This window comes from Aedes albopictus, chromosome 2 (genome assembly GCF_035046485.1).
Source record: "Aedes albopictus strain Foshan chromosome 2, AalbF5, whole genome shotgun sequence".
Classification (NCBI taxonomy): Eukaryota; Metazoa; Arthropoda; class Insecta; order Diptera; family Culicidae; genus Aedes; species Aedes albopictus.
Genome location: NC_085137.1, coordinates 245,212,214 through 245,284,302, shown reverse-complemented (window position 1 = coordinate 245,284,302; position 72,089 = coordinate 245,212,214). Strand labels below are relative to the sequence as shown.

General features: G+C 43.0%; 6 protein-coding genes across 6 annotated transcripts; all 6 read right to left on the bottom strand.

The window, feature by feature from the left end:
* Positions 1-33,593: 33,593 nt before the first annotated feature.
* On the bottom strand, positions 33,594-34,139 carry LOC134286434 (activating signal cointegrator 1 complex subunit 2 homolog). Its single transcript, XM_062848043.1, has one exon. The coding sequence runs from the start codon at positions 34,137-34,139 to the stop codon at positions 33,594-33,596; it is 546 nt and encodes a 181-aa protein (XP_062704027.1).
* Positions 34,140-41,056: 6,917 nt separating this feature from the next.
* Positions 41,057-41,461, bottom strand: LOC134286433 (ice-structuring glycoprotein-like). Its single transcript, XM_062848042.1, has one exon. It carries the CDS (start codon positions 41,459-41,461, stop codon positions 41,057-41,059), a length of 405 nt encoding a protein of 134 aa, XP_062704026.1.
* A 671-nt stretch (positions 41,462-42,132) lies between these two features.
* LOC134286432 (antifreeze protein Maxi-like) lies at positions 42,133-42,867 on the bottom strand. The gene has a single exon (XM_062848041.1). It carries the CDS (start codon positions 42,865-42,867, stop codon positions 42,133-42,135), a length of 735 nt encoding a protein of 244 aa, XP_062704025.1.
* Positions 42,868-43,324: 457 nt separating this feature from the next.
* LOC134286431 (uncharacterized) lies at positions 43,325-44,248 on the bottom strand. Its single transcript, XM_062848040.1, has 2 exons — positions 43,953-44,248; positions 43,325-43,868 (listed from the first exon to the last, which is right to left on the bottom strand). The coding sequence occupies exons 1-2, from the start codon at positions 44,246-44,248 to the stop codon at positions 43,325-43,327; spliced, it is 840 nt and encodes a 279-aa protein (XP_062704024.1).
* Positions 44,249-44,268: 20 nt separating this feature from the next.
* LOC134286430 (uncharacterized) lies at positions 44,269-44,943 on the bottom strand. The gene has a single exon (XM_062848039.1). It carries the CDS (start codon positions 44,941-44,943, stop codon positions 44,269-44,271), a length of 675 nt encoding a protein of 224 aa, XP_062704023.1.
* A 39-nt stretch (positions 44,944-44,982) lies between these two features.
* On the bottom strand, positions 44,983-45,393 carry LOC134286429 (antifreeze protein Maxi-like). The gene has a single exon (XM_062848038.1). The coding sequence runs from the start codon at positions 45,391-45,393 to the stop codon at positions 44,983-44,985; it is 411 nt and encodes a 136-aa protein (XP_062704022.1).
* Between the last annotated feature and the right edge of the window lie 26,696 nt (positions 45,394-72,089).

The window sequence follows — 72,089 nt, the reverse complement described above, 5'->3', positions numbered from 1 at the left end:
TGGGCCGGCGAAAAGCCGAAAAGGAAGAAGGGGACAGGCCAGAGCGAGTAACCAGGGTGCCAAGTCGGTTGCGAAAGGCGAAAGAGGCAGGGACACCAAGCCCCAAGGGGCCAACCCTAAGAAGAAGGGTGGCCGGACTGGAAAGGGAGAAAAGAACCCATGGATCACGGACATTACGATCGAAAAGAAGAAGGGTGTGAGAAAAGAGAAGTCAGCTCGAAAACGCGAATGGAGCGACGCGCTGGTCTTCAAAACCAAGGCAGACACGTACGCTGAGGTGCTGAGGGCCATGCTAGGCGAAAATCATCTCTCACCGCTGGGTGCGGATGTAAAAAGCATGCTAGTGCTGAAAAAGAAGGTGGCCAAGAAAGGCACCTCCTACAATTCACTAGCTAAAGAGGTACTGGGCGCAGGTAAGAGCTCTAACGGCGGAGTCAACTCACCAGTGTAAAAACCTGTACGAGATCACCGATGCAGAAGAGATCGCAGCCGCACTTAAACAGTGCGAGATAGATGCTGTTACCGTTCCTCGAGGACCCAGAGGGGGAATCGATCTAAACCTCAGGCTGCTGGGCCAGCCAACGGCAGCCAGCGAGGCGTGCACAAAAGGCCTCTTTTGTGTCCTCGAGTCCCAGGGTCGTTGAGGAGGTAGTGGGGAGGTCTTCGGATTTATTTAGCGAGCTAGAATATGGGGATTAGTTTTTGAACCGTATATTACTTACTCCGAGGCACGAAAAACGAATTCTGCGTCCAGCAGTAGCAGCGTGGGGTAGCCGGTAACCGGAGAGGGTATAGGTCCCAGTCTCGTAGCGGCGTGCACCGCCCCGGGATAGGGGCTAGCAGGCGATCGGCGAGGTTGAAGGTGGTGGTTCGGTACCGGCGTACCTCGCGCGGTGGCGGCGAGGGGCTAACAGACGACCGGCGAGGCCGAAAGTGTCGGATCCATAGAGACGTGCCCCGCAATGGCAGCGAGGGGCTGGTAGGCTACCGGCGGGGTCGATGGTGTCGGTTACGCAGCGGCGGCAAGGAGCTGGTGAAAGACCTCACGAGTGGCGAGTTTGGCGAGTGATGGCTGGAATGGGGACCCGTGCAGTGGTCTTTGGGGCCAGACGGCACTTATCCACGACGATTCCGGATTATGCAGGAATCAACGTTCCGTTCACAAGATGGTAAGAAGCGGTCCGCAGCTGGGCACACGTGTTTCCACGGTGGCCGTCTAGGAGCCGGGACAACTGTCCCTAGACAGGGCTGTCGTTGACGATCGGGACAAAAAATCTAATTGCACCGGACACCACTAGGCACTTTGCGATCTGTATCCACGGAATACTCTTTCTTTGGTCAATTGACTCAACAGGGCTCTCCGTTCTTCACGGTGTTTTCCCTTTGACGGTCGAAATACAAATCAACCCACCGTTCCATCGATCTCTCTCTTCACATCATTTACATCACACTCGCCCACGAATGCGTTTTCCCAGATCCGGCCTGTCGTCCACCCAACCAAAGCGTAAAGGCCAGTAGTACACAGGGTCAAATATTTGACTAGGAAAGAACTCAAGAAACAACATCAGTTTGACACTAATGAAAATTCGATCGAGTCAAAAAGGATTTTTGAGCATTGGTTTCTTTTTGGACAAATACATATATGAGGAATTCTAAACGCTTCCCCTCATTGGTAGCGCTGCCCAGAGCGATAGGGTTCTCAAACCACCCCCCAAACCATGCACGCTAACTAAACGATGAAATCGCAAACTCAACCAACTTTCTCTCATCAAATTGTAATTCATTTCCATGATTACAATGCAATCAAGTGCATCGATCTTCCTGCGAAAAGGCTAGGCAGGCACGCAGATCGCTGGTCAAGCTTCGAGTAAAGACACAAGTCGTGGGCGTGTAAAGGCCCCCACAGAAGCAAACTCTGCCGGAAGTGCGGAATGGAAGGCCACATCGCCAGGGAGTGCAACTCGGCACCAAAATGCCTGATTTGCACGGCGAAAAAGGGCCACACGACGGGCGGGCCTAAATGTTCAGGCCCGGTTAATCCTGGTTTCACAGCTAAACCTGAACTACTATGAAGCCGCTCAACAGTTGTTTAGCAGTCAGTCTCGAAGTCAAGTACAGCCATCATCCTACTATCGGATCCAATCAGCATCCCTCCCGATAGCGGGAACTATGTAGCGGATAAGGCCAAACTAGCGGCAATCTGTACAACCGGTCGTTTTCCGGTCCAGGAAATAATAGTAATAGCAAAGATCAACAAGGTGTACTACTGCAGTCGTTATGCCCCTCCCAGGTGGCCGATAAACCAATTCTCCTCTATGCTGAAATTTTATCAAGTGCTCTAGTGGGATTGAGTCCCGTGATCATTGGTGGAGACTTTAACGTCTGGGCGATTGGGTGGGGTAGCCACTTGATTAACGCGAGAAGCTGAGCTCTACTCGAAGCTATGGCAAGACTGAACGTAGATGTCACAAACGTAGGTGACAAAAAAAACTTAAAGTAGGAACAGTCCATACAGTCCATCATTGATGTGATGTTGATTCTGAAGCCGGGGTCTAAACCCTAGCTCGGACTGGAAGATCGACCGCCATCGGGGATGGCTGACCTCACGCTTCGATAAGCCAGAATTTGTGGAGCAATTGCTTATCGATCTATCCAGCGACGGTGACAGTGCATGTGACGTCGCAGGCAATCCCTACTTAGAAATGGACGCAATCCAGTATACTGGTGGTGTCCAGAAATCGAAGAACTTCACGCATCCTGCCTAAGAGCTAGAAGGAGGATGCAAATAGCTCGCACCGATGAGGTTATAATGGAGCGAAGTGAGACCTACAGGGTGGCTAAACTGGCACTGATCAAAGAGATTAAGCGGGCGTACTTCGAAAATCTCTGCCAGGCAGCCAGCACGACCCCTTGGGATAATACCTACAGAGTAATCATGCCCAACACGAAGTGCACGTCAGCACGTAGAAACGTAGTTCCTGCGCCACGATACAAGACCATTGACCCCGTCCCCTATGGCCAAACCGGCCAAAGCGAGGCCGACTCGGTAACGGACGATTATCTTTTCGCAATAGCGAAGTCGCTTAAGTTGGACAAGGCTCCGGGTCCGGACGTTATCCTGACAGTAGCCATCAAGACGGCCACCCAGGCTGGCCTTGGCATGTTCAGAATGGCTATGCCTTCTGTTGACCGCTAGGAAACTGTTGGAACGGATCATTCTGTCGAGGCTGATGGTCTATACCGAGAAACCAGATGACTCTGGCCTCTCAGATAACCAGTTCTGCTTCCGGAATGGTCGATCGACGACGGTGGACGCTATTGGGGCTGCAACCAAAACGGCCAAGATAGCGTTAAGGATTCGAATAGGATAGAATAGGAATTCGCTTTTGCGAGGTCGTCAGGCTGGACGTAAAGAATGCGTTTAACAGCGTCAGCTAGGCCGCCATCGAGTGCGCCATACACCATCTAGGATTCCCGGTTAGCTAATGCCGGATACTGGAGAGCTACTTCCAGAAAAGGGTGCTAGTCAATGAAACCGAGGAAGGTGAGAGGAGCTACAACATCACCGCAGGGTTATCTCAGGGCTCCATCCTGGGCCCGGTGCTATGGAACGCGGCGTTTCGATCGATAAAGGATCGGCAAGTTGATAAAGGAAGTGGAACTGACAGCAATTGGCATTGATGCTGCGATACCCACATACAGGCCTGTCTACTTTTTATGTCTGATTCTTAAGTCCATCAAGAATCAAGAAGAACCAATTTGGGGTCCAAATGGACCCCAGGTTTCGGAAATGGACCATTATTTAAGGTTTCCGTAGAGGGTTAAACTGGCCAGTTCCACCCGTGCTGTTCCATTTTCAACAGGATACAGTGGAACAATGTTACCTTTCGATTGATTCTTAGAGCGTTAAAATCGGTTGATATTTAAAGCCCAAATTTTATGCTTTTAATGCTACAAATTTTATGTATACACAAACATCAACTTGGAGGCAGCTTTCGACTGAGGTATCTGGACACCTGGGAGGATTTTCGGCGTGGCAGTCGCAATTGCAATCAAACGATCAGATATTCTCCTTCATCCGACGTTTCGATGTGTATTACATCTTCTTCAGGGAATTCTATGTTTGAGACAAGATAATTATACTATATATACTTAACATTAAACAATGGAAAAAGAGGCTTACAGGGGTGTTAATCGCTTTCGTTTTGAAAGGCTTTGTGGAAGCATAATCCGTCCGAAAAACTATTTAAAAAAAAACGTTGGAATCGACTCTGAAATACACATAGAATCAATAACATTCTCCAGCATATTTTTAAATTAATTAAGTACTCTTGAACACTAGTTATGTTTTTGCCGAATTCGGTTCGCACTTCTAACAACACTACTAACGGCCAATTTGTTTAAGCTAAGTGGTGAATATGTGTGGAACCTAAGTGGGGACAACATGGTTGGATTCGTTTTGGTAGCTATTGGGTATTTCTGTTATTGTTGCTGTGTTGGTTACTTTAGATCGCTTTGTGTGGAGTGTATGGAAATAGAACGGTTGAGGGAAAAAACGGCACTTCTGCAACATAGCATTGACGAACAACATCGGTTCAATTTAGAAAAAAAAAAAACACAGATCTTAGATCAACACAGAAGGCAAACAGCTCTTCCTATTCTCGAGGTTTGTCATATTCTAAACACTCCAAACACCATCAACAAGAGATCAGACATCGAATGTCTTAGTTCAATGTACGCAGGCATTTTTCATACACTCCACACAAAGCGATCTAAAGTAACCAACACAGCAACAATAACAGAAATACCCAATAGCTACCAAAACGAATCCAACCATGTTGTCCCCACTTAGGTTCCACACATATTCACCACTTAGCTTAAACAAATTGGCCGTTAGTAGTGTTGTTAGAAGTGCGAACCGAATTCGGCAAAAACATAACTAGTGTTCAAGAGTACTTAATTAATTTAAAAATATGCTGAAGAATGTTACTGATTCTATGTGTATTTCAGAGTCGATTCCAACGTTTTTTTTTTTTTTTTTTTTTTTTAATAGTTTTTCGGACGGATTATGCTTCCACAAAGCCTTTCAAAACGAAAGCGATTAACACCCCTGTAAGCCTCTTTTTCCATTGTTTAATGTTAAGTATATATAGTATAATTATCTTGTCTCAAACATAGAATTCCCTGAAGAAGATGTAATACACATCGAAACGTCGGATGAAGGAGAATATCTGATCGTTTGATTGCAATTGCGACTGCCACGCCGAAAATCCTCCCAGGTGTACAAACATCAACTCAACTCGTCGAAGTCAATCGATTGGAATATAAGGCTTGATACTCCGGAAGTTTTATAAATCATCGTTTATGAGTGATCATCTCGCTTGTTAGTGTACCTAGGTGTACAAGAATAGCAAAAGCAAGCCAGTTGAAATGTCAGCCATCTCATATTGGCTGATAAATGTGGCACATTGACGACATGGTTTTCTCATTTCGTAGACTGTCAATTATACTTCAATCTTGAAACCCATATGGTACATTACATTAGCAGATACATTTGCAACATCATTCCAAGTGATTCATCTCGTCTGTCTCTAATGGCAAACCCTGGTTGCACATTGATGAGAATTCAACTCTTGGACAACTGTACACTCATTTGCACTTTTCTGACTTTGAGGTCACACAGGCCAAGAATGACGAACATAAATGAAACAAGCTCTCCACCAGAGCCCGGCATGATGAGACCGAAGACAAATCGGTATGTTTTCGATTGGAATTGGTCTCGGTGGAAAAATGGACGAATGAGTAAATACATGATGTGAGTTGGTTTGGTTATGTGAACACATTAGCAAATACAGCAGGGATCAGGGCATACCTTATTTCTTCCAGAATTAGTAGAAACTTGTTCGAACAGCAGTCGCAAAAATTATGGTAGCTACATGGTTTTGCCATTCGGATAAAAGTAATTTCAAGACAAATAGATCTTAATTTCATCTTTTTCTTTTTGGCGAGACACATTACGCTTGGCGTTTTATGAGCACTTCCTCTGTTTGAATCTTCTTTGTCAACTGAACATCTATGCATAGTTATATCATATATAATAAACAGTGTAGTAAACTGCCTAACAAAATCATCGATCTTGTAAACAATTGCACAAAATATTCAACTGAGACGTCTGTTTGTCTTTGATAAAGCCAAACGAACAGTAAGCTGCGAGATGTATTTTCATCATACTAAAAACCCACGAAGTATCACATCATCGTCATTCCAAGGCGGTTACATGACAAAGTTCCATTTGCATATCTATTTTCCGATGTAAAAGCATTCATTGACTGCAAACATACTCCATAAAGCATGACTTGGTTTTCCAGTTAAAACCACGATGAAATCAAACAGTAGAAATTGTTGTCTACGCAGAAAAACCAAGCAAAGTGGAAGCATGCCTTCCGAGGCACAATGTCTAAACCTTCTGCATCCCCACACACACAATGCTCATCGCATCAGAGTACAAAAGTCACGAAACTCCCCAGCCAACCGAGCAAATCTTTCCGGAAAGCAGGTAAAAGGGAAAACTTTGCATTAATTTTTCAAAACGAACATTCACTTACGCCACACCGGGTGTGCTGCCTGCCTGCCGGGCTGTTTCACTTGGTTGGAACTTGGGTTATGCTCCATTGTTCTTTTCATGCCATCCGGCGGCCACCGCACCGCCACACAATCAGTGTGCAGTAGCTACAGAGACGCTGCTGGAAGCCACTTTTCACGCATCCAAAGCAGGGAAGTAATTTTCATAATTTGATTAATTCTGCTTTATTTCATTAGCTCCAGCTGAAACTGCTCAAGTTCATCACAAAGCAATTAGTTCGCTTGAAGGATGTTGCTGTAATTGCATGGAACTTGTGGTTTACTCTAAAGACACACTTTGGCGGAAATATGAACGTCGTTGGTTTGATTTGATTTTGAACCACTTAGGGATTTCTGTTCGCTATATTATTGAAAGCGAGAGGTAACTCGCCAATAGTTGAACAGCGAATACTGAAATCTTTGTTTTCATTATTTATTTTGTGCACGCATGCATAACAATGGTAGGAAAATATTCAGAACGTCTAGATCTATGTAGCTACATTTCCTATTAAATTTAATTTCGCTTCAATTCCATTTTGCAAGAGAAATGGGATTCCCCTGAAATTCCATACACTTACCCTGAAATCCCCGGAAACCTTTACACCCTGAAATTTCTTGAAACTCCCTGAAGCTCCCGTGAAACCCCCGGAACGCCCTTGAAACCCCCGACACATCTCTGGAACTCCACTGAAACCACATGAGATGCCCCTGCATCCAATTGAAGCTCTCCGGAACGCCCCTGAATCCTCTTGGAACGGCCTTTAAATCCCATAAAACCCTTGGAACACCACAAGAACTCCTTGAGACATTCAGGAACACCCTTGAAACCAGCTGGAACGCTCCTAAGACTCCTTGAAACTTTCTGGAACGCCTTCGAAACTCCATAGAACGGCCCTCAAATTCTCAGAAACCTGCGGAATATCCCTGGAACGCACTTGAAACTTCTTGATGCTCCCTGGCACGCCCGTGAAACCCTCTAGAACGCATTTGAAACCAACTGAATTGCTGAACGTCCCTGAAACCCTTTCAAATTCTGAAACTTCCCTGGTACTGCCTCATACGGCTTTGAAATCCCCTTAACCCTGAATATTCATGAAACGCCCCTGAAACTCCCAGGAAAGTCACTGGAACGCAATCGAAACTCTTTGAAATCCTCTTTAACACCCCATCTACGCCCTTGAAACTCCTTGAAGCTCCCTGGAACAGCCTTGAAATCTCCTGGAATGCCCCCTCAAACCACCTGAAGAACCCTTGGAACCCCCTGGAACGTACTTAATTACCTGAGACCCCATGGGGCAACTCTGAAATGACCCTGAAGCTCGCCTTGAAAACCCTTTGAACGCCTCTACAACCATGGAGCCCCGTAGAGCGCCCCAAAACTCCCCTAAACACCCCTGGTATGCCCTTGAATTATCCTGAAACCCCCATCATACCAATACCTGCTTTAATTAAAAAGATTAGATGAAAAGTGATCGACAAACCCCTCCCCCCGGATTTGCATGGACCGTAGACCTTGGCCAGGACCCCCTTTTCCCGTCCGCGAGTCTACGTGGTTTATGAATGGGTTTTTATGATTATGCGTCATGTAGGTGTGGAATGAGTGGCTCACCTTGCCTTAGCGTACAGTAGAGCACTATCTATGTCGGTTTTGGGTGATGTTCCTTCCGTTTCCCGAATATGCTGGGTTCCCAGGTCATCTTCATTCCTGCTAAATATTGTTTTTTCTATTCTTTCTTCCAACATTTACACTATGTGTCCAGCCCACTGCAGTCTTCCGTATTTTATTCATTTCACAATATTCGCTATTTTATGCACTTGGAACAACTCGCGATTAATGCTTCAGTGCCACACAGGATTTTCTTGTTTCCTTTGCTTAGCTTAGCTACTTACACTGAATGTACAGGGGGTGGCCAAAATCTTTGGGATAGGCAACTTTTTTTTCTCTCATAAAAACGTTCAACATGCTGTTACTTTTCATAGAGTGCATCAAAAATTCGCAAATTTTGACTGTTTGTCAATCTATTATATGTGCATCATTGGTACAAATTTGACCATGATTGGGTAATCTTTCGCGAAGCTAGAATCGTTCTCATAAAACACTATTTTTCAGACAACCAATTTTTTAACTGCCATATCTCGGAGACCAGTGAGTTTTTGGTGGCAAAGTGTACAGGCCGCGTTTTCATTCGGTCGTCGTCGTCGTCTATTTGACTGCTCATCTTAGTACGGGGTGATTTAGTGAGTTTTTGGAGGCAAAGTGTACAGGCCGCGTTTTCATTCGGTCGTCGTCGTCGTCTATTTGACTGCTCATCTTCGTACGGGGCGATTTATGATACGATAAATGCAACAAACAACATTTTTTGCGATTTTAGTCAACAGACATTGAAATGTTTGTCACGTCAAGTGTCGGCCCAAGTTCCAAAGCCACGTTGGTTCAAATCACTTTATTTTCTCTTTCGTTAATTTTCGCACTTCGAAAACTATCTGAATGGTTCGTCATCTTCGATGTCGGCATGTGTTTTGTTTTAGTCCAAATGAAAATAAGTGGTTTGATATTAATAGGGTTGCATGAATCACTCCACTTACCAAAGTGAACTCATATCATGCGCCCTTTCCCCTCCCCACTAACAAAAAGTCCTTCCCATGACAGACGTGGAGACGCAGAGGTGATCTCGGTCTTTAGTAAGCAACGCACGTCATAATAACATTCCTTTCCTTCCTCGATGACCGTAAGGACGTGGCCGGCGCCGTTATTGACCTTATAAAGTTTGGAATTCTCGAAGATGCACATTGAGGACGGTAAGCTACTCCCAAGCTCCGTCTGTTGGTTCCTTGTGCAACTTCGATTGTTCTGGGCAATCACGGAGTAGCAACTACGAATAGTACGGTCATCTATGCTCATGCTCATGCTCATGCTCATGTCATATCTCGGAGACCAGTGAACTGAATTGAATGAAATTTTGAGCGATTATCAGCAATATATTAGTGCTTGAAAATTCTTCAAAACGTAGGTACTTTTCAAACGTTTAAACACGAAGATAATCTATGCCAAGGAAATTTCCGTAACGAAAAGTACCTGAACCGAACAAGAATCGAACCCTTCACCCTCAGCTTGGTCATGTGAATACCCACGCTTTTACAGCTGTGGCTATACCTATGTATAACTAAGAGTTTTTGTTTGGTTTTGACAATAGTCATCCCTGGATTCAGGCTGATGGGGGCACAATCGTTTCCTTTGGTAGTTGAAGGTTTTCCTTGGCGCCTTGACAGTAGTTTCTCGGGATTTGCCAATTTAAACACTATTCACAATTTATTTACAAAAGTCCATCACTAAATCTTCTCATACAGAACATTTATTCTCAACTAACAATACTCATTCAACAAGCACCCTTATGACGAATTAATTCAGCATGATGCTGAATAACATTTGGATAATTTTCAAGTAAAACCTTTTGTTTTCACAAATTTTGAGAAATTATAAAGCATAGTGTTGTGTACCAACTGAACTGCTTGTTGTTAAAAGCGTTTTATTAATATTAATATATATATATATATATATATATATATATATATATATATATATATATATATATATATATATATATATATATATATATATATATATATATATATATATATATATATATATATATATATATATATATATATATATATATATATATATATATATATATATATATATATATATATATATATATATATATAGTAAAGTTGTTATTCAGCTTTAGCTAAATTGGTTACCGATAAATAAAATGCATTTTTTTCAATCTCCACGAGAGTACATGATTGGCATGAACAACTATTATGAAATGATATTTACACATAAGTTTACCTAAGCCAGGATTCGAAATCGAGACCCGTCAGTTGACAATCTCTGAGTCGAAGTATGATGATACGCAAGCGCTTATTCAACTTGTGAAAAACACATTATACAGACACATGTGCAAATTTGTACATAAACTTATCAAGTAGCAGAAAAAGGTCTTGTAAAACTGTTTTGTAAAGGAATCACTGCAAGTCGAATAGAAATCTTTTTAAACTCTAGGAAAATGTAGAGAATTCTGCCCAGAATCTCGTGAGAGATTCTTCAATAATTAATAATTCTAAAAAAAGTGTCCAAGAATCTTGAAATATATAGCCCTAGAATCTCAAGGATTTATCCAGAATCATGAGACAAATTCCCCAGAATCTTGAGAGAAATTTTCCCAGAATCCTAACGGGGTTTACCCCAGAAAGACGAATTTTGGGAAGAGTATCCGCAGAATACTAAGCGATATTCCCCAGAATCTTTAAAGGATCTAATGCAGAATCCTGAGAAAGATACCACTAGAATCCTGTGTGAAATTTCCCCAGAATCTTAAGAAATATTCCCCCAGAATTCTGAAAGGAATTTCGCCACAATTCTGAGAATGCTGAGAATGATTCTCCAAGAAGTCTGAGAGGAGTTCCTGAGAATTCTGAGTGGGATCTTAAGTGAGTCTTCTAGAATTCTTAGAGGAATCAACCCAGATCATCCAGAAATTTCATAGAATCCTGAAATGGATACCCTTGGTAGGGAACCCTGGTAGGAAATACCCCAAAATCCAGAAATGAATTCCTACAGAATCCAGGATTCCCTAGAATTCTGATTGGTATTCCTATATATTAACCCTCTAATACCCAAATTTTTGATTTTGATCTAAATATCATTTTTCGTCATCTAGAATCGATTTAAACATGTTTTGGAAGATAATTCTTTTTAATTCTCGATTTCGCGAATTTCAGTTTTTGTTTTTTCTAATTTTTATTTTTGAACATCCCCACACTTTTATATTTTTCCTGGAAGCCTATTTGGGGTACGGATTTTTTGAGATGAAAACATTTTGAGATTTTATGATTATTGTTGAAACATTTTTATTTCAAATATTTCTCATAGAAAATTTTATTTTTCGTGTAATTTTAAGGAAACTAATTTTAGAGTGTATTCGATTCAGTTAAACTATTAAACTAGGGTAGCATGATTTGGGAAAAATTTAAAATATGTTAATTGTAGCGATTCAACACAGAATAAACAATGACTCCCAAAAGGTGACTAAAACATAAATTTTTCAATGATTTAAAAAAAATGTAAATACGCTTTAAAATATTCCGAAAACCATTTTGAGATATACAAAACAATCCTAAATATCAGCCAAAAATATAAAAGTTTTGATTTTCCAAGAAACAAAAATTACAAAAATGCTCAAACTATACCCCGTCTAAAGGCGGGGTTGGGTATTAGAGGGTTAATGTTGAAAAAAAAAATCATCCAGAATGTTTAAAGGGACTCTTCCATAACTGTGAGGATTTCTCTAAAATTCTATTAGAGATTCCTTCAAAATACTGAATATTATCACACCAGCATCCTGTGAGACCTTATTCTAGAAAAGTGAGAAATACTTTTCCAATTGGAATTCTCCCTGAATTCTATTAAGGATTTCCCTAGAATCCTGGAAGAGATTACTCCAGTTGTCTGAGATGGATTCTCTCAGAATATTTTATAGGAATTCTTCCAGAATCCTGAGGGATTTCCTCAGATTCCCGAGATGGACTCTCCCTGAATCCTGTGACGGATTGCCTCAGAATCCTGAGACAAGTTTTTCCTCGGGATTCTCCCAGAGTTCTTAGACGGATATCCCAAAGCGCGGATTCTTCCAGAATCCTGAGAGGGATTCTCCTAGAATCCTGAGAGAAATTTTCCTGCAATATTGAGAGACATCCCATTAGAATTTTGAAAGAGATTGCCCCATAACCCTGAGAGAGATCCTCCATATTATTAAGAGAAATTCATCTAGAATCCTGCGAGGGATTCTCAAAAAAAATGTTCGGAATCCAGAGATGGATTGACCTAGATTCCAGAGAAAGATGCGCTAAAACCCTGAAAGGGTTTCTCTAGACCATAAAGAGGATTCCTCAAGAATCCTGAGAAAGATTCACTCCTTGGAGGGATTGCCCAAGAAACCTGAGACATACAGGTATATCTCGATTATATAGACCCTCGATTTTATGTACTTCGAGTTTATGTGCATTTTACCTCGATTTTATGTACATTTTTTATTGGTTCAATTCTACAGTTGATTCTAAAAAAAGTAATCTAATATCTTTGAATCGAATATAAAATATCGATTTGGTCGATTTCGTGTGGCTTTAACGTCGATTCAAAAAATCTATTAATCGGAACAAAAGCATCGATGTTGCGAAAACCGATTCAAAATTACCCATCGCTAGCTGACACTCAAAGTACATTTACTTTACTTAACAAGCTATTTACTCTGGTCTCTTTTCAAATGTCGAATAACAAGCTATACATATTTGGTTAGTTTCCATTGAAATACGCTCCATCTGAGCTGCTCGGTCTTGTTATAAATACTCAAGGAAATACAACATATCGAAATTAAAGTCAAGATTTACACATAATTGATTTTAGTTACGTCATCGATGCGGAATGTCTCGCTCTTCTTGGACATTAGTTTTGATAGGTTTCTAATTAGAATACCGTCTTTGGTAACGGGGTTCCTCAACAAAAGCCTACCTAGCACCCAAACACTGACAGATAAAACAGCGGTGGCTGCCAGGTGGAGAGAACACTTGAAGGTATTGTTGAACGGTAGGAATGGTGGGAAGGGGAGATTAAATTCGAATCAACGCCGATGGACAGACTGTAGAAACTCGAACGCTAGATGAGGTCAAGTCAGCCATTGTGGAGGGCTGAAGAACAACAAGATTGCTGGGAAGGACGACATCCCTGCCAAGCTGCTCAAGCACGGTTGTGAGAGGCTGTAGCAACTCGTTCACCGTATTATATTGGAGATAAGGGAAGAGAAAGAACTATCAACTAGTTGGTCGGAAGACCCATTTGCCCTCTATACAAGAAACGGCATCGACTATAGTGCACGAACTAAACTTGTCAATTCAGCTTACACGATTTTGTCCGGAATTCTGTTTCAAAGGCTGTGGCTGATTGAGGAGTCCTACATCGGCGAATATCAGGCGGGTTTTCCTGGGGGCCGATCAACGACAGATCATATGTTCACACTGCAGCAAATCCTCGGTAAAATTCGGGAGTACAACTTTCAGTTTGCCAAAAAAAAACTTTCGTTGTACAAGACTCTGATTCTTCCGGTCTGTTTGTACGGCCTTGAATCGTGCACGATTGATGGACTTTATTCCGTGAAATGCAGGAAGTGTAAATAGTTATGTTACGACGGTACTTAGTCCAAACATTTACATGGTGGCTCCGGAGAGGAGAGATTACGTGTGTAATTGAACAGTCAAGAGGTCTCAGACTGTTGAACAGAACACGTGAAAGTATTTTGCACACTGAATTCAAAAGGTAACCAATCCCGCAGTAATTGGCACACTCTTATCTCTGCTCTTTCTTGCAGATTAGGCATACAAAGCCCACGTCTTTACAAGAATCCAGCTTTCAAAAACCCCACCGTAATGAAAATAACAAAACTTCCGAAAATACACAATTTAATTTATATATTTAGTTTTTCAAGATAGAATCAGTTTCAGTATTTTCGAAAAATCTTGACACAGTACCTAATCTAAAAGCTCATTATGTGTGCGAATCAGATGGCTCATATAATTATTTGAGAGAAACTCTAAAGATATGCGCTTTACTGAAATATTGGGGTAATAAAAACTAGTTGACATTATTATGCTTCAATGATTTTCCCACACATCAAACTATCGGATCCAAAGCTGGTTGCTCAAAAAACAAATAAACTTCAATTCCACGATATCCAAAACTAACGAAAATAATCCGACAGTTCAACTTCCTTCGCAACAGCTGGCAGTGTCGAAATTAATTCTCTCGTTCTCCTTCGGGAGTGCCGTTTCTCCTCGGCAAAAACGGGAAAGCTCATCATCGCCACACCACCACTGGGAGGAATTTACGGGGCTGCTATTTAGGAAGACTGACAACCGAGTGCAAGCGGAATAAACTCAACACGATGGAGTGCTAATTAAAATTTAATGAAATGTATCTAGCAAAATGAAAATGTTCCGATGTACCTCTCTAGTGTCGTTGTTGTTGTTGTCGTTGGAGGAGCCCGAGGTTGCACTTCCGGGACAAAGGGAAAAAGTTTTTATTTTATCCGGATTGTGGAGAATGGCAAAAGTGTTAATTGAAAACAAAATCAGAGAACGACAGAATCGTGCGGAAGAAGGAAATGGGTTTAATCCGCAGGTGCATCAGTAATAACAACCAAAGCTCTATTTGCAAATATAAATGTCCCAGATCAGTTTGTTTTATACCCAGGTTCCAGGAAGGTATGGGGTTACATGATGAAATGTGGGTCTTTGAGAAAAAATCCTTTTCGGCGAAATGTGCTGTTACTGTCGTTCTAGAAGCATTGCTTTCCTGGAATAAACCTTAGAAAAATCAATCGCTATTACAGTGACTTACATATCACAAAGTGAATAGAAACAGAAACTGACTCCTTCGCTATACACCGTAGGTAATCGAAAACGTAGTCAGAAGTTTTACGCCATGTAGACGAAAGTAAACCAACCATCCATCATCTTCACTTCCTCATTCCCCCATATGTTCCTCCACAGAGTAAATGCTTGTCGAAAACTGAAAAACCGGCGAGACAAGCTGTTTTACTTTCATTTAAGTTTTAAATCACATGGTTGGGGGAAATTTGAAAAATATTGAAGATCCAAGTTTCATGCTTACTGGCAGTTTCGTGTTTATATATACGAGCTTACGTTTTCTGATAAACATTTTATGTGAAAACGGGTAGCAAGGGTAGAACATTCTTCACATTTATGTTTGCAAATAGAGCTTTGGGTGGCTATTAAAACAAAATTTGATTGGAACTTCATAGTTTTCGTAAACTCGCAAAAGCAGCCTTGTGACGCCCTGGTCGGCGCGTCTCGCTCAGACAATGCGATGCAAGTGGTAACCCATCGCTGTCATGTAGATCAAATGGATAAACGTTAGGATGACTAGACAAAATCGTATGTGAGAATATAATCTAAACGATGTTCTACGAGTTTCTCCAGATTTAATCAGATACCTATTTTGTTAATATCTAGCACGATCGAAACTAATTTGTTAATTTGTGATGTAACTGAATTCACACGAGATACAACTGAATTCGAATTGTAGGTATCACTGAATTATTGATATTATAAATAACGGACAATAAAACCCTATTAAAATTGGTTAGGTTCTATTCTCGAAGTGTGAACTGATATTACTAGGAGTTCCAAGTACATTGCCTACGGTTAACCTTACACAGGTAAGTGTACTAAAACTAGTATAAACGAAGTGCATAAAATAGAAACTTTAAATAGTTCTAGGAATAGGGCATACCATTTTCAGTAATCAAAGAGAAATTGTGGACTATTAAAAACGGCGAACGGCATTGAAGAAGATCTAAAAGGAATCAGAAAAGAACTAAATGTAAGACCTAAAAATGCATTGAAAAACGTAAATACTAAAACCTATTTATATTTTAGGAAGTTTTTATCGATACATTAAAACGATTAAAAACTTATAGCCAGCCGAACAACGATAGGGCACCAACTCAACCGCACCAGCGAAATCCCCCACCGCTCCGCCCCATATTGCGGCAAAATCTCCCGCCGCTACAACCGCCGATGCAGCTAAACCATCTACCTATCCAGCCAGTTCCTGAATTCAGGCAGTTAAGATGTGGTGATAGTATGCAGCTTCCGTCTAGGATCGAAAATACCGGAGCGATCACCGGTGGTTTCCATCCAGCTCAGCGTTCGACCCCTCAACAAATAGCCGCGGTGGAAGATGATGGTAACAACTTGTCCCGCAGTCAAGTAGCGACAAGCAGTATCACGTGAACTTCCGTTCTTCAGTGGTACCGTTATCTGGGGGGTTTCTAGTGGAGCGGACCTGGTGTGGTGGTTAGAACACTTGGCTATCACGCCGAGGACCTGGGATCGAATCCCACTCCCGACATACTCACAAAATGTGAGTTCTTCCTTCGGAAGGGAAGTAAAACGTGGGTCCCGAGATGAACTAGCCTAGGGTTAAAAATCTCGTTATTACAGACAAAAAAAAAGTTATCTGGGGGGAAGTTGATCACTTTTGCAGATGGCCGGCGCCAAAACACCCTTCAGAGAATTACATACATTTAGGCGTTTTCCGCATATGAGGCGAATTGAAGAAATCCGGTCGTTCTGGGATTTTTATATTTTCCAATAGAATCATAGCAATAATCCAGGATAGTTGCTGAGGATATTTTCTAGGAATCCAGCAGGATCATGCTGCCTAAGTCCTGATTTATACCTCGTCGAATTGTTCGACAAAATAGGCATGGAAAATGTCGAAATCGCTAATTGTTCCACAATATTCGACTTTTCAACCACTTAAACGCAATGGGTGATGGGGTGTGAGGATGTAATGTCCTGTCGATGTTCAAGGATCGTTTTTGAGGTCCTTTTGGATCAATCCTGGTGACCGGACTTCTTCTCATTTAATTTGATTACGATTTATTTGAGGTAAAAATCTAAATAATTTATGGATTTATAAATTACTAGCTGACCCGGCAAACTATGTATTGCCCCATTTCAATTGTGGATCTTTCAATACGACTCCTTAAATTGGATTAGTTTTGATGGTTTTTAATATCTTCTGTTCCGGAAGAATCTTTAGTGGAATCCCTGAAGGTGTTCCTGGTGAATTCCTCGAGGAATTGCTGGTAAATTACTGGTAAATCCTGGTGGAATTACTGGAGGAATCTCTTGAACCAATTTCTGGAGAAATCTCTGGAGGAATCCTTGGAGGAATCCCTGGGTTCTTGGAATAATTCGTGTATAAACTCCGGGAGGATGATTTTCTGGAGGAAATTCTCGAGGATTTTCTTGAAGAGGAACTTTCAGGTAGAATCCTGGGAGGAATCCTTTAAAGAATTTCGAGGAATCCCTTATGGAATTTCTGCAGGAATTTCATGAGGTATTTCTAGAAAATACCTGGAGGAATCACTGGAGGAGTCCTTGAGAAATCTCCAAAGGAATTCCTGGAAGAATCCCTGCAGAAATTCCATTAGGAATTTCCAGAGGAATTTCTGGAGGAATTCCTGGAAAATTCTTGGTGGAATATCTGGATGAATTATTGGAGGAATCATTCGAAGAATTCCTGGAAGAATCTTTAGAGGAATCCCAAAAGAAATTTCTGGTAAATACCTGCACCAATTCTTGAAGGAATTCCTGGAGGAAATTCTGGTGGGATTCCTGGAGGGATCCCTTGAAGCAATTTCTGGAGAAATCTCTAGAAGAATCCTTAGAGAAATACCTGAGGGAGAAATTTCTGTAAGAATCCCTCAAGGAAACCCTGAAAAAATTCCCGGAGGAATCCCTGGAAAAACTAACGGAGGAATGACTGAAGAAATTCTTGAAACAATTTAAAAAAGGAATCCCTGGAGGATTTTCTGGATCAATTGCTGGATTAATTCTTGAGGTAATTCCTGGAGGTATTCTTGTTTGGCAATCCTGGAGGAAATGCCTGGATGAAATCCTGAATTCCTGAGGTGAATTCTGCAGGAATTCCTGAGTTAAAATCTGCAGGAATTCCTGGGGTAATTCCTGGTGGCATTCTTAATGGTATTCCTGGAGGAGTCTCAGAATTGAATCCTGAAGGAATGCCCGGATGAATCCTTGGAGCATTCTCTATAGAAATCGCTGGGTGAATGCCTGGAGGTATTTCTAAAAGAATTTATGGAGGAATTCCTTAAAGAATTTGTGGAGGAACTCTTGAAGGAATGCCTGGAGGAGCTCCTGAAGGAATTCCAGTAGACATACCTGAGAGAATTTCTGGAGGATTCTCTAGAGAAATCCCTAGAGAAATTTCTGGTGGATTTTATTGAAGAATCACTGGAGCACTTCCAGGAAGAATCCCTGGCGGAATTCTTGTACAAATCCCTGAAAGAATTCCTGGAGGAGTTCCTGGATGAACCCCTGGTGGAATCTCTAGAGAAATTGCTCGAGGTATATCTAGAGGAATACCTGGAGGAATTTCTTGAGCAATCTCTAGCGAACTTTATAGAGGAATTCCTGGACGAATCCCTGAAGGAAACCAAAGAGGAATCCTGGAACATTTCCTGAAGAATTTCTGCTAGACTTTCCTGTAGAAATACTGTGAATTTCTGATAGAATAATTGGAGCAATCTCTAGTAAAATTCTGGAAGACATCTCTGAAGGAATACCTGCAGAAATACTTTAAAGGATCTATGGTAAAACTCTCGAAGGAAACCGCGAACACAGCACTGGAACAATCACTGAAGGAACATCAAAAGTTATCTCAATCCTCACTTGAGGACAAATTCCCAAAGACATGTCTTGTGGAATCCCTAGATGCATTCTTGAAGGAATCTCTGGGAGTATCCAGTCATTTTGTTCTTCAAAACTGCAATCCAGATTTGCATATTTAAATATCAGGCGACCATGTCATCTCAAGTTAGGCCCCCTGGCCCCCCTCCAGAAAAAAATCATCCGGTTTGTCCGGGTCGTAGTAATCCTCAGAAACCTGCCGGTTGGTGGCAGCCCTCTCAAGCCAGTTGAATTTCTCGTCCCGATATCGTTTTACTTGTCCTTGCTTGCTGATATATGGGTCTACACCATGGTAGTAATATTTTACAGGCTGAATTCTGAAGCGCCGAAATATGCAGACCACCATCAATACTGGCGTACTCCTATTTCGTGAAGATTTTCATTATTAAGGTACACCGGGGCAAGTTGAAACGGGTGGGGCAAGATGAAACAGCGGTTTAACATGATGTTTTCTAATGATGATAAACAGTTTGATCGCCATAACACATAGTTTTTGATTGAAACCATCGTTTAGCGAAGGATAAATTTCCAAATTTTATTGAAATCTATTTCAAAACTTCGTGTTTCATCTTGCCCCGGTGTACCTTATCAACGCTCTGTAACCTGAGCCGAAAAAAATATTGTCTAACCTGCTCTTACTGACGCCTCAGCTTGAACAATCATGTTGAATCTGTAGTTCTCCCCCAGAGGTAATCGGATTCCGATGCCAAAATAGCCTTGCATGATCACTTACAATGTTGACATATCTGTTTAGAAGCATTCACTTGTACTTCCCGGCAAACGTCGTGCTGCCTGCCTACTGTGTTTTTTGACATCCAGTTCCATACCGAAGTGCCCCGCAAGGTCATTTGTATGGGAGCCCCCCGTTCCAGAGACCGGAGAGGTCCCGCACCAAGCTAAGAACCTTCCCCGGTCCCAAAAATACCCACACACAAAATTTCACACTGGTCGGTTCAGTAGTTTCCGAATCCATAGCGATCAGACAGACAGACAGACAGACAGACAGACAGACAGACGGAAATTCATTTTTATATACATATATATATAGATATATAGACTAGCTGACCCGGCAAACTTTGTATTGCCCCATTTTAATTGTGGATCTTTCACTACGACACTTTAAATTGGTTTAGTTCTGATGGTTTTTAATATCTTCTGTTCCGGAAGAATCTCTAGTGGAATCCCTGAAGGTGTTCCTGGTAAATTCCTCGAGGAAATACTGGGAAATTATCGGTAAATCCTGGTGAAATTACTGGAGGAATCCCTTGAACCAATTTCTGGAGAAATCGCTGGAGGAATCCCTGAATTTTTAAAATAATAGGGGTACTCACTAAACAGATTAAATTGCTGCGTAAGCCATGATTTTCTGCTTATTTGAAATGTTTCATGATATTGCGAATAAAATAATCAAAGATTGCCTTGGCGATCGCGACGTTTAATCAGTTTAATCAGTTTACGCTGTTAAGTGAATCCCCCTAATGTGTGTATAAACTCCGGAAGGATGATTTCCTGGATAAATTGCGTTGTAATTTCTGAACGAATTATTGGATTAATTCCTGCAAGAATTCCTGAGATACTTTCCGCAGGAGTTCCTGGGGTAATTCTTGGTGGAATTTTTAAAGGTATTCCTGGAATAGTCCCAGAATCAAATCCTAAAGAAATGCCTGGAGGAATCCCTATGAAAATCCTTGGGGGAACTCCCGGAGAAATGCCTACAGGAATTCCAAGAGCGGTCCCTAGAGGATTCCCAAGAGTACTCTTGAAGGAATGCCTGGACACATGCCTGTGCGAATTCCTTGATGAATTTCTAGAGATATTCCTTGAGTAATCTTCAGATGAACTCTTGGAGGAACTTCTCGAGGATTTTCTTGAACAATCGCTGGAAAACTTTTAGATAGAACCCCTGAAGGAATCCTTTGAACAGTTTCTGGAGAAATTCCTCGAGGAATCCCTTATGGAATTTCTACAGGAACTTCATGAGGTATTTCTAGAAAATACCTGGAGGAATCACTGCAGAAATTCCATCAGGAATTTCCAGAGAAATTTCTGGAGGAATTCCTCTAAAAATTCTTGGAGGAATATCTGGATGATTAATTGGAGAAAATATCGAAGGAATTCCTGAAGGAATCTCTGAAAGAATCTATAGAGTAATCCCTAAAAGAATTTCTGGTAAATACCTGGACCAATTCCTGAACGATTTCCTGGAGGAAATTCTGGTGGTATTCCTGGAGAAATCCTTGGAGGAATGCCTGGAGGAGAAATTTCTGGAAAAATTCCTCAAGGAAACCCTGAAAGAATTCCCGGAGGAATCCCTGGAAGAACTTCTGGAGGAATTACTGAAGAAATTCTCGAAACAATTTCAAAAAGGAATTCCTGAAGGATTTTCTGGATCAATTCCTGGGGCAATTCTTGGGGTAATTCCTGGAGGTATTCTTAATGGCAATCCTTGAGGAAATGCCTGGATGAAATCCAGAATTTCTGAAGTAAATTTTGCAGGAACTCCTGAGTTCTTATCTGCATGAACTCCTGGGGTAATTCCTGGTGGAATTCTCGAAGGTATTCCTGGAGGAGTCCCAAAATTAAATCCTGGAGGAATGCCTGGATGAATCCCTGGAGGAATCCCTATAGAAATCCCAGGATGAATGCCTGGTGATATTTCTTAAAGAATTCGTGGCGGAATTCCAAGAGCAATCCCTAGAGTAACTCCTGAAGGAATGCCTGGAGGAGCTCCTGAAGGCATTCCAGTAGACATACCTAAGAGAATTTCTGGAGAAATTCCTTGAGATATCTTCAAAGGAACTCCTGGAGGAATCTCTAGAGAAATCCCTGGATAATTTTCTGGTGGATTTTATTCAAGAATCTCTGGAGAACTTCCAGGAAGAATCCCTGGAGGAATTCTTGAACAAATCCCTGAAAGAATTCCTGGAGAAGTTCCTGGATGAACCCCTGTTGGAATCTCTAGAGGAATTGGTCGAGGTATATCTAGAGGTATACCTGGAGGAATTTTTAGAGGAATCTCTGGCGGACTTTATAGAGGAATTCCTGGACGAACCCCTGTAGGATGTTTTAGACGAATCCTTGAAGGAATTCACATAGGAATTCTGAAACAACTCCTGAAGGAATTTCTGGAGGAATCCCAAGAAGAGTGCTTGGAGTTATTTTTAAAATAATCCCAAAAGCTGTTCCAGAGAAAATCACAGAAGTTATTCCCGGGTGAATTTCTGAAGAAACCCCATGAGGAATTCCTTAGGGAATCATAGGAGAGTTTTCTAAGCGAATTCCTTTAAGATTCTGTATGAATCACTGGATAAAAAATTCTGAAGAATTCCATGTCTGCAATGAAGGATTTTTTGAACTAAATGTTTAAGTAATTTTTAAATAATTTTTGAATAACTGCTACTAAAACGTTCTGAAAGAATTTCTGCTAGACATTCCTGTAGAAATACTGCGAATTCCAGATGGATTAATTTATGCAACGGGACCAACTATTTTATTTGGGACCTCTTCCCGTATTATAAAATACGGTCTCACCCGGGTCAACTCAGAAGTCAAAATGGCTTCCGAGTCTAAACGCAGGACTAAAAACCCAGGAGAGACCTCTCTCGACACCGTCACTCCGGTCTCGTCCTAGGCTGTGTCGATATTGCCAATGAGAGAAGACGCCTACATTCGCTATCGACCCCTAACAAAGCCGCTGGAACGATTCCGATGCCATTCCGGACCAACGCACATCCCCGAGCAGCCTTGCTGCTAGAATCCTGCCCCACGGTAGAGCCTGGTAGAGCTATCGCAACCGTGCGTAACCGTGTGGGCCAACGCCGAAGGAGTAGAGTAGTGAGTACCAAAATCGATCGATTTCTTGCTGCTGCTAGCTTGGTTAGTACTTGGCAGGCAGCTAGTTACAAACGTACAGTATGGTCCATTGGTCCTCCAACCGGACCTCCGGGCGAGTTCCGTAGTAAAAAAAATCTGCAGCGTGAACACTACAAATTTGACATTTGTTGAGCAATGGCATCTTAGCAACGCACTCTAGATTGCTGTCCCGATAAACGTCCTACTGCCTGACTACTGCGTTTTTTAGACATGTTGCTCCATAGGGACGTCCCCCGCAAAGTCACCTGTATGGGAGCCCCCCGTTCCAGAGACCGGAGAAGTCTCACACCAAGCTAAGAACCTTTCCCGGTCCTAACAGCACCCACAAACAAAATTTCACACCAATCGGTTCAGTAGTTTCCGAATGCATAGCGGTCAGACAGACAGACAGACGGAAATTCATTTTTATATATATAGATAGATTTCAACTTTTCACCTCAAACAAATCGCAATAAAATCAAATGAGAAGAAGTCCGGTCACCAGGATTGATCCAAAAGGACCTCAAAAACGATCCTTGAACATCGACAGGACATTACATCCTCACACCCCATCACCCTTTGCGTTTAAGTGGTTGAAAAGTCGAATATTGTGGAACAATTCCCAAGCAACCAAAAGTTCGGATTCCACTTGAAGAACGAACTCAGAAGTTCAAGTTCGGTTCAATTCCGGTTTCGTTGAACTTAATTCTCCAAAAAGTTACTCTTGTATTGTTTATAAACTTGGAAGTACATGTACAAGCTTTTGACTTCTTTTCAAAACGACATTGAAGTCGAAAAAAGGTTCAAAAAGAACTTATGTTGATCTTTAAAACAGAGTTCAATCAAATATTAACCGAACTCATGTTGAACTTTTGCGTGCCTTTAAAATTCAAATATAGTTCATTTGAACATATTCCAACAACTTGAAATCATCCGTTACGAACTTGTTTTGAACTTACTACTGAAAGTTCGGAAATATTAACCGTACCAAAAGTGAACTTCACTTGAACTTCGGCGACAGCGGGGCCGGGGAGAAGTTCTCATTCAATTAAATCACTCGGAAATCGAGCCCAGCAGCCACAGCTTGTGTTAATTTCACAAGTACACTTTGTTCCACTATAATATTTCAACGTACTTACTTGTAATCAACGCAAAGGATCCGTATTGTGTGGCTCAAAGGCTGCCCCCGCAGCGGAAAACTGTTCCCTCCAGGATGCCGCCGGGGGGTTTTCGGCTGCGCACAAAAATTTTCCAGCTTTGCTGGATGTTTTCACACCCGTCTCACTTGTCGTTGCAGCGCACCAGTAATCGACACAATCGAAGTCACTGGAAACCAAGCTAAAAACTTATTATCTTTTCTTAAAGTCGATACACTGGCCTTAATTTATTGCTTTGCACTGCGGACCACAACAAACTGAAAATGTCAAACTGTGTAAGTTCACAAGAAGTTCCACGTGAACTTCTTTCGAACTTTCGACTTCAGAAACTATTCCAAGTTCAAGGAAAGTTCACACGCGAACCTGATTGAGCTCTACTATATGATATCAGCACATTGAGTAAAATCCCACAGTGCATAACAACACATACATGGAGTAGTGGTTAGGCACCGACTTTCAACGAGGAGAACCCGAGTTCAAATCTCAGTAAGTAAAAAACATCATAAAATATTTCAAGGTATTAGTCAATTTGGATTCCACATGAACTAATGGTTCTTAATAATAAATTACTTTTGAGGACTAAACAATTTTTTTTTTCATTTTTTCGAAGTTTATTTTTAAGCTGAATAGCGTTCCTTTCAGCGACACAAGTGTGCTTTTTGTGAACTCAAGTTCGGTTAATTACTTAAAAAGTGAGCTGAATAGAATGCTATTCATCTTCCTTCGAATAGCTGATTAAGCCCAAACATGCTATTTTATCCGAACTTTTGGTTGCTTGGGTTAGCGATTTCGACATTTTCCATGCATATTTTGTCGAACAAAAATCAGGACTTAGGCAGCATGATCCTGCTGGATTCCTAGAAAATATCCTCATCAACTCGGCACCAACATTTCAAAAGGGCGTAACTGCTTTTGCAACCAATGCCTTCTCATAAAGCTGTGGATCTCATCCCTCCCGAGCAATCCACTAGCACAAATAGAAAGATAAAATCCTCCTCTTTCGTTTAATGGATGTGAATTGCGCAAGATGAATGATACACGATGCACAGCTCTGTGAGAAGTATTTGGTTGTGAAAGCAGTTACGCCCTTTTGAAATGTTGATGCCGAACTATCCTGGATTATTGCTATGATTCTATTGGAAAATATAAAAATCGCAGGACGACCGGATTCCTTCAATTCGCCTCATATGCGGAAAACGCCTAGATCATAGGTTACCAAACTTTCAGGGTTCGCGACCCCCTAATGCCAGCCAACGTACTTTGCGACTCACCATAGAAATTTCCTCATTTGCTGTCTGGTACAGTAAAAATTTCTACTGTCCCTCGCGACCCCCTGGTTGACGGCTGGCGACCCCCCTGGGGGGTCGCGACCCACAGTTTGAGAAACTATGGCCTAGATGTATGTAATTCCGTTAAGGGTGGTTTGGCGCCGGGTAACAAAACCCATCTCACTTTTGCTCTATTCTTTTGAACTAGTTTGTTTGCAGGCGCCACGGCGCCCGTCAGCAGTTTTTTTTTCTTTTCATCCATTTTTTTTGTTTCAAGAATATTACCTTGAATTCTGTTCATTCTTAACATACTGCTCCCTTTGGAATTGAGCCTGCTTTTCGAATTGGTGTTTTATATGCATTTTTGGATAAGACTATCTACGACTGATCCCATCCGTAGATGCGTGGTAAATTGTTGGATTTACGGAACGGATGATGGCAATATATGAAACAATATAGAGATCAATATACAAATTTTAAAAATAAATACATAAATCTCAATTAACACTGATTGCAAAACAATGAGAAAATTGTTATAAACATTTCTGCAATCATCCTAAAAAAACGATTATCTGTGATAAACAAAAGACTGAAGAGACGGTATAAACTATGTGTGCAATAGACCAAGAAATCGCTTGCTGTCCGGACTCGCTAACGCTCGTCGGACTAAAAATAAGGATAACATCTATGTTTGCATTATACCGAGCAAAATCTTTGATTTGTGGTTTGCCTAGAACCGAATCGACGCAAATACGGCGCGTCGGCTATCAGAAACTTCGGCGGCCTGCTGCCGCCTTGTTTCCTCAATCCTCTATATGCGGCTTCGCCGCATGTATCCCGCCAGCTATGAACAGCGAATAATTTTCATTCAGACAAAGTTTTTCCTGGCTAGAGCGAAATATAACTTCATATCATTCACAATACGTATGACTGAACGATTGTCATCGAAAATCAAACGGAAACAAAGCCCACCAGCAATCAAATATGCCGTTTCCTTGCAATTTAAACAAAGCTTTATAAGAACTTCTGAAAATTAGGTAACCCTTACCAAGGTTCTTACGATCATACATCTCAAAATTAAAGTATTGATAATCTTTTTATCCGAAAACCAAATGAATTTCTCGCAACAATGGATGTGAGTGAATATATAATTGAACATATTTTTGTACGGAATATTTCCTAAACCAGATCTTATCTCTGATCTCATCTCATCTCTCACTTCACCTTGCATCTCTCATCTCGCATCTCGTCTCCCGGCTCATCTCTTATGTCATCTGTCACCGCATCTTTCACCTCATCTCTCATATCACCTCTCATCTCATCTCTCATCTCATAACTCATCATATCTCGCATCTAATCTCTAATCTCATCTCTTGTCTCATCTCTCGTCTCATCTCTCATCTCATCTTTCATCTTATCTCTCATCTCATCTCTCATCTCATCTTGCATCTCTCGTCTTTCATCTCGTCTCTTGGCTCATCTCTCATGTCATCTCTCATCTCATCTCATTTCCCTCTCATCCCTTCTCTCTACCCTAATCCTCTAGCCTATCATCTACCCCATGCTCTACCCTACCTTCTGCCCTAACCCTCTATCCTACCCTCTACACAACCTACTACACTACCCTCTACCCTAACCGTCTATTACACCCTGTACCTAAACCCTCTACCTCAACTCTCTATCCCAACCCTCTACCCTAGCCTCTATTCTACTCTCCACTCCACCCTAATCCTCTATCCTACCCTCCAACCTACCCTCTACCCTAACCCTCTACTCTACCCTCCACCCAACACTCTACCACAATCCTTTACCCTAACCTCCTCCCTACCCTCCACCCTACCTTTTACCCTCACCTTCTACACTACCCTCTACTCCAACACTTTTGTCCATTCGACCTTTTGTCCATTCGACCTTTTGTCGCATTCGACCTTTTGTCCTATTCGACCTTTTGTCCATCCGACCTTTTGTCCATCCGACCTTTTTCCATTCGACCTTTCGTCCCATTCGACCTTTTGTCCCATTCGACCTTTTGTCCTATTTGACCTTTTGTCCCATTCGACCTTTTGTCCATTCGACCTTTTGTCCATTCGACCTTTTGTCGCATTCGACCTTTTGTCCCATTCGACCTTTTGTCCATCCGACCTTTTGTCCATCCGACCTTTTGTCCATCCGACCTTTTTCCATTCAACCTTTCGTCCCATTCGACCTTTCGTCCCATTCGACCTTTTGTCCCATTCGACCTTTTGTCCATTCGACCTTTTGTCCCATTCGACCTTTTGCCCTATTTGACCTTTTGCCCCATTCGACCTTATGTCCATTCGACCTTTTGTCCATTCGACCTTTTGTTCCATTCGACCTTTTGTCCCTTTCGACCTGTTGTCCCGTTCGACCGTTTGTCCCATTCGACCTTTTGTCCATTCGACCTTTTGTCCATTCGACCTTTTTTCCATTCGACCTTTTGTCCATTCGACCTTTTGTCCATTCGACCTTTTGTCCATTCGACCTTTTGTCCATTCGACCTTTTGTCCATTCGACCTTTTGTCCATTCGACCTTTTGTCCATTCGACCTTTTGTCCATTCGACCTTTTGTCCATTCGACCTTTTGTCCATTCGACCTTTTGTCCATTCGACCTTTTGTCCATTCGACCTTTTGTCCATTCGACCTTTTGTCCATTCGACCTTTTGTCCATTCGACCTTTTGTCCATTCGACCTTTTGTCCATTCGACCTTTTGTCCATTCGACCTTTTGTCCATTCGACCTTTTGTCCATTCGACCTTTTGTCCATTCGACCTTTTGTCCATTCGACCTTTTGTCCATTCGACCTTTTGTCCATTCGACCTTTTGTCCATTCGACCTTTTGTCCATTCGACCTTTTGTCCATTCGACCTTTTGTCCATTCGACCTTTTGTCCATTCGACCTTATGTCCATTCGACCTTTTGTCCATTCAACCTTTTGTCCATTCGACCTTTTGTCCATTCGACCTTTTGTCCATTCGACCTTTTGTCCATTCGACCTTTTGTCCATTCGACCTTTTGTCCATTCGACCTTTTGTCCATTCGACCTTTTGTCCATTCGACCTTTTGTCCATTCGACCTTTTGTCCATTCGACCTTTTGTCCATTCGACCTTTTGTCCATTCGACCTTTTGTCCATTCGACCTTTTGTCCATTCGACCTTTTGTCCATTGGACATTTTGTCCATTCGACCTTTCTCCTTCGACCTTCTGTTCCAAACACCCTGCACCCTACCCTAACCCCTTTCCTTACCCTCTACTATAACCCTTTACTCTACCCTCTACCGTAACCCTCTACCCTACCCTCTACCCAAACCCTCTACTCTACCCTCTACCCTAGCCCTCTACCCTATCCCACCCTTTACCTTTACCCTCTAACCTACCCTCTACCCTAACCCTCTACCCTACCCTCTTCCCTACGCTGTACCCTAACCCTCTACCCTACCCTCTACCATAGATAATTAATACATAGATTTCCCACTTGTCCATCAGTGCTTGTATTCAGTCGGAAACAACGATGACTGCGCCATCTATTAGTCAGCGGGTGAACTAAATGTCATGCAGTTTAATAAGGGGTGCATTTTTCATCTTAGTTACCCTGCGCATAACCATTTTTTGCGGGCACATTCACGATTGCCATGGGCTGCCATGGGTAACTAGGGCAATAATTGTTATGTACATTACGAATTGATTGTAGACGTTCTTCTGGACCTTTTCAAATTTCAAATTCGACGCGAGGATATTTTAGGAAAATCTAATCAAACTCGACCAAAGGATAATGATGAGTGACGGATTGCAACCTCAGATCAATGAGATTGATAATGGTGGTGAGAATCGGTTCAGCTCATTGGGCATTGAGCCCGTGACAGCGGCAAGGATCCAACCGAAGTGCTAAGGCTCTTGCTTTCGATTTTGTCACCCACAAGGACAAGATGGCACGAGGAGTCGCGGCCGCAAGATAGGTGCTCGATCGTTAGACAGGCATGACAATAGATGGGACAGTGTCATCGTTCGGTGTACCGCCGGGCCACGTGAGTTCCGGTGTTCGATTATTGAACCGACACTCCCACTGATGACATCAATGAAATAACTCCGGCAAGCTGTGCCCGGGTCTAGTAATGACGGAACAACAACCACCACCACCTCCTCCCCTCTCTCCCTTTAAGTACTGCAATGGACACATCCGAAACCTGGGACCTACCACAATAAATCAATCCGGCAAAGCACAGAACCCGCAACAATGTTCGGGCTTCACGACAGGCCGAAACTCACACCGGCGACCTTTCCTGGTATCCTAGGGTGAGCTTCACTCTTCTGAGCGAGGCTTCTCAGGTAGTTAAATCAGCTCTATAGTTTTCGGTATAGATGACCATTCACTTTTCGAGCCAGTAATCTACAAGCCCTCGTGTTCGGTTTCTCATCTCTAAGTCATCTACTTCAGGTGTGCGTTTGGCTCGGCGTTTGGTGTGGCCACCTATTGCAGCGTTAAAGAAAATTAGATCTCTTACTAATATAAATTTCATTCCCTAGCTTTCCAGTAATCTCTCCAGTTGCTCATAATTTACCTAGATGTGATCTTGGGTGTAATTCTGCTGCAACAACAAGAAAGAAAAATGCATATGCGATTGACAGGTGTTGGCCTGGCATGCTATGTCCTGTTAACGTGTTTACATTTTGCTTCAGTCGGGAAATGCGCAGGGATACTGAGTGACCAAGTAGTTCACCCACTTGCCGTTGCTACTAGTTAGGCGCTGCTGTTTTGTTGCCAGCTTCTTCCCAAAGTTGCATATCTATGTTTTAATTATCTAAGCCTCTACCCAAACCCTCTACCCTACCCTTTACCCTACGCTGTACTCTAACCCTCTACCCTAACCCCCTACCCTACCCTTTACCCTACCCTCTACCCTTGCCCTCTACCCTACGCTGTACCCTAACCCTTTACCCTAACCCTCTACCCTACTCTTCACCCTAGCCCTCTACCCTAACCCTCTACCCTACCCTCTACCCTTGCCCTCTTCAATACCCTAGCCCTCTACCCTACGCTGTACCCTAACCTTCTACCCTAACCCTCTACCCTACCCTTTACCCTAGCCCTCTACTCTATCTTCTACCCTTGCCCTCTACCCTACACTGTACCCTAACCCTCTACCCTACCCTTTACCCTAGCTCTCTACCCTACCCTCTACCCTTGCCCTCTACCCTACGCTGTACCCTAACCCTCTACCCTACCCTCTACCCTTGCCCTCTACCCTACGCTGTACCCTAATCCTCTACCCTACCCTTTACCCTAGCCCTCTACTCTACCCTCTACCCTTGCCCTCTACCCTACGCTGTACCCTAACCCTCTACCCTTGCCCTCTACCCTACGCTGTACCCTAACCCTCTATCCTACCCTCTACCCTAACCCTCTATCCTACCCTTTACCCTACCCTACTTCCCCTACCCTACTTGCCCTCTACCCTACCCTAGCCCTCTACCCTACCCTCTACCCTTGTCCTCTACCCTACGCTGTACCCTAACCCTCTACCCTACCCTCTACCCTTGCCCTCTACCCTACGCTGTACCCTAACCCTCTATCCTACCCTCTACCCTAACCCTCTATCCTACCCTTTACCCTACCCTACTTCCCCTACCCTACTTGCCCTCTACCCTACCCTAGCCCTCTACCCTACCCTCTACCCTTGCCCTCTACCCTACGCTATACCCTAATCCTCTACCCTACCCTCTACCCTAACCCTCTACTCTACCCTTTACCCTAGCCCTCTACTCTACCCTCTACCCTCTACCCTTGCCCTCTACCCTACGCTGTACCCTAATCCTCTACCCTACCCTTTACCCTAGCCCTCTACTCTACCCTCTACCCTTGCCCTCTACCCTACGCTGTACCCTAACCCTCTACCCTACCCTCTACCCTTGCCCTCTACCCTACGCTGTACCCTAACCCTCTACCCTACCCTCTACCCTAACCCTCTACCCTACCCTTTACCCTAGCCCTCTACTCTACCCTCTACCCTTGCCCTCTACCCTACGCTGTACCCTAACCCTCTACCCTTGGTCATCATCTCAATACCAAGTACTTGTTTGCAAATTTTACCAACTTGCATGCAAGCATTACAGACAGAAGGACAGATAGACAGATAGACAGATAGACAGACAGAAGGACAGATAGACAGATCAAGGCTATTCTATTAAGTAATAAAATCAAGTAGGTACAATGCACATGACTCCAAACAAATATTTTTAAATAAAACATGTACTGAGTGGACCTGTTTCAAGTTCCGTAAACAAAATTCTTACAAGAAATTGCTAAATTTTATAAACTTTTAATCCGCGGTGAAGTTGACCGACCAATGACATAACATTCTAAGAATAGAAAATCATTGAACAAACTTAATTTGATGATGCTGAGTCTGAATAAGTTTTTAAAATTCTTACAACTATTGTATTTTGTATGTTATAAGTAAAATAAAGTTCAGTTAGTTACAGAATGGCCCACATTAAACGCCTAAAGGTAGACAATTTCTTGTTAAATCGTTTTATTTTCTCAAAAATGTGATATTTTCTAAAAAAAAATAAATGTTAACATCAATTTTGACTAAAATCTATGTTCAATAAGCCTACCATGAATGAATAAAAGTATTTTGCGAGTCATTTGATATGCAAGGCGTTGCTGGGAGGCGTTTTCTTTACACCGTGTTCTAATACACATCCAAAAAAGTCGATATTTTCATGTAAAATCTGACACAATTGGCATAAAAACCTTCAAAAATCCATCCAATATATTCACCCAATTGATTTACGTCAAAAGTTCTTCCACTGAGACAGAATTTTAGCGTCCTCAGCCGTTGAAAGACGTGGATGCCATAGTGATCAACTTCACCCCGCTGACCTTCACCACCACCACCAACATGTGCGGTTACACACCAGAGGAAAACCTGGTACGGTTGCAAAAGTGCTTAAAAGGCAAGCCATACGAAGCAGTGAAATGCAGGCTAATGCATCCGTCAAACGTGCTGGCAGCCATACTCCGAACAAAAATCGGAGAGTATCTTGAGAAGGGCTACATCCGCAAATTGACACGGGAGGAACTGGTGGAAACGAAGCATCGCGTTTGGTATCTCCCCATCTTTCCTGTCTTTAACCCAAACAAGCCGGGTAAGGTGCGTATCGTATGGGACGCGGCAGCCAAAACCAACGGTGTGTCACTAAATTCAATGCTGTTGACTGGACCGGACCAACTGATGTCCCTGTTTTCCGTACTCATGCAATTTCGAGAAAATAAGGTGGCAATCTGCGGTGATCTCAGGGAAATGTTTCACCAGGTGTGGATTTCGAAAGAGGACCAAAACTGTCAACGAAACTTCGACGGATGCAGAACCAGGTACATACGTCATGCAGGTGATGACGTTTGGGCCATGCTGCTCACCAAGTGTTGCCCAATACGTTAAAAACGTAAATGCCGAGAAACATGCAGGGCAATACCTGGCTGCATAACCATAACCATAACCATAACCATAACGTGGACGACATGTTAACGAGCACGGAGACGGAGGACGAAGTGATCCAGCTAGCTCAAGAAGTTCAGTACGTTCATGCTCAAGCCGGATTCGAGATGCATAACTGGATCTCTAACCCTCCTGTAGTTCTCAATGCATTGAAGAAGGAACGGATCGACGAGAAGAGCCTCAACATCGGATCAGAGCTAGCCACGGAAAAAGTTCTGGGCATGTGGTGGTGCACAGCAACAGACACGCTCACCTTCAAGCTCTCACCAAAGCACGACGCAGATCTGTTGATCGGGAAACGACGACCAACCAAGAGGGAGGTATTACGAACACTGATGGCCGTCTTCGACCCTATGGGATTACTTTCGCACCTGTTATTTTTTCTCAAGATCCTACTCCAGGAGATTTGGCGCTCTGGGGTCAACTGGGATGACGAGATTCCGGGAAACCTTAACGAGAAATGGAAGAAATGGCTGAAGGTACTCCCATCAGTTCGAAACGTCCGGGTTCCGGGTCCGCGATGCTACAGGTTCTTAACGTCGATGGATCCAAAAATAAATGTGCAGCTACATACCTTCGTCGACGCCAGTGAGCACGGTTACGCCGCGGTAGTGTATCTACGATTCCAACAGGGCAGCTCCGTGGAGTGTGCAATTGTTGCGGCCAAATCACGGGTGGCCCCAATCAAGTTTATTTTTTTGGAATGTATGACAAGTTGTATTTTTCTATGCGGGTTGTAACCTATGATATGATAATAAAGTTTTAATGAAAAAAAGAAATTATTAATTTATTTGCCCGGGCTGCCGCGCAACCATTTGCTCAGCCGGGCTGCCATAGCCGCCTCTGCCGGCGGCTGCTGCGCCGGTGGCTGCTGCTGTGGCGGTGGCTGCTGCGCCGGTGGCTGCTGCGCCGGGGGGTCTGCTGCGCCGGTTGCTGCTGCGGCGGTGGCTGTTGCAGTGACCTCAGCGGTGGCCGCTGCGGCTGACATTGTGGCGGTTGATTCGGATATCGATACGAAATTCGTCCGTCCGTCCCCTGCTGCGCCGGTGACTGCTGCGCCGGTGGCTGCTGCGCCTGTGACTGCTGCGCCAGTGGCTGCTGCGGCGGTGGCTGCTGCGGCGGTGGCTGTTGCAGTGACCTCAGCGGTGGCCGCTGCGGCTGACATTGTGGCGGTTGATTCGGATATCGATACGAAATTCGTCCGTCCGTCCCTTGGTCCGTCCTTTTGCGCGCCCCGCGCTTCCGGCGGGTATTTGTACCTCCGCGGCCACCACCGCGTCCGTGACCGCTACCGCGCCCACGTCCGCTTCCGCCTCCGTTTCCACTGCCGCACATGTCTCCTGCAAAGTAGAAGTTCACGTTCATTTTCTTCGCTTAAAGTCCACGTCACGCACTGGCTGCTGCGCCGGTGGCTGCTGCGGCGCACTAAGGGGCGTTTGGCTAATCTAGCTGGCCATAAGTCATTTTTCAAAGTCGCTCGTATTGTGAAAATGTGTACTGAATATGACACATGGATAGTTGTGGAATAATGCCCTATACTCGAATATCCATCCAACAAACCTATACAAAGTCTGCTTTAGGCCGTTTAGGAATTTTACAATTTTTGAGTAAAATTTGTCTTTGGTTGTTTGAAAATGTTTTCAGTTTTTTAACCGCAAAGTCAGTTTCAATAGACAAAATATACCACAATTGTTGCAACGAGGTGATAAAACCATTCATGTTTTCAAAATTAGTATAGTTTCTTACTTTGGGGCTCCCTCATGTGAAAACAAGCAAAGAAACATCTGCAGTTTTTGATTGCTGGCGATTGCTGGATCGAGACTTCCTATAACACAAGCACTTACATCCTTTTTGAGCCTAATAGAAAATCCAGCTGCGTAAAAGTGCGTACTTTTGAGTAATCAACGTTTTTCTGAATGAAAGCTATTGAAAAAACCCAGATTAATCCACCTAGTGGTGATAGTGCCTTTCTCGTCGAATATGTACTCATGATCTATCAGTCGATGCAATCAATCTTGCCTTAGAGTCAGTGATCAGCCCCAAATCTCTGTGCTTTGGTAACGAACGAGAAGGAGGAAATACCACTTACGAGTTTCTGAATCATGAGAATACTGTATTTAGAAAATCCAGATTTTTATCAAAGCCATCATCGAATAAGGGCACCTTTTCCGACGTTATGTTCAACGTATGGGCAGAGCAGAAAGTATCAGTCCTTTTAGTTGACTGCTTGACCACCATCACTGGAGACTGTTTCATACCAAGATGACAATTACTAGCCAGGATTAAACTTTTTTCACAGAAATCACTTTGACAAAGTTTTATCTGCACACTTTATGCTATATTTTATTATCATTGGTTACAAGATTCATGTAAATTTTTTATGAAGTAATTAGTTTGAATTGCCAATGCTATATCACATTCAAATATCAACCACATTAAATATCTCGCCCTCCAGTCACATCAAAATTTTGTGCAGTAATTTTAGATGCAAATAAAGATTTAAAAGAATGTTCGGGGCTGATGCGCTTGATTTTCAATTTTTCCATACAACGTTGACCCATCCTACTGTAAATTTACGTCTCAGGAATCCAAAATGGTGTGATTTGATGAGATCACTTTTGTTTTTTTTTATAGGTTTTTGCATCTCTTACACATATCCATCGCTTGCATTGATTTAGTTCATTTTCGTAATTCCGCTGAAGAACCCAAACGCTGCCTGCTTCTGCAACACCACCGCCTCTTATGTAGTCTGAGTCTATTTTGTATTGCTTACGAGACCCCCGCAACTAAAAATTCTACCGGTACTAACTTCGGTGGACTGTGGCTATTTTCTTATTATCCATGCATCAGGTTACTGACAAAAAAGCGATTTGATGTATCGCAAGCATGGGTTTGATGCAATTTTATACATGTCCACTTCCAGTGGGACACCCTTAATCGGATCCGGAAAATTTACATGGTTCATTTTTACATTTGACCAATTCCGGCAGGACACCTGAACCGTGTGGTCTCTAACGTAATCTGAGCTGATTTTCTTGAAAACCGTTCATCAGCTTATCGAAAAAACCGCGATTTGATGAAGCGCATGCATGAAGTTAGGTTCCCTTCTACATTTGACCACATCCGGAGGGACACCGGGAACCGATTCCGGGACACTACTAGTTTTCCCAAGCATGAACTGAGATATTTTTTCTTGGTAACCGTTCATCAGGATACCTTAAAAGCCATTTGATGTGTCGCGAATATTTTTTGGCTCTCTTTTACATTCGGCCTCTTTCAGCGAGACACCTCGAACCGATTCCTATCAGTAGTTTCTATTGTGGGCTTAGCTTATTTTCTTGCTGATCGTACAAGTTATCGAAAAGGGCACGATTTGATGTGTCGCATGTATGAATTAGGTCACTTCCGGCGGGACACCAGGAACCGGTTTCGGGATGCTACTGGTTCAGATATGATCTGAGACTATTTTCCTGCTTACCGTTCCTCAGGGTATAGAAAAAGCTGCGATTTGATGTGTTGCATGCAAGGGTTTGGTTCACTTTTATATTTGGCCACTTCCGGCGGGTTACCCGGAACCAGTTCCGGAACACTACCGGATCAGATATGGTCTGAGACTATTTTCCTGTCTACCGTTAATCAGGTTATGGAGAAAGCTGCGATTTGATGTGTCGCATGCATGGGTTTGGTTCACTTTTATATTTGGCCACTTCCGGCGGGAAACCCGGAACCGGTTCCGGAACACTACCGGTTCAGGTATAGTCTGCGACTATTTTCCTGCTTACTATTCATCAGATAATCGAAAATGCCGTGGTTTGATGGGTCGCATGCATGGGTTTGTTGCAATTTCATATCTGGCCCTTTCCTGGGGTACCGGTCCGGAACACCTAAATGGCCATAATTCCGGAACGGCTGGACCGATTCAAACCATTTTCAATAGGAAACAATGGGACAATATTCCGCGTCGATTGAAACCAAAAGTGTTGAAATCGGATGATATTAACTATCCAAAAGTGAGGTGACATTTTTGTACACATACACACATACACACGCACACACACACACACACACACACACATACATACACACACACATACACACACACAGACATCATCTCAACTCGTCGAGCTGAGTCGAATAGTATATAAGACTTGGCCCTCCGGGGGTTCTATCAAGACTTCATTTTTGGAGTAAACATATAGCCTTTCGGTACACCTTGGTGTACGAGAAAGGCAAAAATATAATTTCAGGGTCATTGCATACTTTAAGGCGTATTACAGTCTTTGGGGATAGCCGTCTAATTTTTCAAATTTAGTTCTATTTCATCAGAACCCATTCAGTTAAGCGTTTGAAGGGCATATTTTGATTCTATTTTGCTTAATTTACCAAAAATAAATGTCAATTAATTGAAAAATTGTTTAAAATGTGATTGTAGAACTGGTTGAAACTGTTAACAAAGGAAAACACATCTACGAATTTAACTTTTGGCTTAAAAACTCTAAGTTAACTTCTTTTCCATCGAAATAATTTTGAGATGGAGTTCTTTACTTATAATTTTTTGATCCACGTATACATTTTGCTGAACTGATCGTTGAAATGATAGTTATTACAAGAGTTATTACGTAAAGTATACAATGCTTCACGAGTTATCAAAGTAATCGTAATATAAAGTGACATTGATCATATCTATCAACTTTTACCAACGACCATTGCATAAAAGTGAAAGTTACACGTTTCATATTATTAAAACAAGTATTGGTTTACTCAGTACATATTGAACTACCAATGCAATAATCTATCAATATTTTTTTTTGTTTTTAAATGAGAAATGTCTTCAATAAACAACGTTCGTTTATCCCTTTCGTGACGGAGCGCAAAAAAGTGAAATCTCCATACAAATGGCTCAACTTTGGCTCTCCAGAACTCTAAGATTTCTCCACAAAACAACAATTATTTTACCTCATTTGAAAGAACCTCTCTTTATCTTTTGATTTCCAGCTTTGACTACCTAGATAAATCGGAAATAAAAAATATGCGACAGATAAAACTTTTTCATGTTTTACGATTTTTGTCCACTTTTTGTTTAATCTCACAGGCAACGTAAACAAAAGTTTGTTTACACACAAACAAGTATAAGTAATGGCTAAATCATAGAAACAGTTTACATCAATGAAACAAAGTCTAAACAGATGAAAAAAATATGCAAAACTGTTACCGCTAAACAGCACAATTGTGCTGGTTCGTCACGAAAGGGTTATGTAAAAAATACCCTGACAAGTAAAATGCAGCTTCCCTAAATTCGAATTTGTTGTCAAAATTCTTACATGTGATGTACTTTTGGAGTTACCGTAATCCGGGGTGACATTGATCAGAATTTTCTATCTTTCTTGAATAATTCTCTTGTTAAAGCAAATGTTACATGTTTTATATTTTTGAAACAAGTACTGGCCCTCTGAGTATGTGTTAAGCTACTCGAAAAAGTATTGTAAAACTTTGAAACATGTTTAAATAGGTTTTTAAATCTAATTTTTGGTTGTGTTGATTTGGGGTAACATTGATCATGTCAGTGATCAATGTTCATTTGTGTTGAAAATACTCTTACTAACTAAATTCGGGGTGGCTGATTTCGAATATGTTGTCCAAATTCTTACAAATTATGTACTTTTTAAGTTATTTTAGGATTAAAATCCTCTAAACCACGAATAACGCCTAAAGGTAGGCAATGGCTTAAGGAATTGATAGCAGACTTTTAATAAATCGTATATTTTACTGGAAAATAGCATTTTCATGAAAGTTTCGTTTATTGAATCCAACTCTAGGATATCATATTGAAGTAATACAGTGATTTCGAACCTCATTTTGTATCTAGTATTCACGCCAAGCACGAATGTTTGACAATGTATCTCATTGGGTTACGAAACACAGTTATGGAAAAATCGGTTTAATTCAATGTTTATGAAATTCAATTTTCATAAATTGCATGTCATTCAATAGCTAAATGATAGCAGATTACGATATATCATTCCATAGCAGAAACTGATTCAATGTAAAATGTTTGTTTGAACATTTCATGAGGTGGGTCCAGCCGATCAATGTTACCCCGCTGATCAATGATACCCCGGATTACGGTATCATATATATAAAATCCAAGCGTTGTCTGTCTGTCTGTCCGTAACGCTTTGAAATGTTTCGTTGAAATGTTTCACCATAGTTGTATCAAATTTCTAAAAGGTACGAGAACATTCTGGATGTTTTTGACTTTCCAGGAATAATAAGAAGAACCTTCTGGAATGTTCTGGAATATCAATATTCTAGAAATTCTAAGAACTTTTTGGAAGTTCCAGAAAATATATAACGTTCTGGAATGCTCTAAAATATAGAACTTCTTAAATTTTCGAGAATCCTCTAAAAGTTTCTGGACGCTTCAGAAAGAAGAAGAAGAACCTTCTGCAGCATTATGGAACATCTTTTTTGGCTTAACGTCCCAACTGGGACAAACCCTGCTTCTCAGCTTATTGTCTATGAGCTCAGTTATTAACTGAGAACTTCGGCTTCTAATAACCACTTCTAGATTGTTAAACGTTTTAGAAAAGAACCTTCTAGAATGCTCTAGAGCATGAATCTTTATTATATTGGGAAAAGGTTATGGACGTTAGGGAACGAGCAAGGAACCAAAAAAGAACCTTCTAGAATGTTCTGTAACATAAAAATCCATAAAATTTCCAGAAACCTCCTGAAGGATACTGAACGTTACAAAAGTAAAACAATCATCTGAGATATTCTGGACATCACACTTGCTCAAATATCGAAAACTTTCTGTGCGTTACTGAACGTTTCAATCAGAGAAAGGAGATGAACCTTCTGGAATGTTCTGTACACTTTTCATTCTTAATTTCAAGAACTTTCTGGAAGTTGATGAAAGTCCAAGAAAGAAATAAAGGGCCTTCTAAAATGTTCTGGAACACCAAAATTCATTAAATTTCAAGACCTTTCTAGAGATTACCGAATGTTTCAGAAAGAAGAATATTAATCTACGAAAATGTTCTAGATAATCAAAATACTTAGAACTTTCTAGAAGTAACTGGACAAAAACAAGACAAAGACCTTCTGCAAACTTTTTTAAATTTACGAAAAGTGTTGTGAAAGTTTGTGAACGTTCCAGAAAGAATGAAAAATACCCTTTAAGAAGCTTCTGGAACAACCAAATTCATAAAATGTTTGAGAAATTTCTGGAAGCTACTGAGCATTCCAAATGAAAACAGAAAAAATCTCTAGAATATTCTGGAACATTAAACTCCCCAGGTACTTTCCAGAAGTTACTGAAGTCCAGAAAGAATAAGAAAACTAACCTTCTGGAATTTTCTGGAACAAATTTTTTAATGCCGATTATGTTCGGAGAATTTGTCAACGTTCAAGAAAAAAAATGTCAAATGGACCTTCTGAAAAGTTCTGGAAAATCAGAATTCATTAAATTTTGAGAACTTTCTGGAGAAGCATTCTGGAGAGAGATTCTGGAATGTTCTCGAAAACAGAAGTGTAACTGGAAGTTTAAAAACATTTTTTTCTAGCTAACGTGGCTAGCCACGTCAGGTCAGCTAGTTTGATAAATAAATTTCTCTAAACCGTGATTTACGCCTAAAGGTAGGCAATGTCATAAAAATTGATACTTCCTTCAATATATCAATTATTTAATTGAAAAGGGCATTTGTAACTGTGTCAATCATGCAAATTGCATTCAAATGCCGTTTACGGGTTCCCAACCGGTGGTCCGCGGCCCCCTGGGGGGCCGTGAAGCTAGTCCAGGGGGGCCGCGATGTTACCAAAAAATTGTTAAATTTTTATTCTATTTTATGCAAATTATACCAATTTTCAATTTTGTATACCGCCACCACCAAAAGCCGCAATTTGAGGAACAAATTGTCAGTATAAAACGCATTCAGAAGAAAAAATTTTCGGCTGCGCCGCTATTTTTCAGCTACGACTCAAATTAAATGTACATGACATCGTTGTTTACGAGATAAGAGTGCCGAATAAATTAAAAATGTATCATTGATCGTCGAAAACCCTTCCCACAATAAATTCTTGGCTTCATCACTGTACCCAAAAAACTCGGTTTCGTTCATTTAATTCATATTTGTTTTCTAAAAATTTTTATTGGGCCGCAGATGTTTTGAGAATGCTTAAAGGGGGTCGCCACCTCAAAAAGGTTGGGAACCCTGATGTAGTGTTTCAATGCTAATTGCGAATTAGATATGTGAAAATCCCCTGAAAATAATATTGGCCAGCTAGATTGGCCAAACGCCCCTTAGTGCGGCGGTGGCTGCTGCAGTGACCTCAGCGGTGGCCGCTGTGGCGGCAGCTGCGACCTCAGCGGTGGCCGCTGCGGCTGCCATTGTGGCGGTTGATTCGGATATCGATACGAAATTCGTCCGTCCGTCCCTTGGTCCGTCCTTTTGCGCGCCGCGCGCTTCCGGCGGGTATTTGTACCTCCCGTCCCCTGCTGCGGCGGGGGCTGCTGCGCCGGTGGCTGCTACGCCGGTGGCTGCTGCGCCTGTGACTGCTGCGGCGGTGGCTGCTGCGCCAGTGGCTGCTGCGGCGGTGGCTGCTGTGGCGGTGGCTGTTGCAGTGATCTCAGCGGTGGCCGCTGTGGCGGCATCTGTGACCTCAGCGGTGGCCGCTGCGGCTGACATTGTGGCGGTTGATTCGGATATCGATACGAAATTCGTCCGTCCGTCCCTTGGTCCGTCCTTTTGCGCGCCGCGCGCTTCCGGCGGGTATTTGTACCTCCCGTCCTCTGCTGCGGCGGGGGCTGCTGCGCCGGTGGCTGCTACGCCGGTGGCTGCTGCGCCTGTGACTGCTGCGGCGGTGGCTGCTGTGGCGGTGGCTGTTGCAGTGATCTCAGCGGTGGCCGCTGTGGCGGCATCTGTGACCTCAGCAGTGGCCGCTGCGGCTGACATTGTGGCGGTTGATTCGGATATCGATACGAAATTCGTCCGTCCGTCCCCTGCTGCGGCGGGGGCTGCTGCGCCGGTGGCTGCTGCGCCTGTGACTGCTGCGCCAGTGGCTGCTGCGGCGGTGGCTGTTGCAGTGATTTCAGCGGTGGCCGCTGTGGCGGCAGCTGTGACCTCAGCGGTGGCCGCTGCGGCTGCCATTGTGGCGGTTGATTCGGATATCGATACGAAATTCGTCCGTCCGTCCCTTGGTCCGTCCTTTTGCGCGCTCCGCGCTTCCGGCGGGTATTTGTACCTCCGCGGCCACCACCGCGTCCGTGACCGCTACCGCACCCACGTCTGCTTCCGCCTCCGTTTCCACTGCCGCACATGTCTCCTCCAAAGTAGAAGTTCACGTTAATTTTCTTCGCTTAAAGTCCACGCCACGCACTGGCTGCTGCGCCGGTAGCTGCTGCGCCGGTGGTTGCTGCGGCGGTGGCTGCTGCGCCGGTGGCTGCTGCGGCGGTGGCTGCTGCAGTGACCTCAGCGATGGCCGCTGTGGCGGCAGCTGCGACCTCAGCGGTGGCCGCTGCGGCTGCCATTGTGGCGGTTGATTCGGATATCGATACGAAATTCGTCCGTCCGTCCCTTGGTCCGTCCTTTTGCGCGCCGCGCGCTTCCGGCGGGTATTTGTACCTCCCGTCCCCTGCTGCGGCGAGGGCTGCTGCGCCGGTGGCTGCTACACCGGTGGCTGCTGCGCCTGTGACTGCTGCGGCGGTGGCTGCTGCGCCAGTGGCTGCTGCGGCGGTGGCTGTTGCAGTGATCTCAGCGGTGGCCGCTGTGGCGGCAGCTGTGACCTCAGCGGTGGCCGCTTCGGCTGCCATTGTGGCGGTTGATTCGGATATCGATACGAAATTCGTCCGTCCGTCCCTTGGTCCGTCCTTTTGCGCGCCCCGCGCTTCCGGCGGGTATTTGTACCTCCCGTCCCCTGCTGCGGCGGGGGCTGCTGCGCCGGTGGCTGCTGCGGCGGTGGCTGCTGCGCCGGTGGCTGCTGCGCCAGTGGCTGCTGCGGCGGTGGCTGCTGTGGCGGTGGCTGTTGCAGTGATCTCAGCGGTGGCCGCTGTGGCGGCAGCTGTGACCTCAGCGGTGGCCGCTTCGGCTGCCATTGTGGCGGTTGATTCGGATATCGATACGAAATTCGTCCGTCCGTCCCTTGGTCCGTCCTTTTGCGCGCCGCGCGCTTCCGGCGGGTATTTGTACCTCCCGTCCTCTGCTGCGGCGGGGGCTGCTGCGCCGGTGGCTGCTACGCCGGTGGCTGCTGCGCCTGTGACTGCTGCGGCGGTGGCTGCTGTGGCGGTGGCTGTTGCAGTGATCTCAGCGGTGGCCGCTGTGGCGGCATCTGTGACCTCAGCAGTGGCCGCTGCGGCTGACATTGTGGCGGTTGATTCGGATATCGATACGAAATTCGTCCGTCCGTCCCTTGGTCCGTCCTTTTGCGCGCCCCGCGCTTCCGGCGGGTATTTGTACCTCCGCGGCCACCACCGCGTCCGTGACCGCTACCGCACCCACGTCTGCTTCCGCCTCCGTTTCCACTGCCGCACATGTCTCCTCCAAAGTAGAAGTTCACGTTAATTTTCTTCGCTTAAAGTCCACGCCACGCACTGGCTGCTGCGCCGGTGGTTGCTGCGGCGGTGGCTGCTGCACCGGTGGCAGCTGCGCCGGTGGTTGCTGCGGCGGCGGCTGCTGCGCCGGTGGCTGTTGCAGTGATCTCAGCGGTGGCCGCTGTGGCGGCAGCTGTGACCTCAGCGGTGGCCGCTTCGGCTGCCATTGTGGCGGTTGATTCGGATATCGATACGAAATTCGTCCGTCCGTCCCTTGGTCCGTCCTTTTGCGCGCCCCGCGCTTCCGGCGGGTATTTGTACCTCCCGTCCCCTGCTGCGGCGGGGGCTGCTGCGCCGGTGGCTGCTGCGGCGGTGGCTGCTGCGCCGGTGGCTGCTGCGCCAGTGGCTGCTGCGGCGGTGGCTGCTGTGGCGGTGGCTGTTGCAGTGATCTCAGCGGTGGCCGCTGTGGCGGCAGCTGTGACCTCAGCGGTGGCCGCTTCGGCTGCCATTGTGGCGGTTGATTCGGATATCGATACGAAATTCGTCCGTCCGTCCCTTGGTCCGTCCTTTTGCGCGCCGCGCGCTTCCGGCGGGTATTTGTACCTCCCGTCCTCTGCTGCGGCGGGGGCTGCTGCGCCGGTGGCTGCTACGCCGGTGGCTGCTGCGCCTGTGACTGCTGCGGCGGTGGCTGCTGTGGCGGTGGCTGTTGCAGTGATCTCAGCGGTGGCCGCTGTGGCGGCATCTGTGACCTCAGCAGTGGCCGCTGCGGCTGACATTGTGGCGGTTGATTCGGATATCGATACGAAATTCGTCCGTCCGTCCCTTGGTCCGTCCTTTTGCGCGCCCCGCGCTTCCGGCGGGTATTTGTACCTCCGCGGCCACCACCGCGTCCGTGACCGCTACCGCACCCACGTCTGCTTCCGCCTCCGTTTCCACTGCCGCACATGTCTCCTCCAAAGTAGAAGTTCACGTTAATTTTCTTCGCTTAAAGTCCACGCCACGCACTGGCTGCTGCGCCGGTGGTTGCTGCGGCGGTGGCTGCTGCACCGGTGGCAGCTGCGCCGGTGGTTGCTGCGGCGGCGGCTGCTGCGCCGGTGGCTGCTGCGACGGTGGCTGCTGCAGTGACCTCAGCGGTGGCCGCTGTGGCGGCAGCTGTGACCTCAGCGGTGGCCGCTGCGGCTGACATTGTGGCGGTTGATTCGGATATCGATACGAAATTCGTCCGTCCGTCCCCTGCTGCGGCGGGGGCTGCTGCGCCGGTGGCTGCTGCGCTGGTGGCTGCTGCGCCGGTGGCTGCTGCGCCGGTGGCTGCTGCGCCGGTGGCTGCTGCGCCTGTGACTGCTGCGCCTGTGACTGCTGCGCCAGTGGCTGCTGCGGCGGTGGCTGCTGCGGCGGTGGCTGTTGCAGTGATCTCAGCGGTGGCCGCTGTGGCGGCAGCTGTGACCTCAGCGGTGGCCGCTGCGGCTGCCATTGTGGCGGTTGATTCGGATATCGATACGAAATTCGTCCGTCCGTCCCTTGGTCCGTCCTTTTGCGCGCTCCGCGCTTCCGGCGGGTATTTGTACCTCCGCGGCCACCACCGCGTCCGTGACCGCTACCGCACCCACGTCTGCTTCCGCCTCCGTTTCCACTGCCGCACATGTCTCCTCCAAAGTAGAAGTTCACGTTAATTTTCTTCGCTTAAAGTCCACGCCACGCACTGGCTGCTGCGCCGGTGGTTGCTGCGGCGGTGGCTGCTGCGCCGGTGGCTGCTGCGGCGGTGGCTGCTGCAGTGACCTCAGCGATGGCCGCTGTGGCGGCAGCTGCGACCTCAGCGGTGGCCGCTGCGGCTGCCATTGTGGCGGTTGATTCGGATATCGATACGAAATTCGTCCGTCCGTCCCTTGGTCCGTCCTTTTGCGCGCCGCGCGCTTCCAGCGGGTATTTGTACCTCCCGTCCCCTGCTGCGGCGGGGGCTGCTGCGCCGGTGGCTGCTACACCGGTGGCTGCTGCGCCAGTGGCTGCTGCGGCGGTGGCTGCTGTGGCGGTGGCTGTTGCAGTGATCTCAGCGGTGGCAGCTGTGACCTCAGCGGTGGCCGCTTCGGCTGCCATTGTGGCGGTTGATTCGGATATCGATACGAAATTCGTCCGTCCGTCCCTTGGTCCGTCCTTTTGCGCGCCCCGCGCTTCCGGCGGGTATTTGTACCTCCGCGGCCACCACCGCGTCCGTGACCGCTACCGCACCCACGTCTGCTTCCGCCTCCGTTTCCACTGCCGCACATGTCTCCTCCAAAGTAGAAGTTCACGTTAATTTTCTTCGCTTAAAGTCCACGCCACGCACTGGCTGCTGCGCCGGTAGCTGCTGCGCCGGTGGTTGCTGCGGCGGTGGCTGCTGCGACGGTGGCTGCTGCAGTGACCTCAGCGGTAGCCGCTGTGGCGGCAGCTGCGACCTCAGCGGTGGCCGCTGCGGCTGCCATTGTGGCGGTTGATTCGGATATCGATACGAAATTCGTCCGTCCGTCCCTTGGTCCGTCCTTTTGCGCGCCCCGCGCTTCCGGCGGGTATTTGTACCTTGATTTGTACCTCCGCGGCCACCACCGCGTCCGCGACCGCTACCGCGCCCGCGTTCGCTTCCGCCTCCGTTTCCACTGCCGCTCATGTCTCCTCCACAGTAGAAGTTCACGTTCATTTTCTTCGCTTAAAGTCCACGCCACGCACTTCGGTCGGAAATGAAACAGTTATTTTCTCTGGTCCAATTCTGTCAAAGCCACCTCGAGCTCCTTGCTAGCGGCCACGAAATTATGTGGTTGTCTAGTGTCGTGCTTCCTTCAGAGCAAATAGCTCACTGGAAGCATTAAACGTGTCTGTGTCTTTTTTTTTTATAAATTCGTGCCACGATCGCTGTATATATGATTCGGAACGCCTCGTCGCACCATAAAGTTTCGGATCATCATTATACATAAATCCGCGTTGAGCGTATGCGCGACTTTTATGTATACCGCCCGTGTCGTCAAACATGTCACTAGAACGCCCCACCGCTTTTCCGACCGCCGCCCTACCGCCACCGACATTGGCCCAAAGTAGTCCACTCCCACAAAGCTGAATGGTCTGCTGAATGCCGCTAGTCTGGCCATAGGGAGATCTCCCATCGGAGGGGGCTGGGGAACCGCTCTTTGATTCTTGCACCTCTGACAGTTCGCCCTAACGTTCCTGAACACAACTCGCAACCTCGCTTGCCGTAGCTCGTTGACCACGGTCTCATGGTTACGATGATGGTATCGCTCGTGATAATTCCGTACAATCAGCTTCGTGATATGGTGGTCTTTGGGAAGAATGATTGGGTTCTGCGCGTCCAGTGCAGAACGATTATGGAGAAGAACGCAGCTCGAGTGGTAAGGCTGCAGCAAGCTTCCCGACAGAACGTGGAACGTTACAAACATAAGCGGAAACAGCAGTCTGTCCTGTCTCTTTCGGGGGAAAAGCGCCGTGTGTAGGAAGCGGAGTGTGAAGAAATATATCTGATTTGCCGTTCCAATGAAACACGGAAGTTCTACCAGAAGCTCAATACATTTCTCTACGGCTTCGTGCCGCGATCTGAAATATGCTGGGGAGGCCTCTTGACGGACGAACGTAAAGTGATCGAAAGGTGGAAGCAGCACTTCAATAAGCACCTGAATAGCGTGAAGATCGTAGGCACGGTAGGAACGATTACGCCAACACAGCAGAGGCCGGAAATAAGCTCCCACGCTCACAGTAAAAAAAAAATCTTGTTTTATCACATCATTTTCATTGCACATCAGTCGCGTCGTAAAAGTGATGTACAGATTACATTACTTCCACGCAGCAAATTAGCCGCCGCAACTTATTTAGGTATTTATTTATTTATTCATTTTTAACTTTAAATTTTGTAAGAGGGAAAGGCCCCTTTGAGTAATTACCGCCGCAACTTGAAAGTGATTCTAGCAAGGTGGGTGATTAATATTACTGTATTTTTGGAAATAAAACGAAGTTTCCTCGGTTATCTATACAACATCAAGCTACTTTTGTCATCTAGCAGCATACCAGATTTCCCTTTCATATATCCGTTCAATCCTGCCGCTGATTAACCGAATGAAAAATTTGAGAATACCGTAAAACGGGGTATCTTTGATAATGCGGGTAACTTTGATAGTGCGGCAGGCATTGTGTAATTTATCTTATAACTATGATTCCTTCAACTAGTTAAGAAAAAGGTAAACGTTAATCAATTCTATACATATTAAAGTTCATCTTAGACGAATTTTCATTAAAATCTAGTTTATATACAACTTTTTGGACAAAAAATAAAAATTGTTGATATTTTTGTCATTTATCAACCCCTTCAAACAATCTGCTATACGACTTCGTTAAAACTATTTTTTCAATGAATGGACTTTTATTCTCGATAGATTCATCATAGTAGATTCCAAATCTGGCCTTGAATCTCTTAACGAAGTGTGTTTTTTACGAAATGGAAGCAATTTTGTAAATTGAGATACTAACCTCCATACATTGATAAACGCCTAAAAGTATGCAATGCCCTTGTAATTTCATGTAGATAAATATGTGTTGTTCAAAATTTGTTAATAAAATATTAAAAACTACTCAAAAAAAGAAAATTAACCATGAACAGCATGTAATCGTATGTGGATGTACCGTTAAGCATTTATCATTACAAAGATAATGATTTTTGATAGCTAAATTTATTGTGTTTTGCACTCAATACTCCACAAACTCATTTTTATATGTAGAATTTAGTAAAATTTCAATGTTTTGACATAAAAAATCTATCTAATATATCACACAAGCCTTCTCTTATCATGTTCATACTCCTAAGATTTCAATCTGTGATTATTTTGTGAGATTTGATGTGTTTCTAGGGCATTATCAAAGTTACCCCAAAATGAAAATCTGATTTCCGGTTATATGAAAAACTAAAAATTATCCAAAATATTTCAGATTATCAAATCCTTTTAATTGCAATTGATAACTGCTACCCCAGTACTTGTTTTAAAAATATAAAACTTGGGGAAATACTGTTACATGTAAAAATATTAAGAAAATTCGCTGAAAAGCTATCAAAGTTACCCCATTTTACGGTATGTGAATTGTATCGTAGGGGCCGTCCATATACCACGTGGACAATTTGGAGGGAGGAGGGGGTCCGATAAAAGTCCACGCTTATCCACGGAGAAGGGGGGTGGGGGTCTGTCAAATGTCCACATGGACAGCATTAATATGAGAATTAAGAAACAAAGATTCACTAACGACACAAATTATGTCGCATTATTGAAGAGATACACTCTTTGAAAATTTGTCGACTTTTTTAATAAGCTGAATTTTGATTATGAAAGATGCTTTCGGACGATGGTGGTCCTCGTTTAACTCATTTATCTATAACTCAGTTCAGAAGCTTGTTACTACAATGCGATATTTGGCAAACTTGTATGGTACTGTTTTCTTACAATTATCACCAAGGATGCCATACAGTGGTAGACATTCGTTTAGCCGAGGCATATTTTTTTTTTCGCAACAGTTGTCAACACTTCCACGCAGGGCGGTGATTTAGGTCAACTCCGTTCATAACATAACGGATTGGCGTCCCAGCTTACCACGGTTGGTAGAGTACTGGAGTGAGCGAATGAAACGAGTGCTGATCAAATAAACGGATTTGGTTAAGGTGTAACGACTTGTAGAAATCTGACAGGTGATTCCATAGGAATCCCATTAAAATTAAAACTGACAGCATGTTTTTAGTACTCGCTCTCAAGAAAAAGGGAGATTGCTACCTTCGCGTTTCGTAATTTAAGGCACCACTCAAAACTCTCAGATAACCCCAAATCCCAGGAGCGAAACGGATTGAGTAAGAGTGCCTGCTACGTGAGATGGCTCACACCCCAGCGGTACGGATCGCAATAGGGTTTGCGGCTTCGACTCTGAGCTAGAAAGAGAATGCTCGGATCACGCTTCACGTGGCTGTTGATGATTGGTAGATCAAAGATCATCCGATATATCGTACGATATGCAAATTAGCTCGCGGGCCTACATGAGGCAAAATTTGTGTGGAGGCAATCAATCAGTTTCTTGATGTAGAGCAAGCCAGACGTCCAGTCATACGCTATACCGTCTAGTTAACCGGTGAAAACGATCAAAGATCAGTTCTAAGTTGAGTTGAGTTGTGCTACTGAAAGTTAAATAGTGAGTTTCCAGATTTTAGAAATCCTATCCGAACAATTCGGAATTATTCGCCGTGCGTGATTAACAAACAAAAAAGCATAGCTTTCCCTTCAACGAAGGTTTTTTTTTCGATTCTACAAACCCGCAAAGTGAGCGAGACGCCCCGCACCGAGCACCGAGCACGCGCCTGGTCCAGAATCCAAATTCCTGCGACGGATTCGTGGAGTCGATCTGTGTGCCTCCACCCGTGCTCACGCCCCATCTGCCACGTGAACGGCAGTGATAAGAACGTGATACCAAGCGGCTCCATCAACCGACCGTCAGACGCGCAGAGCTTGTTCCAGGACGTGTCACGCGTGTAGTGTTCGATAGCCAAGCCGGCTCCGCTGCATCCTCTCTCGATCATCACCCGCTCGTCGCAGCGCAAGGTAGACGCTCACGGAGATACCCTGCGACATTCCGAGTGTTTCTTTCGCCGCCACGCGACACCCACGTTCCGAGATACCGTCACCTCGGGTGCATTGCGTCGCGTGCCCAAACTCTGTGCTACACGACCAGCATCTCCTCGGCACCCATCACCAGAACAAATCTTGTAAAACCGTAAGTCATAGTTAAGGTACTTTGAGCTCAAAGTTAGGGCCCTAAATTTGTAATTAAAACCCCTACGGCCAGGAATACAGTTGCTGTCGTCATTGAATTGATTGATCGTTTTAATAGTTTATATTTTCGTTAATTTTTATTCGGATATCCTTTTTCTTGGTCATAATTCGTTGGTGCTTCTGCTTGGGTTTGTCAGATAGTACTGAGTGTTTGAGCCACTTCTAAAACTCGCCCTTGGACAGAGTCTCCTAGCCGGACCTGTGAAAAGCGTCAGCAGTCTCTCTAACCCGAGAGTGGCGCTTAAACTGCTGTACGTTGTGTGCACTTCACAACCGTTACAAAGGCGCTGTCCATAAACTACATAGACTCAAATTTGGCAAACTCAGAGCCCCCCTCCCCCCTCGAAGACTTTTGTCCATACAAAATTTTCAGAATTTGTAAGGACCGTAGACTTTGCCCAGAACCCCTCCTCCCCCCATTAGAGTCTACGTAGTCTACGGAGTCTACGTAGGACAGGCCATAATAAATTCTATAACACGGATTACACTGCCAATAAGGCTGTCCGTATATTATTAGGAAAAATAAAGGGGTGGGAACTTACTGGCAGGTCGGGGAAGAAGGTGTGGATGTGTGTGGAGGAGCCAACAAGCTGCAAATTGAAACCAACGATTACATCTCGTTCTAATTTAAACTATTTACCCATTTCATCATCACATGTCACATTTCCTTGAACCCAAAGGGCTATTACAAAATGAAACTAATCGATTTCATCGCGTAATTCACATGATCCGGAACGCAGCACCACCATTCACAAACCTCTATCCAGTAAGATTCACATTCTTTTTTCTAAGTCCGAATCGTAAACAACATGGCCACGAAACATCAAAGATTTTGACAAATTTACCTTAGCAACCGGGCTGTGATGATTTTTAATGATGATGAACAATTTGATTGCCATAACACATATATTTTTATTCAAACAAGGATAAATTTCCAAATTTTATTGAAATCTATTTCAAAACTTCGCGTTTCAACTTGCACCGGGGACCTTATCTAGTAACATTTGCTTGTACAGCGAGCTATTTAAATTTGAAAGTGATGAACAAATTCGTTTATAGAAGTTATTTTATGGTCTTCAATATTAAAATAGAGCTTAAAAAATCGATATAATGGTATATTCAACCTCAAAATGTAAAATAATGGGACAATGTTAGGATCAAAAAAAAAAAAATACTCTCTCCTATACTATATATGTAAGCATAATCTCATTAGTAATTTGTTCCGTTAATCAATGTACACATGTGAACATTTCAAATATACAGTTTCCTAAACTAGCCAAAAGAGCACCAAAAGTCATTAGCTTGAAGGTTTTGTTTTTTTTTTTGAAATTCGCTCATACCTCTAGTCTTAACCGATTGAGTCCCTGCGTATTTCTTTGTTGCTCTACACACAGAGTCATTTCTCAGAATAAATGGCCCATCAAGGGCAGCGAATCAATTTACTGCCTTCCTGGCTCATTGCATTTAAACTCAATGTAATGCTTTGCGCTGACAGTCTCCGAAAGACAAGGGAAGACAAATCAAGAAGCGAAGACGGTTATTTTGAGAGATACCTACTTCTCGTTTAATAGTATCATTGATAAATTTGAAACTGTCGTATTTTACGATTTGAAAAAAATGTGGGTTTATTTATTGCAAATCTGTTCTGATGCTAAAATCGAAGCCCATTTCAGTTTTATGCTTGACTCGAACAGAAAACCAAGAGCCAAGAATGACTATTAGTTTCATTTGTTTCGGAACAATAACTGCGTTAGTAACATTCTCTTTCGTGGAGCTAGAAGGTAATTATTTTTCGCCCTCTCGCAGAAAGTCTAAAATGATTAACGATGCCGATGAGTCGCTTCAGGATGATTAAGTTTCCGCGTATCTGCGATCTATCTCAGAGGATATCCTGCCGTAGGATCCGTTTCATCCTACAAGTCCCACAACAAGTCGTCGCGAAATGGATATCAAATGAATGTAATTAAAACCCAATAGGCGTGATAATGCTGATGAGTTGCTAATTGGCATCGATCCAACTGCCTGCGCCTTGTTGGCTTCGCCGCCCATATCGCTGCGTTGTTGGCGCTCTTTAGATGGCAATCGCCGGAACAGGAAACAGCACTTAAATTAATGGCTTTTTGATAACGTATTATAAGCTGAAGTTGTTTGAAAGCGGCGCATAAATAACGATAGGAGTTTTCCAGGGAAAAAAGCTCTGAGATCAAAAGTGATTTATTTCAAAAGAGACACCTTCCATAGAACTAGGTATTCCCATCAACTCTTTATTTATTGTACGACTTGATGGCTCAGAATGTCCATCATCTGTTGTACGTCATTACAATTTGAAATGCAATCGAGTGATGCAAATATAGTGCTGTTACGATTGATGCAATCAATGAAGATTGCTATGAAGTATCAAGTTACATTCGGTGCCAACTCTGATCAAATCATGTTGAAGAATGCTATTGCGTTTGAAAATTAATTTAGTACCTGTCTTGGTATATATCGTCGGTTTCCTGCAATAGGGGCACAGGCACAACTCAAAAAATGTAAAATTTCAGAAAAAGCGTTTAAAATTGGCAATCTTGAACCTTCTGATAGGGTGCGTGAACCAATTATGGCACTACCTAAGGAAAGCTATTTATACAAAAATAACGAGAAGACCAACGAATGGCATCAATTAGTTAAAAGACAGCTGTTGCCGCAACCACTGTGTATCTTATGAATTGGGTAAGCAAAGTTTACTAATTATCAAATATATTTACAGCTTTGAAGCTGTCTAGTTCGACGACTGCAAAACTGTGTTTCGATGCCTCAAAGTTACCTCAACAACAGATAAGTTTCCATACTTTACAGGAAAAATATAGAAACGGAGCCAAAACTACTTTTAGTATTGATTACAGCGTGTGCCAATGATAGGAACCCTGTACCAGTTATGGTTACATTTTTTAACTTTGGTTCCTTTTCGCTATTTGCATGCATTGCTTATGGGGTTAGCCATAACTGGTACACTATGGCGAAAAAGGGTGCAAGGAAGCCGAAATTTCAAGGAAAATGATTTATTTCTACTATGATTTGAGGAAACTGTGGAGTCTTAATGAGTGCGACAATCTTTTGTGAACGTGATCTGTTGTTCACAATTTTTTTCTTGTTGATTTACATCGTTAAAGGGTGAAAATCAACTATGGCGAACAATTGGTACCGTAAACCGGGGTCAAATTGATCTCCGGGTCGAAATTGATCAGACGATTTTCCGTTAGAAATAACATTCTTCAAATAGTTTCCAAGCAAATATCGTTTAGTATCGGTTCCCAACTGCACGATAGTTGAAAGGAAATTACTTAAAATATGTTAAACCTAACCGAAAAACGTGTGATCAATACCCCGGTTTACGGTAGGTACTATAGCCATGATTGGTACACTTATCCTTATTCACTTATTTCTCTCATCATTTGACAAAAGTAAACGAATTTTGATATTTGTATCATGGAAAGGGACTGAAGGACTATCTGTTTCATGAATTTTCGAATACTATTTTGACGTAAACTACGTCTATGGGGAAGGTACGGTACTGTACCACGGCACCGGGTGTAAAATGAAAATCTAAATTTTGCGACCGTCACGAAATTATGAAAGATTTTGCACGCTAATAACTCAGCCATTTATTGACCGATTTTTAAAATTTTGCCATCAAACAATCGCAAAACTATGTCCCTTTCATATCAAATAGAGAAAACTATTGATTTACAACAGCAAACTATTGAAAATTGCGGAAAAGTGAACCTATGTTTTAATTTTATCCAGCCAATCACGAGCGAGCACATTTTTTGGGTTTTCTCGCTTGGTATATAAGTTATTGTCTTCTTCTCATCTTCCATCATTCTTCCGCGACACCTCGAGGGGAACGCATCGGAGGACTGCTAGCCAGTTTCTCCGCTTGCTTCTCCCTTCAGTATGCTTTGGCTAGCCGAGCACGGTGGTCGTCGGCTGTTGCCACTTGCTTTACCAGTCGTCGTCGCGTCGCCGTGCGCGGTACCAATGGGCTGGGGCCGCCAACCAGACCGGATCGGATCTGCGAAAATTTTCTTCATTCTGGCTTCATCGGGCGTCCGGGCAGCACAAGCCAACATCGGAATCAACAAAAGTATGGAACGCGCTTGCAGAAATACTGCAAGTAAATTAAAACAGCCCTTGAAAGGGCTACGAAAATGTCCCACGGGAGTGAACCGAATAATTTCAGTATGTTTTGTCTAGCCGTGCGCGGTGGTCGTCGGCTGGCTGATGCTAGTCGTCATGGCAACGCCGTGCGCGGTACCAGTGGGGCCGCCAGCCGGTTCATACCGGATCGGGTCTCTGCTAAAATTTTCTTCATCGGGTGCTCGGACGCCCGACACAAGCCAACATCGGAATTAACATAATCATGAAACGCGCTTGCAGTAATACTGAAAGTAAATTAAAACAGCCATTGTAAAATGTCCCACGGGAGTGAACCAAATAATTTTCTCATGAGGAAAGCCCGGGACACATAAGTGTCAATAACTTTGAGCGCTGTGTGGAAACAATGAGATATTCAATACAAAATTTAATGTGCGAAAACTGTGCTAGTTGTTTGGCAATTGCAAAAGATTTTCTTCAACTCAGATGATAAAGAAATTTTCATTTTGATGAAATGTATTACTCAGTGTTGCCATATTTCAATGTATGTAGGTCTTCGCAAAATTCTTAAATATTCTTTACAATTTTGCCAAAAAATTTGCAAGATTTATAGAAATTATTTGTTAAACATTATAATTGTGCTAATCGATTTGCAAAAGTTCAATGAGATAATTATAATTCGAAAGCAATTAGTAAGCATTGTGCAAAAATCTGTATGGCATCACTAATTTTCACCCCTCTTTCATCTAACCAATCACGTGCGAGAGGGGAATTTGAACCTCTTTGCCGTACAGCCGTCTAGTATATAAGTTATTGTCTTCTTCTCATCTTCCATCATTCTTTCGTGACACCTCGAGGGGAACGCATCGGAGGACTGCTAGCCAGTTTCTCCGTTTGCTTCTTCCTTCAGTATGCTTTGGCTAGCCGAGCGCGGTGGTCGTCGACTGTCGCATCGCTGTGCGCGGTACCAGTGGGGCGCCAGCCAGTTCACGCCGGATCGAATCTCTGCAAAACATTCTTCATCGGGCGTCCGGGCAGCACAAGCCAACATCGGAATTAACACAATTATGGAACGCGCTTGCAGTAATACTGCAAGTAAATTAAATTAAAACAGCCCTTGTAAGGGCTACGAAAATGTCCTACGGGAGTGAAGCGAATAATTTTACCTCATGTACGCAATAATTGAACAATTATTGTTCAGCATATATATTTAAACAGCCCTTCTAAGGGCTTCGAAAATGTTTTGACGTTGAATAACGTCCTTCGGCAACATATAGGGGTGTAACTTCAGAAAAACCAAAAATCGGCCGCGTCACGAAAAGTGGTCAGCTTTTGAGCGCTAATAACTCAGTCATTTATGAACGAATTTCAACATTTTTAGCACCGATCAGACGCAAATATTTCCAGCAATTATGTCAAATAATAACAACTATTGATTTTCAACAGCGAACTATTGAAAATTTAGGAAAAGTGAACCCATGTTTTATCCAGCCAATCACGTTCGAGCGCAGTTTTGGACTTTTCCGTCGAGCGCCTGGCAGTATAAAAGCTATTTCTTCTTCCCCTCTTCCTTCATTCTTCATCAACACCTCGAGGGGAACGCATCGGCAGAGAGCTGTGCAGTTTGCTCCGTTTGCGTTTTCATTTAGTGTTCTTTGGCAAGCCGAGCGCGGTGGTCGATGCGGTGCGTCTTCGCGCGCGGCAGCTCGAGCGGAGTCGTTGACCTGATCAGAGACGGTGGAGCACAGCTCGGCTTGCATTTTCGCTCAGCATTCTCACAGCACATTTTCACGCTGTCGACCGCGGTAGACGTACGGACGCACCGACGACAATCGAGCAGCAGCGGCGGTGGTGGAATAATTTATCATTTCCCCAGTTCGGAAGCGGATGGGCGCCGACGACACGGCAGCAACGCGGTTTGGTTTTGTGAAATCAAAATTAAACAGCCCTTATTAGGGCTACAATTTTAAATTCCACGTAAGAGTTGATTCGAATTCCACTAGAAATTGAAGAAACGCAAGTGCAAACATCTTGAAACCTACTTCGAGAGCACCGCCGAGCGCGGTACAAGCACCGCCAGCAACCTAGCAGCAGCGGCGGTGGCTTATTAGCATTTTCCCAGTGCGGTAGCGAATGGGCATGGCAACAACTGGGAATATTTTAACCGCTTGATGTCGAATCTATTCTAAATTCAAGATACGGTAACAAAAGCCTAAACTTATGCGCGCATCATAAATCTGTTTGAAATTTCTTCAACTTTGAAAAATGGCAGGTTTGCTGGAAAATGAAAATGTTAACCAGCGTTGCCAAATTTCAATAAGAATTTTAGAATTTCAAATATCTGTAATCTTTAGAAATTTTGGTCGAAAATACATGACTTTTGTACTATATACTGTCAATCTTTACTAAACATTATAATATTGGTTAATCCTAAGCCTAAATACTGATTTGGAAATGGCTAATAATAATCATTTTAGTATATTTTAATACTCCGCTATAATAAATTATTGCAGATAAATTTGTATGGCATCGTTGAATTTTACTCCCCTCACATTCGACCAATCACGTTCAAGAGGGGAAGCCAGGCCATTGTGCCGTATAAAAGCAAACTGCTTCTTCTCATCTTCCATCTGAGGAAATCTCGAATGCGCTAAAGAGTCTGAAGAACATGAAGGCCCCCGGTTTCGACGGAGTCTTCAATCTCGTCCTCAAAAACTTGTCGACCAAGGTTCAAGCCATCCTAGCCTCCATATTCAACCGATGTCTGGAACTAAGCTACTTTCCTAGCTGCTGGAAGATCGCAAAGGTCATTCCTATCCTCAAGCCAGGCAAGGACCCATCCTCCCCAAGCAGCTACCGCCCCATCAGTCTCCTCGCCTCGATTAGCAAGCTATTCGAGCGAATAATACTGGATAGGCTCCTCGAGAACATCAACTCGAACGACGTGCTGCCTCCTGAACAGTTCGGCTTCAGGCGGGGCCACTCTACAGTGCATCAGCTCAAGCGGATGGTGAACTGTATCAACAACAACAAGGCCGTCTCCAAGTCAACAACGATGGCCCTCCTCGACGTAGAGAAGGCCTTCGACAATGTTTGGCACGAAGGCCTTATCTATAAGCTAAATATTTTCAATGTTCCTCTGTATCTAACAAAGATAATCTGTAACTACCTTCAAAACAGGACGTTCAGGGTGTCGCTGGAAGGTTCAGTGTCTGATAGTTACGCCATCCCGGCGGGAGTCCCACAAGGCAGCTTGCTGGGACCAATCCTGTATAGCATCTTCACCTCGGACCTACCACAGCTACCGGATGGATGTGTACTTTCGCTGTTTGCGGATGACACATCCATTGCGGTAAAGGGTAGATCTCCTCGAGAATTAACAAATAAACTCCAGCGATGCCTTAACGTCCTGGTAGAGTACATGTCAAAATGGAAGATTAAGATCAACTCTACCAAAACTCAAGCGATAATGTTTCTTTATAAGCAATCAGAACGACTCAAACCTGCAAACAATTGCAAAATTATCATCGAAAATAATATGATCGATTGGTCTAAGGAAGTAATTTTACTCGGTGTAACTTTAGATGAAAAATTGTTATTCAGGTCTCACACAGAGAAAACCAAGAACAAATGCTTATTACTTCTAAAATGTTTATACCCCCTAATAAACCGAAAGTCAAAACTTTGTATTGAGAATAAACTGGCAGTATATAAGGCAGTATTGTAGCCCCAGTAATTGAATGACACACAAAAGAAAAATTCAAATAGTCCAAAATAAATTTTTAAGGTTAATTCTAAATGCATCTAGGTTTACCAGAATTGATGATCTTCATGAACAAGCAAAAATTGACAAAATTTGTGATCGTATTAACAAACACAGTGAAAAGTTTAGAGAAAAAACACAAATATCAAATTATGAGTTAATCAGGAACTTATATTTTTTGTAAATAGTAGTATAAGTGTGTATAAAGTGTATATAGTAGATTTAAGTTGTAAATTTTGTAAATAGTAGTATGTAAGTTTTTAAAACAACACTGGCTTTAGCCAACAAAACAATTAGTTAAGCACTTGTTTAACAAAACTACATAGCATCCAATCAAAATGACTCAAAGAAGAAAAACGTAAGTTGTATCTCTTAACCAAAACTGTAACACAGAATGTAAAAATTTGACAGAAATAAATGGTATCTATCTCTATCTCATCTTCCATCATTCTTTCTTGACCCGTCGAGGGGATCACATAGAAGGAGAGCTAGTCAGTTTCTCCGTTTGCGTTTTCCATCAGTATGCTTTGGCAAGCCGAGCGGTTGTCGGCTGTTACGCTCTCCTTCGTATCGTTGTACGTTGCGCCAGTGGAGCAATCAGCCAGTTCAAACTGGTGCGCGGCAACAACGAGGGCTTTCTTTTGCCCCGAGTTTGCGCAGCATCGCCATCGCAAAACCCCCATCGGAATCAACGCCACCGATGCCGTTCTGGATTTGGTTGGCATAGCTACCGATTTTCACCTCATGCAACAATTGAACGACTATTGTACAACAAATAAAATGAAACAGCCTTTCTAAGGGCTTCAAAAATGTTCCTCACAAGAGTGATTCGAATAATTTTCTTAGACGACGCGTCGGGCCACAAATATGTCAAAACCGACTAAGTCTTAAAACCGTAGCATAAACTTTGCAAGCGGAATAGTGGAAATATATTAGTTTGTTGTAGCATCCTTTATATTTCCCAGCCAAATTTTAATGTGTGTTGTGTCCGCAAAAATTAAATATTTCTATGCCCATTTTTGCCACACAATCTAGAAGAAAACTGTATGAAATCTAGAAATTCTTATTTATATAATTACATATTGGTAATTCCCAAGGTAATTCCAGTCCACCAATTAGCAAAAGCCTAATGATTTGCATTTTTGAAAGATCTGTTGGATTTGCATCTGTTTAAATTCTTATAAAATGAACGGTTACCAACACAGCTCGGCAAACGCCGGCACCGCCGTGGCTCAGCAAATATTTATACTGAATCTCGGTTAAAAATTAACAAACGTAAATTTCGGCAAAACATTTCCTGAGTCTCAGCAAACAAACAACACGATTGCTGAGATCCCGTTGAAAAACAAGTTTGCTGAGTGCTCGGCGGTGCCAATCTCGGTAAAAAGCAAGAAAAATTGCCGAGATTCAGCGAAATAAATTAAGTGTGAAGACAATTCGGTTATAGGTAAAGGTTTTGAAAAATTCGTTTATGGAAACATTTTAAAACCAACTACATACTACGCGGAACAAGTCTTGTCGCGTCCATTCTAAATTTCTATATATAAACCTGCAAAAGCAGAGAAATTGTGCGAGAGGATTTGAAATTTGCATCAATTTTCTTCGCAAAATAATTACCTGTTAGCAACCAAAGAAATTTCAACGTCTAGCAAACTACAGTTGGCCCGCTGAAATTATTCTGCAAATTGACTCACTGTATTTCGAGAGCAACAACATAGTTTAATGAAAGACAAACTAGTTACGACTACCAGTACCGGGGCTGCCCATAAATGGTGAACCAAGAAAGCCTAGTGCTGGGCTAGTACACAGGTTTAAATAGTTCTGACGTTCGATTTGAATAGGTCGTATCTGTATAGGAATCCCAACAAATTTACGACCTATTCAAATTGATCGGCAAAGTTCATAAGGAATGAATCAGATGGAAAATAATCATAAATAATAAACTCCACTATCAATTGCCGTCTACAATCAAACTAAACCAAACCAATATTTCACATCACAGTCTTTATCAATGTTAATACAGCATTCAATAATCGAAACTAATGCATAAACGGACGTTATTCAACGTCAGACTTGCGGTCGTGTCTAGTATACAACCCCTCCAACTTTTTCACAAGAGAGAACCGAATAATTTCCAAGAAAGACGCCGGGTCACACAAACTTCTTCTAATCTTTCATCATTCTTTCACACCTCGAGGGGAACGCATCGGAAGACTGCTAGCCTGTTTCGCCGTTTGCTTCTCCCTTCAGTAAGCTTTGGCTAACCGGGCGCGGTGGTCGTCGGCTGTTGCTAGTCGTCTTCGCATCGCTGTACGCTGTACCAGTGGGGCTGCTAACCAGTTCACACCGGATCAGATCTCTGGTGCAGCAAGAGCGGAAATTTTCTTCATTCTGGCTTCATCGGGCGTCCAGGCAGCTTCGCAGAAGCCAACAAAATTACACCGCTGAATCGCGCTTTTAGTAAAACAGCCCTTGTAAAGGCTACGAAAATGTCCTACAGGAGTGAAGAAATAATTTTCTTAGGACGAAATCCCGGGACACAAGTGTCAATCACTATGAGCGCTATGTGAAAATTGAATAGCGCTCCGTCGCAACCATGAGATAGGGTAACGGTCGAATTTTGGACCCCTAGAGGACATTAGTTTGAATTTAAGCCAAAATCAAACAGATTCAGAGGGTGTCACACATAATGATGATGCTAATATAACCGCCTCCATTGTTCGTTAAAAATACCCACAAGATCATTTCTGGCTGAAAATTTGATGAAAATAACTGAATTTTGAAGCATCAGTTTTCACTGTTTTGGACACCCCAATGTATTTTGGACCCTCTTTAGTATATATTTTGGACACCCGGTGTTTAAACCTGCTTGAAACTATTTTCAAAGAATCTGCCACTTGAATATGCCGGATCACATCCTAATTACTTGATTGACAAAGGCTGATTAGATGAACTTTGCGAATTTAATACGCTAGAATGATAAACGTTTTTGTTTACATCTGCAAGTTTCCCCAGCATCATATTCTCTCTTCGTAAACATGTCGCGACACTCGCACGGATGACGAGATTTACAAAATTTAAGGCAGATAATGATATTTCCAGTGAGGAAATTATTGCTGCTCGTGCAGAACAATCTAATTTAGCGAATGATTCTAAAAATTTTAGTCATCTGTGAAATTTATGAAAATACGACCCAGGGGGTCAAAAATATATGGGGGTCCAAATTATATTGGTTACCCTATTCAATACAAATTTGTTAAAACTGTGCTAGTTGATTGTCAGTTTCGAAAACATTGATGACACATGCAATATTTTTAACAAATTCTTGTTCAAACAGCCCTTTTGAGAGCAGTTTTAAGAAAGAGTAAACGGTAGATTTTCTGACAAAGTGACGCTGGTCACATAAGTGTCAAAACCGCCGAATTTCGAAAACTACTCCTAAACTAAATGCAACAGTTTGTCTGGTCGTGTCACCGAATTTGGCGAGTACGCATTCTTCTTGTGTGTACAGTGTATAGCTATAAAGGAATTTCTTCAACACAAATCCCCAGAATCCACCAAAATCTTGTAGAATTTACATTGTTAAAATTAACGATTTTCAAAACCATTAGCCACTACAAATTATATTATTGATCCAAAGAAATTGCATAGTAGTCCTTTGTCGTTCATAACAAACTGCTTTACGTAGTTTACGTCATGCGGTTGTGTCTTGTATACACCCCTCTGATTTTTTTTCAACGACTATTGAAAAAGATGACTGATTTTGAGTTGTGCCTTTATTGCAGAAAATTGGTGAAAATGCCAAAATCTCGCGTTTCTTAACGAATTTGCGGCTGTTTGGGCCCGTATGAAGTTGATCATCAATATTAACTTCTTTTTTCGATCAGCCTAGATAGCTGTGTACACGAAAAGAAAAATCCTTATTGATTGTATAAGAAAATGTTATACATTTTCGCCATTTCGTTTTCCTCATAAAGCTCATCTGAGAGTGTAATATGAGGCATAACACACAATTAATAAAATGTATAAGTTTAACTTATGAATTTCATTCGCTATTTCTAATAACTGGTATTAGGAATGTTATGTTATTTACGGGTCAAATCTAATGAATTTTATTACCGTATGTTTTGATAATATCCTTATTTTTTTTTCTTTTTTGAGCAAAAAATGGAAATTAAATAAACTTCGACGTTGATTCAGACATAGTTATTTTATTGTATAAATCATTTAATTAATAATTTGAAACACTGCAACGGACCTGTAACTTTCAAAGCAGCTCCTCATTGGCCAGCATGTCCGTTCACGTTCGCTGAACGGTTGATCGTTGGGTTGAACTCCTCCCAAGATTCCGCCCATGATCTTCCGAGCAACATCTCCAGAGCTGCTGCGTGTTTAGCTGTAGTTTGTCACTATGCACTCCCGGAACCGAGGATCTTGAATAAACGCTCCGGACAGAACTTTCCGATGGCATCCTGGAGACTTTGTTGGGACCTCGATTGTGCACGTTTTCCAGAGGGTGGTCATGGCTCCAGGAGTACTCTGTATGGAAGAGAAACTTTATGTAAGCTGTTGCATACATTTTAACTTATTTATGGTTGAATTGGGTTTAATACCTACCGTAATTCGCAAGCGCTTCAAATTGCACAGAAACGGAAAAAAACACTTCTTTGGTGCCGAAACCACACGAGGGCAACAATGGCTTCTTACGTTGAACACGACGGCGCCGTTTGTTTGTAGTGGAGTGAATATTCAAAGCAATACCTTAACAAATATATTTGTGAAAACTAATACTTTTTCGCCATAACACAAAACTTATACATGGTATAAGAAAATATTATAGCTTTCAATAGGTTGATGTTATAGAAGCAATTAGGACGCATCTAATAAAAAAGATAAATCAATCCTTATAAATAACATAATTAAATTTCTTTTCGTGTAGTGTCGGTAGCGATTGTCTCAATTGGCTAAGAATAACACTACGGACCGCCTGTTCCGGTGGTAAGAGTCCACCAACAGGTGACCCCTGAGTCATGGTGTGATGCGGCTTCATGCTTACCGTGCCTAGGAATTAATGGTTAGAGGGGTCTAATAAAAACCTAACCGCAAACGGAGCCTGTGGAGTACCAGGGCGCCCTCCACAGTATGTTGCCCTTACTGCGCTAATCGGAGTAATGGTGCAGTGGACCTTGTGTTTCTCCGAGACGATCAGCTGCCCTTCTCTTGAGGCTAAATAAGGGCGGGATAATGAAGATGTTGTTAATTAGTTTAAATTTTCACCTATATGGTTTCGCATTATGCGATTTACACAATGTATTCTGTGTATCCTCGCCTTTGGCGTTTTCCAATCGATACCGATCTGGTGTTGTTACTGCTGTTCTTTGTTGTGCTATTGTAGCGAAGAGTTTAATCTTACCTAGTTTGGGTAGTGGCTACGATTAGGATGGCACAGATCAATCTTCAGCATAAAAGAACAGCAACGATCAATCTTTGCAGACTTATGCAAAATGGTACAGCCCAAGTGGCCTTCGTCCAAGAACCTTACTTGAGTAAGAGGAATTCCTATCTAGGAAACCTTGTGAACCCGGTGTTTGCAACTTTCAGTAAACATGAAATGGAAAACTCGCGTGTCATGCCTCGAGCCTGTGTGCTTGTCAACAACGCAATAGTTGCTACACTCATCTCTGAACTAACCACTAGAGATGTATGTGAGCGCTATAACAATTGACCATCCCCTACGGATGCTTTCAAACACGTCATCGCATACTGTACTTCAAAAGGCCTTCCGCTAATTGTTGGCAGTGTTGCTAATGCTCACCATATCATCTGGGGCAGCTCAGACATTAGCTTGAGAGGCTCTAGTTTGATGGAGTACTTGAGTAACTTAAGTAGTACAGATCTTGCATTACTTAACATAGCCAACCGTCCAACCTTCATGGTATCTGCTAGAGAGGAAGTGTTAGATATAACGCTTTTCTCTAGCAAAATTAGTCACGAGCTGACCAATTGGCATGTGTCAGATGAAGAATCTTTATCTGACCATCGCTATATCTTTTTTGAACATTTAAATGTTACTTCGCAAACATTGCGTTTCAGGAATCCTCGGTCAACAAACTGGGATCATTTTACTGATTTAATTGCTACCATTGACACTCCGAGTGATTTAGATGATGCCGTTGATACTACAACGACCTTCATCATGGAAGTTTTTGAAGAAGCATGCCCTCTACCCGAGCAGGAGAAAATAGCTGAAGAATAACAAACTCAGGTATGGAAAACCGAATACCTACAACCTGAATGAGGTATTGAGAAGCCCTGCATAAGAGGTAAAATACCTAAAATAATAACTGATGTGTATTCTGTGCATAACACGCGAATAATGACATCAGGTATGGTAATACCTAAATAATAATCGGCGATTTTTCCATACAAATAGTGATTTTTCCATAATTGAATAATACCTCAAGCAGTCCTCGAAACCATACTAATAACTCGTTGAGGTATTTTATACTTACAAAATACCAAAATAAGTTATTTTCAATACCTGGACAACCGACCAATACCTTGTCTTGGTATGATACCCGACTTTGGTATGCTCCAGTTATGTGTCAGTTATTCATTCCTGCTCGGGTACGGTCTGTGAAGATCACAAGAGCAACCCCTTGGTGGAACTCTGATCTGGCGAAACTCAGGAAACAATGTAGAAAGAGTTGGAACAGACGACGTTCCGCTGGTTCGGAGGCTTTCAGGTCGGCTCGCAAGACCTCTGGTGCTGAACGATCCGGCTGGAAAAACCTTTGTACCCATGTTTCCAATTTGAGTGAAGTCAGTCGGTTAAATAAAATCCTTTCAAAATCTAAGGATTTCCGAATGAACGAACTTCGTTTGCCAAATGTCGATCTGAGGAAGTCAGATGATGAGGAAGTTTTGGAATGCTTATTCAGCACACACTTCCCTGGATGTGTGGATATTACATCTTCGGATGAACCTGATGTCTTTTCTTGTAGTTATGATTTTTTAGCTTCGGCTCGGAGTGTCATAACTTTAAACTCGATTGAATGGGCACTTAATAGCTTTGCTCCTTTCAAATCTCCTGGGGCAAATGGGATTTATCCTATTTTGCTTCAGAAGGGATTTGATTATTTCAAACATGTTTTGAAACAACTATTAGTTTGCAGTTTTGCTACAGGGTATATTCCCAAATCCTGGCGGGATATTACTGTAAAGTTTATTCCGAAAGTGGGTCGTGCGTCGTATGAAGAAACAAAGAGTTTCAGACCTATCAGTTTGACCTCTTTTCTTCTGAAATGCTTTGAACGCATTGTGGATCATCACATCCGTGATGTTCATCTGGCCAACGTGCCTCTTCATGTGAACCAACATGCCTACCAATCTGGTAAGTCCACTGTGACTTTTTTATACAAGGTTGTTTACGATATCGAGAAAGCATTCGCTCAAAAGCAATCTTGTTTGGGTGTTTTCTTAGATATCGAGGGTGCCTTTGACAACGTGCCATTCGATGCCATACTGGAAGCCGCAAGGAGCCATGGTGTATCTCCAATGATTTCCAAATGGATTCACCAAATGCTCAAAAACCGATATCTCTTTTCGACATTGCGTCTAGCAGGGATTAGGAAATTGAGTGTTTGTGGATGCCCCTAAGGGGGAGTCTTATCACCGCTTTTGTGGAATCTCGTAGCAGATACGCTATTGAGGCAACTCAATAATAGCGGTTTCCCTACTTATGGTTTTGCTGACGACTACCTAACTAACATTGTTAGTTGGTATGTGCATCAGCACCCTTTTCGACATGACGCAAAACGCCCTTCAGGTGGTTGAGGGTTGGTGTCGCCAATATGGCCTTTCGGTTAATCCGAGTTAAACATCTATTGTTCTTTTCACGGAAAGGTGAAACCGTAATGGCGTTCAATAGTTGCGTCTCTTTGATTCTGAAATCGATGTGACTGAACAGGTAAAGTACGTTGGAGTTATTCTTAATTCCAAGCTTTCCTGGACACCTCAAATTGAGTTCAGAATTAAGAAAGCTTGTATGGCCTTCGGGTAATGCCGGCGAACCTTTGGTACAACTTGGGGTCTAAAACCCAAGTATATCAAATGGATTTACACAACTGTGGTTCGGCCAATATTGGCTTATGGATGTCTTGTGTGGTGGCAAAAGGGTGGAGTGAGAACGGTTCAATCAAAATTAGGCCATCTCCAAAGGGTGTCTGGATGTCTGGAGCGTTCTCTTCAACTCCTACGGCAGCGCTAGAAGTTCGCTTTGACGTTGCCCCACTACACATTCATCTCAAACAAGAAGCACTTTCTTGCACTTACCGGTTACGGGTACTCGGTCTACTAGAGGAAACTCCTGTGAACCGCACATCAACACACACCTCGTTATTTCCACTTTTGGTGAATTGGGACAAAATTGTCCTTGCTCCAAGTGGTCTTACAATTGCTTGTAATTTTCCATATAGGACATTTTCCTCGTTATTGCTTTCCCGGGAAGAGTGGACATCTGGTTATCTGGAGAGAAGTATTTCAAACGGCATCGTATGTTACACTGATGGCTCCCTTCTCGAAGGTCGAGCAGGTGCTAATGTATATTCTCGTGATCTAAGGCTGTATCAGTCTTACTCACTTGGTAGACACTGCACCGTTTTTCAGGCCAAAATCTTTGCTCTTATGTGCGGAGTGCAATCAGCACTTCAGCAGCACGTAATGGGCAAAGTAATATACTTCTGTTCAGATAGCCAGGCTGCTATTAAAGCAATTGCTTCGGCCAACTCTAGGTCGAAGATAGTTATCGTTTGTCGAACTCAAATCGAGGAGCTGAATTCAGCAAACGCTGTTCACCTTGTATGGGTACCTGGCTATTCTTCCATCACTGGAAATGAATTAAGTGATGAGTTAACTCGCACTGCAGCATTCCATGACTTCATTGGCCCTGAGCCAGCTATTCCGATATCGAAGTGTTAGGTAAAGCTTCAGATTCACACCTGGGCTGCCACTCAACACAGACAATACTGGAATACACTGATATATGTTGCCCTTCACTGGCATTTACCAGATTAGCTGGTATGTCATAAACATACAGCAAAAATTGTAGATAGAAGACACAGAATGTTGCTAATTGACAAATTGAGGGATGAATTTTTGGAAAAAAAATCGCGTTCTGGTGGGATTCGAACCCACGACCCCGTATTCGCTAGACCGGTGCTTTAACCAACTAAGCCACATAACAGGTAATAATTCTGCGGAATAGAAAGCCAAACTGAACCCGAGCCCTCACCATGAACATTCACTTTTTCAAGAACCATCTCTCTTTCGACTTAGATGTCAATCCACAACACACCCTCGTTTGTGCCCAACAACTACAAGTGAGAGCGTATTATTTTTATTTGAAGCCGAGACTTACTCATATGCGGAGTGCACTGGATATCCGTATACATTCGGAACTGGTCATGCAACTTCACCAACCGGTGCATTCTATGAAATGGTAGTCATTTCTGGTTGTTCTGTCAAAATTTCATTAAAATCGGGTAAAAATTGAAGAACATAGAGCCAAATGAACATCAAATTTTGAGTGCGCAGTATACGTTGGTGACGCAAAGGTTAACATAAAAGTCAACGGTTTCGACAGAAATAGGGATGTCTGGGTGTTCTTTATGCCCCTAATCCCCCTAAAAGCAATGTGTATACGCACCGAGTCGCGGCACTGTTTTTGCCTTTCTCGTACAATAAGTGTACTGGAAAGGCTATATGTTCACTCCAAAAATGACTTTTTGATCGAAGGCCCGGAGAGTCGAGTCACATATACCAATCAACTCAGCTCGACGAATTGAGGTGATGTCTGTGTGTGTGTATGTATGTGTGTATATGTGTGTGTATGTGTGTATGTATGTGGACAAAAAAACTCACGTCACTTTTTTGAACTAAATCTCAACCGATTTTAATGACCGACGGTTCATTCGACGCGGAATCTGGTCCCATTGTTTCCTATTGAAAATGGTTCGAATCGGTTCAGCCGTTCCGGAGTTATGGCCATTTAGGTGTTCCAGATCGGTACCCCAGGAAGGGGCCAGATATGAAAATGCCACAAAAACATGCATGCGACACATCAGACCGCGGCTTTTTCGATAACCTGACGAATGGAAAGCAGGAAAATAGTCTCAGGCCATATCTGAACCGGTAGTGTTCGATAACCTGATGAACAGTGAGCAGCAAAATAGCCTTTGTTCCCGCAGATACTACCGGTAGTATTCCGGAACCGGTGCCGGGTGCCCCGCCGGAAGTGGCCAAATATAAAATTGAACCAAACCCATGCATGCGACACATCAATTCGCGGCTCTTCAGATAACCTGATTAACGGTTAGCAATAAAATGGAATCAGACTATATTTAGGAAAATCAGTAGTGTTCCGCAACCGGTTCCGTGTGTCCCGCCGGAGGTGGTCAAATGTAGATGGGAACCAAACCCATGCATGCGACACATTAAATAGCAGCTTTTTCGATAATCTGAAGAATGGTAAGCAGGAAAATAGCCTTAGATCACACCAGACTACCGTTAGTATTCCGGAAGCGGTTCCGGGTGCCCCGCCGGAAATGGTCAAATATAAAAGTGAACCAAACCCTAGACCAAACCCATGCATGCAACACATCAAATAGCGGCTTTTTCGATAGCCTGGCGAACGGTGAGCAGGAAAATAGCCTCAGATCACAACAGAGACTACCAGCCGTGCTCTGGAACCGGTTCCGGATGTCCCGCTGGAAGTGGTCAAATGCATATGGGAGCCAGACCCATGCATGCGACACATCAATCGCGGCTTTTCCGATTACCTGATGAACGGTTTGCAAGAACACAGCCTTTGATCACATCAGAGACTACCGGTAGTGTTCCAAAACCAGTTTACATCAAACCATGGCTTTTTCGATAACCTGATGAACGGTTGACAAGAAAATAGTCGCTGATCACATTACAGACTATTGGTAGTGTTCCAGAACCCGTTTTGTATGTTCCGCCAGAATGACCAAAATGCAAAATGAATCAAATTCATGCATGCACATCAATTTTCAGCTTTACAGAAAATCTGTTGAACAGTTAGCAAGAAACTAGTCTCAGACCATATTTGAGACAATAGGTACAATCTTGGAACCGGTTCCAGGTATCTCATATGAAATGGTGAAAACAGTGAAAATAATCAATGCAAGCGATAAATATGTGTAAGAGAACAAAATCTTGACAAAACTGAAGCAGGCTCATCAAATCACACCTTTTCAAATTCCTGAGGTGTAAATATACAGTAGAATGGGGGTTGCATGGGAAAATTGAAATTAATTTGCATGAATCGCAAACAAAATATTGCAATCCCCTTTTGCGTCTAAAATTACTGCGCAAAATTTTGATCCGACTGGTTGCTCCTCGCGCTCTGTGATATGGTTCAAATTTGAATTGGATTCAGTATGAAAAATTTCACTTGCTTCCATTTTTCTGTCAAATTTCTTGAATCTAGTAACCAGTAAAGTGTGCAGGAAAAAGTTTATCGAAGACTGTAAAGTGATTTTTGATTGTGAAATAAATTATATTTTAGCTTGTTATTATCGTCTAGATATTGATCGGCCTCCAGCAATAGTAAAGGTGATCACGCAGTCAACTAAGAGGTCTGATATTTTTCATTTCTGCCTATACATTGAACATAACGTTGAGAATATATGCCATCAAAAAGTTTCCCAACTCGATGATGGCTTGGATGAAGTTCTTGCTTTTATAGGGTATGTGTGCCATCAGTAATCTCATGCTCCCATTGTCATCCTATTCGAAAACAAGCGATTACGGCACCGATTGACTCCGTTCTTTTTGTTTTCATGGGTGCTCACTTCTAACAAAAAATACAAAAATAATAAACAAAACAAACAGCGCTTCAATCCTTTGTTTTTCGTGGGATGAAAATGGGAGCCACATGCTTAATAAAGGAACCAATACCCTAAATAAAGTATTCATAGGATTCAGGATGCTTACGTCAACGGAAAGATCATGAGTACATATTCGACGAGAAAGGCACTATCACCACTAGGTGGATTAATCCGGGTTTTTTTTTTCTTTTTTGTCCAATTAGTTAGTTGCCTACAAGTAATATGTACTTTTACTTCACTTTATTCACTAATAAAACTAACTTATTTCTTGACTAAACACTTAACTAAAATCGCACCCGCAACAACGACGCCCGAACACTAGAACCAACCGCGTACAGGGGATGGCCAAAATGTTTGGGATACGCAACTTTTTTTCTCCCACAAAAAAATTCAACATGCTGTAACTTTTCATAGAGTGCATCAAAAAAATTCAAATTTTGACTGTTTGTCAACCTGTTATATGTGCATCTTTGGTACAAATTTGGGCTCAATTGATTAATACTTCGCAAAGTTAGAACTGTTCGCGTAAAACACTATTTTTTAGACAACTAATTTTTGAACTGTCATATCTTGGAAACCAGTGAACCGAATTGAATGAATTTTTTAACGTTTATCAACAATATACTGATACTTAATACGACGTTCTAAAATGTAATATTTTCTCACGACGAATTAAGTTATACCGGGTTGAAATTTTTACCCTTATAGAGGAAAATTAGACAAATTTACAATACCACATAAAAAATACTAAATGTGTTCTTCCTTTAAGCTAAATTGGCTCTAATATATCTGATTAGAGATAATTTGAGAACAGAAGTGGAAAATCTTTGGATATCAACACGAAAATTCAATGACATTGATGTAAAAAAAATACATTTTTTCGAGAAAAATCCAAAAAGTGTCAATCTATGATAACTTTTTTCGATGTTTAAAAAGTACCTATGTTTTAATAGTTTGTGAAGCACTTACATATTGTTAGTGTACGTTCAAAATTTCATTCAATTCGGTTCACAGGTTTCCGAGATATGACAGCTCAAAAATGAGTTGTCAAAAAAATAGTGTTTTACGCGAACAGTTCTAACTTTGCGAAATATTAATCAATCGAGCCCAAATTTGTACCAATGATGCACATATAACAGGTTGACAAACAGTCAAAATTTGAGATTTTTTTATGCACTATGAAAAGTTATAGCATGTTGAACTTTTTTGTGAGAGAAAAAAAAGTTGCCTATCCCAAACATTTTTGCCATCCCCTGTATGTCTTGTCACACAAGACCCTTTTACGCCCTTTGCAAAACAGAAATGCAAGTGAGCATGAATGTTAAGGTTAAGCAAGGTAACGTCGGTTGTTGAGAAACATCGAGCGACCTTGCTGAGACAGACGGATGGGCTGAGCTACAGTGACGGCCGCAATAAGCGGGTCGTTACAAATGAAATCAGTACGAGAAGCCTACAAATGTGAATAAAAATAACTGAAAGTATTCACATTATTTTATGCAATACACGGTGTAATATTTTAGAAGTATATGTTAATTCGTTCAAAATTAAAATGCACGCATATCAGTTTCTAGATTGATGATTAAGAAATATTACTTTCGTTTCATATGGTGGATTACTTATAATTTCGAAGGAGCAGCAAATAAGGTATTACGAGTGCTTGAGTGTGTCCACCATAAGAACAAGTGAATTGTTAGCTTATCTACATGTACTTGCAGATTAAGCAATGGATGAAGTATTATATTTTTGACCAGAGTTTACTCAAAATAGCCATTTTAAGTCGATTCGGGGCGAAATGAACACTGGCAATTATGAATGGATGTACGCGCGTTGCATACTGTTAGGCGTTTTAGAGAGTTTGGAAAAAATCAATTCGATTATTTTAGCCTAAAGTTTATTTAATTGACTTTGATGTTATGTAAACTCGTCTAAGATGAAGTATTAAATCTGTGGTATTGATCTCCGTAGGAAAATTACTTAACTGGTCAATATTTTCAAAGATACAGCATAAAATATGCTGGGGTTTCCATTATGCCCCGATGGGTGTCCATTTCACCCCGTACCTTTCCTGCTTACCCCAAAAAACACACGATTTACAATTCATTATTTCTTCACGATAATGACATTCCAATAGCTGTAAATGAT

Excerpts from the sequence above, each read along its gene's own strand:
- LOC134286433 (XM_062848042.1), bottom strand. The coding sequence starts at position 41,461 with ATGTCAGCCGCAGCGGCCACCGCTGAGGTCACAGATGCCGCCACAGCG.
- LOC134286431 (XM_062848040.1), bottom strand. The coding sequence starts at position 44,248 with ATGTGCGGCAGTGGAAACGGAGGCGGAAGCAGACGTGGGTGCGGTAGC. Across the intron at positions 43,869-43,952 it reads CAGGCGCAGCAGCCACCGGC|GACGGACCAAGGGACGGACG; the intron begins GTAGCAGCCACC and ends GGCGCGCAAAAG.
- LOC134286432 (XM_062848041.1), bottom strand. The coding sequence starts at position 42,867 with ATGGCAGCCGAAGCGGCCACCGCTGAGGTCACAGCTGCCGCCACAGCG.
- LOC134286434 (XM_062848043.1), bottom strand. The coding sequence starts at position 34,139 with ATGAACGTGAACTTCTACTTTGCAGGAGACATGTGCGGCAGTGGAAAC.
- LOC134286430 (XM_062848039.1), bottom strand. The coding sequence starts at position 44,943 with ATGTGCGGCAGTGGAAACGGAGGCGGAAGCAGACGTGGGTGCGGTAGC.
- LOC134286429 (XM_062848038.1), bottom strand. The coding sequence starts at position 45,393 with ATGGCAGCCGAAGCGGCCACCGCTGAGGTCACAGCTGCCACCGCTGAG.